Source organism: Euphorbia lathyris, chromosome 5 (genome assembly GCF_963576675.1).
Source record: "Euphorbia lathyris chromosome 5, ddEupLath1.1, whole genome shotgun sequence".
In the NCBI taxonomy this organism is placed as follows: domain Eukaryota; kingdom Viridiplantae; phylum Streptophyta; class Magnoliopsida; order Malpighiales; family Euphorbiaceae; genus Euphorbia; species Euphorbia lathyris.
This window is the reverse complement of record NC_088914.1, coordinates 93,441,732-93,513,820: the sequence shown is the minus strand read 5'-3', so window position 1 is coordinate 93,513,820 and position 72,089 is coordinate 93,441,732. Positions and strand designations below refer to the sequence as shown.

The window sequence follows — 72,089 nt, the reverse complement described above, 5'->3', positions numbered from 1 at the left end:
CAGGAGGTTTACAGAATTCAGCTTTGTAGTTGGTCTTATCTTGGTCACCGGATTTACGAAGTATGGCTCCTTCGTTTTTCAGTTTGGGTAGCGAGGCTAGGTAAATAGGGTTGATGAAGATGTCCTTCCCTTTAACCTTAGTAACCATGTAGTCCCGGTCATCATCCGCGACTTTTAGGTTAGCATAGAACTCTTTAACTAACTCTGGGTATGTTTCTTCACGAACAGAGAACAGCTCGGTCCAGCCATTGTTCTTTATCCAGTCACAAAAGGGTTGCTCAGCTTCCACAAAACCCCGTGAGAACCATCTGGAATAGTCTACTTTATACCCCCTCACACTCTCGTAAACTTGAGTGTAGGTGCGTTCCACAGGCTTCTTTGCCTTATCCTTCTGTTGCTTTCCTTTTGAGGATGCAGCGTGGTCAGCTTTGGTTTGCTTGCTCGGCGTAGTGACCTTAGAGTGGTCACGCTAGGTAGGAGAAGAAGGATTTTCATCGGAGCGATTAACGGCACCGGAGACATTCTGAGAATCTTTCGTCATGATTCTTAGAGAAGTTTGAGAAGTTTGGGAGATTTTAGGGAGAATATGAGAATACCAGAAATTTCTAAGCGTAAAGAGATAAAAGTGAGAAATCAACCACTATTTATAGCGGTGTCGAATTGATCCTATGCGTTGAGATGGCCGTTTGACCTCGAGATACTCAATCGATAAATATTCTGGCATTTATGACACATTCGGCGCGTGTATCTTCTAATTATTGCGCTTACGTCATCCTAGGTGGCTATTTAATTCGCGTGTTTTGCATTAAGTTTTACAACGGATGTTTACTCAGTGTTAAGAATTCCAAACGTTTAAGGTTTTGAGTAGTCAGTGTTGCGCAATGGTATAATTCGTGTGTTTAATCACTCAGTTTAAGATAAACACTCAGCATGTATATCTACTCAGCATGTGACAGCACAAAATATTCAGCATGGTAATTCACTCAGCATGCACATATCACATTTTATACTCGGAATTTATTGAAGAGGATTAAACATACCAATGGCTTCTCTAAGTATGTTGAATTGCTCACGAGCCAGTGGCTTTGTGAAGATATCAGTAAGCTGCTCATCCGTTGGGACATAGGTCAGCTTGATCTCTTTCTTGAGTACATGATCTCTGATGAAGTGATGTCTTATGCTGACATGCTTCATCCTGCTGTGCTGGATTGGGTTCTTTGATAGGTCAATGGCACTCTTGTTGTCACATTTGACTTCAATGGTTTTAGTCTGAACACCATAATCTTCAAGCTGTTGGTTAATCCATAGGACTTGAGCAACACAGCTTCCAGCAGCAATGTACTCAGCTTCAGTGGTTGACAGGGCTACTGACGCCTGCTTCTTGCTGAACCAGGACACAAGACAGCTTCCAAGGAAGTGACATCCTCCCGAGGTGCTTTTTCGTTCAAGCTTATCTCGTCCGTAGTCAGCGTCAGTGTATCCAATGAATGTGAAATCATGAGTATTGGGATACCACAAACCTGCATTCACTGATCCTTGCAAATATCTGAGGATTCTTTTTACAGCTATGTAATGAGATTCCTTAGGGTTAGATTGATATCTAGCACAATAACATAATGGGAACTGAATGTCCGGCCTACTTGCAGTTAAGTAAAGTAGAGAACCAATCATACCTCGGTACAATCTGTTGTCTACTGACTTACCACTTTCGTCAGCGCAGAGGACAGTGTCAGTGCCCATAGGGGTAGATATTGGCTTGCAATGTTCAAGTTCATACTTCTTCAATATCTCCTTAGCATACTTAGTTTGACTGATGAAGATGCCATTTTTCCCTTGTTTGATTTGAAGTCCAAGGAAGAAGGTGAGTTCTCCCATCATTGACATTTCAAACTCAGTCTGCATCTGCTTACTAAATTCCTTGCACATTGACTCGTTAGTGGCACCAAAAATAATGTCATCAACATATATCTGAGCCAGTAGGGTATCTTTACCCTTTCTCTTAATGAATAAGGTTGTATCAGATTTACCTCTGACATAATTTCTAGTCAGCAGGAAACTGGTCAGCCTCTCATACCAAGCACGTGGTGCTTGCTTGAGGCCATACAGAGCCTTTTTGAGTTTATAAATGTGGTTTGGGAATTTGGATCCTCAAACCCTGGAGGCTGATTAACATAGACTTCCTCGTTTATAACTCCATTAAGGAATGCACTCTTAACATCCATTTGAAACAATTTAAAGTTCATATAACTTGCATAAGCACATAGAATTCTTATAGCCTCTAGCCTTACCACTGGGGCGAAGGTCTCACCGTAGTCAATACCTTCTTGCTGACTGTAGCCCTGAGCTACAAGTCTTGCTTTGTTTCTGACCACGTTCCCTTGTTCATCCATCTTGTTGCGAAAGACCCATCTTGTTCCAATGGTCTTCTGGCTTTTTGGTTTTGGCACTAAGTCCCATACTTCATTTCTTCTGAACTGATCAAGTTCTTCTTGCATTGCATTCATCCAGAACTCATTATACTAAGCCTCAGCGAAGTTCTTTGGTTCCTGAATTGAGACGAATGCTACGTTGCTGAGGTATCTCCTGAGTTGATTCCTTGTCATCAGGGTGTTCTCAGCGGCATCAAGAATGGCACTCTTTGAGTGTCCTTTTGGTATTATGATCTCCTTTGGTAGATTGATGTCTTGTGCTGGTTGTGTTTCAACAATCTCTGCAGGTGTAGATTGGTCAGTGAAAACAATTTGAGTTTCACTTTTACCTTTGGTAAGCCCTTGAGGCAATGACTCAGTGGCTATTTCTTGGTCAGCGGGAGCTGAGTGGGGATCATCCTCAGTCAGCTGCATGTTTCTTCCTGCAGGGTTAGTTTCATCGAACTCAACGTGTACTGACTCTTCTAAGACCTGAGTTCGTTTATTGAAAACTCTGTATGCTTTGCTGTTTGTTGAGTAGCCTAAAAAGATAGCTTCATCAGCTTTTGAGTCAAACTTAGCTAGGCTGTCTTTGGTATTTAAGATAAAATATTTACAACCAAAGGCACGAAAGTATCCAATGTTGGGCTTTCTTCCTTTCCAAAGTTCATAGGGGTCTTCTTTAATATAGGTCTAACTAGAGCCCTATTAAGAATGTAACACACTGTGTTAACAGCTTCTCCCCAAAAGTACTTTGGAAGCCTATGCTCACTCAGCATTGTCCTGGCTATTTCAACCAGGGTTCTGTTTTTCCTCTCAACTACCCCATTCTGTTGAGGCGTTCTAGGAGCAGAAAAATTATGATCAATGCCATTGGCTTCACAGAATTCAACAAACTGTTGGTTCTTGAATTCTCCACCATTATCACTTCGGATGTGAGCTAACTTAAGGTCTTTATCATTTTCAAGTTTTCTTACTAAATTTGAAAATGTCTCAAAGGTTTCATCCTTGCTACTCAGCAAGATGATCCAAGTGTACCGAGAAAAGTCATCTACAATGACCAAGGAAAATCTTCTTCCACCCAAGCTCAGCGGCTGGACTGGACCGAAGAGATCCAAGTGTAGTAACTCTAATGGACGCTTAGTTGAGACAATGTTTTTACTATGAAAAGATTGTTTGGTCTGTTTTCCAGCTTGACAAGCATGGCATAATTGATCTTTTTCAAACTTAAGTTCTGGGAGTCCCTCAACCCATTGCTTTCTTGCTAATTTGGCCAGGAGGTCCATGCTTACATGACCAAGTCTCATGTGCCATAGCCAGGAATTTTCTTCCTTTGACACTAAGCATACAGTTTTTGAAAACTTCTTTTCTAAGTTCAGCATAAAGACATTATCAATATGAGGTGCAGTTAAAATCAATTCATTTGTTTTACCCTCAAATATTTTACATCCAGTGTTATCAAATATAACTTTTCTCCCATTGTCACATAGCTAAGCTACGCTGAGTAAGTTATATTTGAGTCCGCTGACTAGGGAGACTGGCTCAATAGTAGGATTACCACCAACGGTTCCTGACCCTACTATCTTACCCTTCTTGTTGTCTCCAAAACTTACACTTCCACCTCGTTTACGCACAAATGTGATGAACTGAGTTTCATCACCAGTCATATGCCTCGAGCATGCGCTGTCAATGTACCACATCTTTGACACCTCAGCACACCTCAGGCTTACCTGCAATATAGCTAGTTGCTTTTAGGTACCCAATTCTTTTTGGGTCCTTGTTTGTTAGGTTCAACAGGTAAAGCATCATATTTCATTTGATGACGACACACTTGGACAGTGTGTCCATTTTTCCCACAGAAGTCACAGCTGACCTTCCGTTTAGGATATCTCACTGACTGGTCAGCACCCCAGTGCTGAGCATGCCAGCACACCTTTGTGGTGTGTCCTTTCTTCCCACAGAAGTCACACTGGACATTCCGCTGAGGATTCCATCTCTGCTGACTAGTACTTCGGTACTGAGTGTTCAGAGGAATATTTCTTTTATTTGGAACCTTAAGTTGGTTCTGAATAAATGTGACATCCTTTTTCAGTTTCTTAGAATCTGATTGGACCTCAGAGACAAACTTTTGCATAATTTCTACATTACTATGCAACGTTGAGTTGTCCTGGAGAAGATATCGAAGGTCACTCAGCTTGACCTCCTCAATCTCGTCACATCGCCTGCTGAGTGCTCTAACCTTTTTGTTACACTTTTTGACAAGTGTGTAGAGGTCAAACCATTTCATTTCTGAGCAAGGGTAGTGATATTACCTCAGTTGAGTGTTCCTCATCGTCAAATGCAATGGAGGGGTCAGCATGCTCAGAAACACAAGGCTCAGCAAGTTCGTCAGCCATGAAACAAATCTTTGCTGACTCAGTGGCATCAGCTTCTGATGATGAAGACTCATCACTGTCGCTCCAAGTTTCCACCATTGCCTTCTTGTTGTTCTTTCTTTCTTTCCTCGGCGTGGGACAGCTTGACTTGATGTGGCCAGTTTGATGACATTCAAAGCATGTTATGGGATTTGAGTTGTCCTTCTTGTACTTGTTGTCGCTGGACTCAGCTTTGTACTTATCAAACTTCTTGTAAGGCTTCTTAAAATATTTATCATTCTTCCTGAACAGCCTCTTCATCTTTCTAGTGAACATTGCCATTTCTTCATCATCTGTTGAGCTCCCATCAGTGGAGTCAGCTTTCATGACAAGAGACTTTTGCTTCTTGTCTTCAGACTTTTCCTTCACCTCGAAATTCTTCATTGAGATCTCATGGATCAGCAACGAGCCAATGAGTTCATCATACTTGTAGGTGGTTAAGTCTTGAGCTTCCTCAACATCAGTTTTCTTGGCTTGCCAGCTTTTAGGAAGACTCCTCAGTATCTTCTTGACTTGCTCTTCCTCAGTAAAGATCTTGCCAAGTCTCTTGAGCTCGTTGATAATGTTTGTGAACCTTGTGTTCATCTCAAAGATTCCTTCATCATCATTCATTTCAAAGAGCTCGTACAACCTCATGTGCTGGTTCACCTTGGACTCCTTCACTTTGTTGGTTCCTTCGTAGGTGACCTCCAGCTTCTTTCAGATCTCCTGCGCTGACTCACAACCTGAAATTTTGTTGTACTCTGCAGCATCTAACGCACAGTGAAGCATGTTTATAGCCGAAGCATGATTTTGTAGCTTCTTGAGATCATCCTCTGTCCATTTAGCCTCAGCTTTAACAACCGTTTGGCCATCAATAGTTTCAACAGGAACAAATGGGCCTTGGACTATAGAAAGCCATGCACTCATATTTGTTGCCTGAATGAAATTTTTCATTCTATTCTTCCAAAAGGTATAGTTAGACCCGAAGAATAGAGGAGGCCGAGTAATGGACAGCCCCTCAGGTAAAATCTGAGTTGTCTGGTTTCCTAGGAGGAAACAAGTGCTGTTCTCAGCCATAGTGGGGATCAGCTCAAGATAGTTATATCTTGCTCAGTGAGCTGTTAGGCTCTGATACCACTTGTTGGTCCCTTATAACGTGACAAGTTTAGTTCTAAGGGGGGGGGGGATAGGAACTATTTAAAATTTTGTCCGTTTAGGCTGACTTCTTTTCTTAAGAAAAGGTTTACACAGCAGCGCTAAGTAATTCTATGACACAGCTTAGTCAACTTATGAGTAAGTCTGCTTCTTTACTTGAGTCAGGAGATAGCACTTAGAGTCTATTCCTGAACTCAGCTTCTTAGTGCACTCAACTCAGTGTGAGTTTGTTACTTAGTCAGTTTTTATAGCAAGCAATATATGTAAAGGAGTTTAAGGTTAGAAATGAGTTACTCAGCAGACATATCCTGGTTCGGCCTCTCCGCCTACGTCCAGTCCCCGGAACTCGTCCGAGCTTTTTGAATTCTCTACTGGGCTCTTTAAAGGTAGAGCACGAAACCTTTTACAATAGAAGCTGAGTATACAAGAGTACCTTCCTCTATACCTCTACTCACTCCTATATCTACCGATGAGTACTATAACTGAGTACTCAGCCTCTCCTTTCTATTCTTCTAGAAATGATAAAGTGTTTGCCTAAACAACGATTGCTAAGACACTTTAGATGATTGAAAATCACTCTAGACTTTTACACAATAATATGGAAATTGGTGTAAGGTTTTTGCTTGCTTTTCTCACAGAACTTCGTGTATGAATTTGGACAGCGTTTCGGCTAATTGAAGATCTGCATGGATTGAAGCAAATGAGAGGCCTTTATATAGTGACACTTGAGGCAACTGGTCATTTCGAATTTCGAAATAACCATTGGAGGGAAACGGCTTCCTGTCGTTGTCACTCAGTACGCGCTCAGTGTCGTTGGCCAATGAGATTCTTGCATCTTCTGTCCACGGCAGTGCTCGGCAGCTTTTCGTCTGGCAAACAGAATGTTTCGACATTTTTGGCAAAGTCTTCCAGACAGCTTCCTGCGCCTTCTGAACTTTACCCAAAGTAGAAATACTTTGTCTAGAAGTTGGTTCTTGTCTGCCGCTGTCCTGACTGCTTGTCGCTTGACTCAGCAGCTTCTCCTTGAAGCTTTTGCTAGAAGGCTTCTCGATCCTTCTATACGCTGAGTCGTCGTTTTGCTTGAAACGTCTTCGTTTCATCTTCTTGGGCCGTGAGTTCTTGATTATGTTGACTTTGGGCTTGACTTCCACTCATGGGCTTTTAGACTTTATATCTTAATGTCTTATAGATAAATAAGCTCAACATTGAACAAACACATTAGTATAAATAAATCAAAGCATTTAAATTTAATGTGTTAGAATATTTTTTATCAATTACTTAAATAATTTTGTCAAATCAAAATCATGTGGAAAGGTGTTTCAACAGGTATGGTGGGTGAAATATCAGAATTTGAGTGTTCATTTGTTATATCATCAAAAATTAGCAATCTAGAGGTTCCAGGCATAACAGATTGAGGTTCATGATTTTGCGTATCAGCAATGCTTTTCTGCATATTAGAATAAGGTAATATTTGTTCAAGAAATACCACATCTCTAGAAGTAAAAATCTTACCAGTCTCCATGTTGTACACCTTATACCCCTTTTTTTTCCAGGAGTATAGCCTAGAAAAATACCTCTTATAACTCTCGTATTCATTTTATCAGATGAATTTGGATCCCTATAGAAAGGGCTATCACTCTTCATGCTTGTCTACCCGTGGAATTTTGGGGTGAAGCTGTTTTGATGGCAGCCACAATCATAAATTCTCTTCCTAGAAGAATTTTGGGGTGGCAATCTCCATATTTCAAATTCCATAATACTCAGCTAGACTATTCTCTTTTCACAAAGGCTGCCAAAAATGTGAAAAAGAGAATAGTCTGGCTGAGTATTATGGAATCTGGAATATGGAGATTGCCACCCCAAAAATTCTACTAGGAAGAGCATTTATGATTGTGGCTGCCATCAAAACAGCTTCACCCCAAAATTCCATAGGTAGACAAGCATGAAAAGTGATAGCCCTTGCTATTTCAAGCAAATGCCTATGTTTTCTTTCAACCATTCCATTTTGTTGTGGAGTGTAAGAACAACTCCTTTGATGAATGATTCTTTTTAATCTGAACAATTCACTGCATTGATGATTCATGAACTCTCCTCCATTATCTGATCTAATAATCTTCACTGAGGCATTATACTGGTTAGATATCATGAGCAGGAAAGTTTCCATAGCTTTGTAGACTTGAGATTTCTGTTGTAAAAGCACAACCTAAGTTACCCTAGTGAAATCATCAACTATTGACAGGAAGTATTTAGCACCAGTAATTGCAATTGTATTATAAGGCCCCCATACATCTAGATGAAGTAACTGAAATCTTTCTGTACTTTTAATTTCACTTCTTGTAAAAGAGAATCTATGCATTTTTTCACATGGACAAGTCTCACAACTTGTGGAATTCGATTTCAACTCAATGGCTTCTATGTGACTTAGGAGTCAAAAGAAGCATGCCCCAATCTTAAGTGCCACATATCAACACTATCTTTAAGATTTTGTTCACCAGGTGTTACAGAAAAGGCTTTATGCACATTGCATTTTAGAAAATTGCTAATTACCTTTTCTGAAAAATGAAGTATCATCTAAGAGATACAGACCATCAATCAACCATGCTACTGCAAGCACCCGATTGCTCTTAGATTATTGTAAGGAACAACAATTATCATAGAAAGTTATCTCAACCTCAGACTGTTTAAGGAGCTGGCCTACAAATAGTAAGTTGTATTCAAAGCCAAGTACATAAAGGACATTGTTTAATGTCAAATCTTTATGCAATATAATTGAACCTATATGACTAACATTCTATAGTGCCCCATTTGGAAGAGTTACACTTTGTGAAGATGTTGCTGGTCCCTTAACCTTTTGCAACTTATTGAACCATTTTGCATTTGAACACATATGGGAAGTGGCTCCACTATCTATGATCGAGTAAGAAGAATTTGCTGTAGTTAACACATTCTTATTTGCACATCCTGCAAAAGCATTGAAATCGAAGTTCTGTAAAGGAGAATCAGTGGAAACTTTACCTTTCATGAACTTGTACATCTCACTGACCATTCTGGCCATTTGTTTGGAATCCATCTCCTCTTCATCTGAACTGTCATTTCTGCTAGAACTAGCTTGATTTTGGCTCCAGAAACAGCATTAACTTTTGCATTTTTCTTCTTATTCTTCATATCTTTCCACCAATCTAGATATCCCACCAACTTAAAACAAGTTGATCTTGAATGACCAGATGTATTGCAATGATCACAATGCTCATTTTTCTTGGATTTATTGTCTCTAGCTTTAGTTTCCCAAGAACCATTACCATGAGTTTTGTTTAAGCTTGCAATCTCAATATTTTGACTGTTCATAACTTCTCCTTGCTGCTCTATTCGAAGAATCATGGAATAAGCTTTATGAATATCTGGTAAAGGATCCATTAAGATAATTTGGCTCCTCACATGATCATAGTGATCATTTAGCCCCATTAAAAACTGCACAAGCTTATCTTCATCATTTATTTCTGCAATTCTTTGAAAAACATTGCAGGCACAAGATCTAGCAGCATTACAAACACATCCTGGCACATGCCTAAGCATGGATAATTCGTCCTAATTTTTCTTCAATTTATTGTAGTAAATCATAAGAGAAAGATTACCTTGGTTAAAAGCACCAATTTCTCTTTTGATTTTGTAAAGCATAGGGCCATTACTCTGCCCAAATCTGCTTTTCAATTCTTTCCACAAATCACGAGCTGGTGTGATGTAGAGGAATCCTTCTACCAAATCTTTAGAGATTGTATTCACAATCCATGAAGATACAAGACAATCCTTCTTCTGCCATTTCTTAAATTCTGCAGAATCGGAAACAGGGATTTCATTATCCTCCAGAATGTACTTGAGTTTTCCTTTTGTCGTTAACACCCGAATCATTGCGCTGCTCCAAGCCAAGTAATTTGTACTTGTTAAGGCGATGTTTATCAACACCAACCCAGGGTTCTCTGATGAAAATGAAGGAGAATTTCCTGAGTAATTTCCAGAATTTGCAGAAGATTTCTCTCTCGTATGAGAAGAATCAGAATTGCCTTCTTCGTTAGAATCACTGGGATTATCAGAAACTTCATGTTCTTGGCGATGAGATTGAGTGAAATGTTTTTTTTTTTGTGCATTATGCTTCTTCTTTGCCATGATTGAACCAGATTTACTGACCTAATGCTCTGATACCATATGAACACAAAGAAGAAACTGAAGCTTTTATTATGGAAACTCTTAAAAACAATTAACTAAGTATCACTGCTTATATAGCAAGTGAAATTAGTAATCTGTTACAAAAGAAGATGGAGCCAAAATGCAGTTATGATCTAACTGATTTAGCAAGTTGCTGAAACAGAAAAAGAAAGGGAAAAGATAGAGCACAGTTTGTTACAACAAAATACACACAGATGTACAACTATTCCAACACGCTCTGCCACATGTCAAAAAGAAAATGTCACATAGACAACAATTATGAACTTTTGAAAGTTCATGGGTTAAAGTTTTTGGGTTATTGAATGCAACTGGACAATAATATGGAGTTCTGTGCAATCGGACAAAAATTAAGAGTTATTTAATGCAATTTGATAAAAATAATGAGTCATTTTGGAACTTTTAAAAGTACAAGGGTAATTAAACTTTTGGGCCAAATACTGGGACAACTGACATATTAAGCCTAAGTCGAAGTTTAAGTTTTAACTCCGCTTGGTGAATTTTGACAAACTTGTTCTAATATCCGAAGTTCAATCCAATTCCAGAGATTCTTGAATCCCCGAACTAGATCGAATTGTGCCTAGCCCTACCGCCAATAACGATTAAGATTAAACTGTTAGGGGTGAGCATCTATATTTTAAGAACTAAACCGAACCGAATAAAATTAGTAAACGAATGTTATAAAATCGAAAAATTTTAGTTCAGTTCAATTACCAACCGAATAATCGAACATTTAAATGTTTAATAATAAAAAAAATTATACAATAAATATATTTATTGATGAAAAAAAAACATTATATTTCTTACAAATTTAATTTCACTGAAGTTAAACATTAATTTTTCATTTTGAAACCCAAATACACCTATATATACACTTTGGTTTAGTAAATCGGGATAAGGTACTAAAATAGGCTTAATGTTTTTGGAGAAGTACCGATTTAGGCTCAATGTTCAAAATAGCACCAATTTAGGTTTAACGTTTACAACATAATATCAATTTAGGCTTAACGTTTACAATATAGCATCAATTTAGGCCTCACATACAAAATAGCACCAATATAGGCTTAACGTTTACAAAATAATACGAATTTAAGCTTAACGTTTATAAAATATATCCAATTTAAGCTAAATGTCACAATTAAATTAATTATATTATATTCTTTCCCAATTAACTTTATATGTTATCTTTTTATTTAGTTCAATATTCTTATTTATTATAATACAATTAATTAGTATTGTTGTCCATGAAGATCTTATATTTGTTTTTCATCTATGATTCCATGACTAAATATTCAATTACTTTAGTTTGCATATATTACATGACCCATGGATCAATTACTTTTAGTTTGCATATATTACATGAGCCGTGGAATTTAGAAGTCATGGAATCATAGATGAAAAACTAATATAAGATCTTAATGGACAAGAATACTAATTAATTGTATTATAATAAATAAGAATATAGAACTAAATAAAAAGATAACATATAAAGTTAATAGGGAAAGAATATAATATGACTAATTTAATTATGACGTTTAATTTAAATTGGATATATTTTGTAAACGTTAAGCTTAAATTCATATTATTTTGTAAATGTTAAACCTATATTGGTGTTATTTTGTACGTAATGCCTAAATTGATGTTATATTGTAAACGTTAAGCCTAAATTGATATTATGTTGTAAACGTTAAGCCTAAATTGGTGCTATTTTAAATATTGAGCCTAAATTGGTACTTCCCCAACAACCTTAGACCTATTTTGGTATCTTATCCGTAGTAAATATAAAATAAGATTATAATTTTTTATTTATTTATAAATTTCGGTTCGGTCTCGGTTGTTGGAATAACCGAATCGATAACCGATTAGCAAACTAAATCTAAATGAAAACTAAATCAGAGAGTAAAAAAAACCGAATAAATTTAAGATTTTTGGTTCGGTTATCGATTTGGTCTTCACACTATAATCTAGATAAGATGAGAAACGAATCTAATTCTATTACCTTTTGCATTTATAGGGTTAATTGCACAAAAGGGTTCTCATACAACTTTAGGGATTTATCTGCAATGAAATCAACATTGGAAATGAAATGCATTTATCTACGTTAATTATTTTTTTTGCTTTTATATATATATATATATATATATATAAAAGCCTGAATTATGTGTAAATAGATTTTTTTAGTGATCTTCAAGGATATATAAGGTAAACTTTCTAGGAAGCTACTTTCTGGAGTGAACCTCACTTAGCGAAAGGAAACGTGAGGTAAATCTAATGAGGGAATAAGGGATCATTTAATATTTTAACAAGTATTTTGTGAACCAAGTTTAGATTGGTCCTGGACTAAACCGGTTTGGGGCAGAGGCGGAGTGAGCCAGAGCCCTCCACTCTTGGATATCATTAGTTTTGTTCTGTGTAGCCTCCGGAATATTGGTTTATATTTAAACTATGTAGTATTATTTTAATAATTCAAAGTGATTGAGTTAGTTTAAGATTTGGTGAGAGGTCGTGATTCAATCCCCACTAAACTCATTTTGTTTTATGAAGCTATTTTCATAGTATTTTTGAACTTACTTTTATTATTTCTTTTTTTTTTTAAAAAATTATTATCTCTTTTCTATAAAAAAAAATCAATTTTTTACTTTTTGAGGCTCGATTAACTTGATTTCTGAATTAAATTTTATGAAAATTATAAATAATTTATAGCGAAAAATAAAAAAGAGTAAAAATGTTATAATTTTTAACCAACATACCAAAACGACAAAGTTTCAACGTGCTAGAGGTCAAAAAAATTTGTCCACTGGATTTGAGAAAATTACTCCCAACAGCAAGGCTAAAATTAGTCCATTTATGTATGAATTCCTGGCCCACCACTGGTTTGGAGACTATCGAAATCATGTCAAGTCAGTAATGCTAATGTGGTATAAACTTAACGATACTGGATCAGTTTAGTCCGGACCACTGTAAAAAGACTCAAAAGGAGGAGAAACGTTGATTCGGAATATATATATATATATATATATATATATATATATATATATATATATATATATATATATATATATATATATATATAAGGAAAAAAACTTTCAAATATTAATACAGTTGTACCTAATATCTATTTATACTGTTATTAACCTCATACAAGCATTTCATCTTGCACATGTAGTCTTTTAACAAAAAGAAACATTAAGAACAGTCATGTACTTGAACAGTCATGCACACTAAGAACACTGAGGGGATGGTATTTGGCTGCTCCTACTCCTTTTTATCCTCATGTTTGCATTTTCACTTTAAAAGTTAGAGTTTTAGGTGTTTAACTAGATACATTCTGTTTGTCTTTTATAACTGAAAAGTGGCTTTTTTTATAAAAACAAAGAATCCATGTTTTTTGGAAAAGCATTCCAACAATAAACTGTAACAACAAACAGCAGGTAAACTAAACGGACCTAAGAGATATTTATATTAATAGTCCTTTGATCTTGTTATGTGTCACATTTTTACTCTTGATTGCGATTAATAAACAGAACACTTAGCCTTTGTTTGAGAGTTTTGAGGTTAATGGAGGTTAGAGTTAAATGAGGTAATGGAAATGGAAAGGAAGTGATGGAAAGGAAAGTTAAAAATTAACCATGTTTGGGAGTTTATAGGATGTAAATGAGGTTAAATGTTTAACTTTGTTTGAGAGTTTAAATATGGAGGAGAATGAATGTTAGAATGAATGTTAAATTTACTTTGCAGAGACAATAAATTTTAAAAAATTTTACGTTACTTCCATTAACCCCCAATTTGGAGGTTAGGGTTTGGAGGTTAAAGGAAGTAAACATTTAACCACACTAACCTCTATTTACTCTCAAAAAATAACTCTCAAACAAGGTTAAGTTAATAATTAACCTTCCATTACTCTCATTTACTTCTATTAACCTCCTCCCAAACAAGGGCTTAGAACTTTGTATAACTTATTTCATTTAGACATGACATTGATTTGTAAAAAAAAATAGAATATTACGTGTTCTTTAAAAAAAAAAGTGTTTCATTCATAGATTAAATGATACATCTCGATGTAAGAATTACAAAACAGAAATACATCAGAGAAACTTGAATCTGCATCTTCAATATCATAAATCGTGATATAGCAATAATAGATTGTGCTTGAAACTGTTTTTGGCACAACGACGAGAACCACATTTCGCTCAGAATTGATTTCATAGTATTTTTCTAAAGAAATGATTTTGTGATCTTTTCATGAGTCAAATCTATGTCATGAGAGATAAAATTCTTCTGTTTTTTCATTAAATAAAACATGATAACAATTATATAGAAAGACAAACAATAACCACTCAAATTGAAACTCTCGGAAAAAAGAAAAAAAAAATGTTAGAAGAATATAAAACAGGTTGCACGGTTTTAATTTTGATGTTAGTAACTTTTTCACTAATTAAGTAAATGTTATTATTATGATTGATGGATTAATATGTCAAATCGATAAATTTAAAAATGAAAAAGATAATGCTAAAAAAATGAAAATTTTGAATGGAATTATTTCTTTCCATTTTTAACATTATAATATACATTAATTAGATTATCATTTAATTAATAATGTCAACCAAATTGTTTCAAAAAAAAGATAATGTCAACCAAATAAATATAAATTTCATTTTCTATTTTCGATTAATGTTAGGTTTGTAATGAACAAATCTTATCTAGAATCATTCATTTTCATTTTGATTGGTTCTATTATATAGCACACCATAATTATAAGGCAAAAAAACATCTTGAGTACCATTATCTTTTATTTTTTTATTCATTAAGTTTTTTTATCTTTTATCTAGACACATTCAAATTTTTTTTCTTGATTATATATATAAAAGTTTTGACCATAAAACCCGCTTGACGAGTATTATTTATTTCATAGGTAAATTGCACCCATGGCACTGAACTTTACCTATTTTAACATTATGGTCATTGAACTTTAATTTTTAATAGTATGGCACTAAACTTTACACTTTTTAATATCAATGGACACTCAACTCTAATTAACTCCTCAAAATAACTGTTAACGACCTCACAATGAAAATATTCAAACATTAAAGTTGTTCATAGAGACATTTACCATGAAACCATATTTTTATATTTTCCAAAATCATATTTTTTGGACATTTCTTTATCTAAAAATTCACTCTCTCACCTAACCAAATAATACTAAATGACCTCAAAATGAAAATTTTCAATAATTAAAGTTCCTTAAAATATCATTAACTCTTTGAATTTTTTATTTTGAGACTGTCAACAGCCATTTTGAGGCTTTGAATGGCCACTGATGTTAAAAAGTATAAAGTTCAGTAGTCATACCGTTAAGAATTGAAGTTCATTAGCCACAATGCTAAAAATGGTAAAGTTTATTGGTCATGGGTGTAATTTACCTTTTATTTCACTCATGTTCGAAATTTGTATTTTTCACAGTTGGAAATCAGTTTTTGATATTTGTGATCTGATTATACGAAAACTGTAAAAACTTTATTTCAAACATTATTTCAAACTGTAAAAAATACATAAACTAATTAATTTAAAGGTCATTTTAATGAAGGTTTAATATAGGGTGTTGTTAAACCCAGCCCCAAATTCCCACCCCTAGCCCCGTGAAAGGACGAAAATGCCCTTTCATGGGTTTTGGAGAGGGAAATTTCTATTTTTTTTTTTTGCCAATCCGACACGCGGGCGTGTGGATATCACGCCTCACCGCGTGGTCGGACGTGATAGACACACGCCTCACCGCGTGGTCGGGCGTGATAGCCCCACGTCTCACCGCAAGGTCGGACAGTTGGCTGTCACGTCCGACAACGCGGTGAGGCGTGATATCCACACGCCCGCGTGTCGGATTGGCAAAAAAAATACTCGTATAAACCCGTAAATAGGCCGTTAAATCCGTAAATAGGCCGTTAAGCCCGTAACTACAGAATTGTACTTAACAAATAAAATTTAAAAACATAAAAATTAAAATAAACATAAACATTTATAAACGTAAAAGAGTAAATATAATATCTACAACAAAAAGTGTTAAAATGTATGAATTTCTACAACAAAAATTCAGCTCGCCCGACGCCACGCATCCATAAACTCATCCATCTCCCTCTTAATGCGTGGAACATCCTCGTCAGATCGGTGGGTAGCCGATAGTTGGGTGACATGCCACAACCAGCTAACCCACTGCAAAAAAAAAAAATTAATAAATAAATATTAAAAATTAAACAAATATAAACTAATACTAAATAATAATATTAAATAATAATAAACTTACAAATTCGTTGTTGGCGCGAGCATGCTGTACCGGTCCAGCCTGTGGTGCATGAAGGAGATGGAGATGCGAATATCGCCTATACCAGTCCATATAAGCAGGATCACAGGCAATTGGATCGTATCCAACTGGTCGGCATCTCCTCCGATCAATGCCCCGAGCCGATGGAAATCTCCTCCAGGTATCCTCAACTGTGACTAAGGAATGCGTGAACTTATACGCTATAGATCCCCATGGTCGTACTGCTTTATCAGGTCTAATACGCTCAGCTGGGATAGGCTGAGTATATCCGACCTGTCGCAGCGCTCGATCGGGCATATACGGCTCGACGATGTCTCTACACCGTATCCAACCGTCGTATGACACTCGAAGTCGATCATCATCGGGGACAGGACCATAAGGCAACCACGTCACCTGAAAAAAAATAATACTCAATAAAAAATAATAATATACTATAAATAATACTTACATTAATTCTAAAATTTTATAAAATACCTCTGCCGCCGTCATACGGTCCAGTTGCCCGCATATGGTATCTAGTCGGGCGGTCGTCTTGCCTGGTACCCCGACCTCCCATCTCAGTGCACGGGCATGGTCAGCTGGGATCAAGTGAGCTCCTCTATGCGGCCGGAACACCGGAAAATACTCGTATATCCATGCCTGCAGTAAGGTCAAACATCCGCATATACCTGAACAGTCTCCTCTGCTCACTATCCCTAGCTGCCGGTACAACATGGCTAGTGTAGCAGACCCCCATGATAGTCCAGCTGCCCCGCTGACACCGCTGTAAACCTCAGCAAGATGGGCCAGCCTAATCCTATCTCCACTCTTGTCAACAAACAGAGTGGATCCAAGCATAAGACACATCCACGCTGTGGCCCGAGTAGCGTCATCCCTACCCTCGGTGAGAAGCCCCTGTACAGCCCCAACAAATACACCTCCACCACCCCATAAATGTCAGGTCGGCAACAGAAGCTCAGCCTGACTCACCCCAAACATCATCATGCACATGGCATGAAGCCCGTCAGTAGGGGGAGACTCGGACACCATCAGATCGTCGATCGGGATCCGAAGAATCTGCCACACATCATGCAGCTGGATAGTCATCTCCCCGAACGGCATGTGGAAGGAGTTCGTATCGGACTGCCATCGCTCCACGAACGCAGTCAACAGCGGAGTGTCGAGGTTCTTAAACATGGCATGTGGAAGGTGAGATAAACCAGTCCTCTCGATCATCTCCCTCAGCTGTAAAATGACACATATACAATTTATACAATTACTGAATGTTTTTTATGTTTATAGTTAAAAATACAAATTACAATAAATGTTGACACACTATATTATTCTTACCTCGGGTGACGCACCAAAACCACTGACACAAATCTCGGCATGCTGATGATCTGTTGTAGCATGTCAGAAACGACCGAATCTCTCCTCCCAACATCCGTGAGGCAACATGTCCTAGAAAACTAGGAATCACAGAACCATCAACGGGACCACCATCAACCGGTGCAGTAACTAGCCAGCTCTCGTCCTCACTGGCTTTGGGACGTTTGCTTGTCCCTGAAAATTATAAAATTATACTAAAATATACTAAATTATACTAAAATATACTAAATTATACTGAAATATAATAAATTATACTAAAATATACTATAATTATAAAATTATAATAAATTATACTAAAATATACTAAATTATACTAAAATACTAAAATATACTAAATTATACTTAAATTATACCTAAATTATACTAAAATTATACTAAAATATACTAAATTATACTATAATACTAAAATTATACTAAATTATACTATAATTATAAAATTATAATAAATTATACTAAAATATACTAAAATACTAAAATATACTAAAATTATACTAAAATTATACTAAAATTGTACTAAAATTATACTAAAATTATAAAAAATACCTGTACTCGCAAAACGACCTCCTACGCGCTGGGTCGGTTGTCTCTCCGAGGTCGGCTGATCATCGCTCTCCTCAACCTCGCGATCATGTGCAACTGCAGACTGTCGCACTGCCTGGGCTGCCACATCCAGGTAGTCCTGAAAAGAATCGCTATCAGGCTCTCTGTCATCAAAATCGGTCGCCCCCTCCGATCCATCAATATCGGGCTGCTCCACTATCGATCCCCTCCTCAACTGGTCCGTCGCAGCCCATCTCCGCCTACGACCGGAAATATCAATACCACGCAATCTCGTATGTCGTGGTGTACATCCTCGCCGTCCATATCTAGACGACGAGCAGATGACGGGATGGATTTCCCACCCCTAGTAGGCCGCTCCGTCTACAAAAAAAATTACACTAAATTAATAAAATTGTAAATAATGTAAATTATACTAAATTTATAAAATTATGCTAAAATACTACTAAATTAATACAATTGTAAATAATTGTAATTATACTATAATTATAAAATTATAATAAATTATACTAAAGTTATACTCAATTTATACTAAATTTATAAAATTACCCTAAATTAATAAAATTGTAAAAATCATGCTAATACTATACTAAATTTATACTAAAATTATAAAATTACACTAAATTACTAAAATTTTAAATAATATAAATTTTTATAAAAAAACAACGTGGGCGTAAGAGAATCATGCCCGAACCACTGGTCGGGCGTATGAACATCACGCCCTATCAGTGGTGCGGGCGTATGAGCATCACGCCCGACGTGTGGTTCGGGCGTATGCGTATCACGCCCTACCATTGGTGCGGCCATGTGGCTATCACGCCCGCATCACTGGTCGGGTGTGATACTCATACGCCCGAAAAGTAGTTCCGAAAAATGGAACCAAATAGACACTAAGTATGTTTTATGTAAATTAAAAAGTCATAAAATACATTACATACACTTAATATAGCCTCTTTGATTTAACATTTCATGAGAAGAGTCCCTCATCGATCACTAGCATCTCCCTTATTTTGCAAGAAGTAATAACCGAATACAGAGGAAGAATGAACCACCCGACTACCAAAAAGTAACAGAATACAGTTCATCATGTAATGTCTTCTCCTTATATAATAATAGTTCTCTCATCATTACTTAGCAAGATCCATGGAGCCAAAAATAAATACTTAGAAGGTCTACCAGATCGTAGATAAGCAATGTTATCAAGCCCAGACCGGAAACCGGCAGGCAGTCCGGTCTTCACTGGGTTGACGAACCCTCCGAAAACCGGTGTGAACCGGTTCGACCGGTGAAAATAATTTAAAAGGGAAAATTTTTTAAGAAAAATAAAAAAGAGAAAGTTTCTATATAAATTTAGCAAAAGCAAGTGGCATTCGCGTCGTGCGGGTGCGCCCCTAACACGATGGTGGATCAACTGCACCCTCCTCCTGCACGTGAGAGAGTCTTTCCTCTAGTAATTACTTAAAGGCTTGTGAAAGCCATTTACTTATAAACTAGTTCATATTCTCATTTCTTTCCTATGTGTGATAAGAATGCTTAGTTTATTTTTAGTTTCTTCTAAAGCATTTCAAGTGGTTCACTTTAAGCGTCAATTTCTCATTCATCACTTATTCGTTTTGAGTTTATAATATACCGTTAAAAAGATCGCATGTCATAGAATACGTTTACATATTTCAAGTTATTCTAAATTCTATTTATCCGTTATATATTCAAGTCTCAAGTTGACAAAAATAACAAACTAAAAGTTGTTTATAATTTGTTTTGGATATATATAATTTATAAAAATAATTTTAAATTAATTATATATATTTAATATATATATATAAATATTATTTATTTATTTATTACGTCATCCGGTTCGACCAATCCGAACCATCCGGTCTAACCAAGTGATCTGTGATCCAGTCACCAATCCGGGTTGATATCTGATCCGATTTTGATAACATTGTAGATAAGAGTGTGCAAACAAACCTTTAGAATGAACCTGAAAATGATGAGACCTTAAAAAGTTAAGAGTTTTGTGTTAAATTGAAAACCTTAATGAATGAATGCTTTGTTTGATGACTTAATTCTTGTAACATGTCTAAATAAATGGCCAAGTTAATAAGCCATATAAAAAGTAGATTTTACTAATATTGTTGGTACACATATAGGGTTGTAAATGGGATGGAGATTTTCATCCCTGTATATAATTTGTCCCAACAGGGATAAGGAATTCCCATTAATTTTTCTCATGGAGTGGGATGGGACGGAGATGGCGTGGAGTCGGGGACCTCTCTCCCACCCTATGAGAATCCCCACCCCACCATGTCCTCACGGAAATTCCCCGTCGAGATGCTTAAAAATGTACTTCTCGAATCTTGAAGAATTGAACACTAGAAAAAGGAAGACATAATAATTGAATTAGTATTATATTTTTATTATGACATTATATGACAAACTTTTAATTTACACGAAAGAAAATGCTATTTAGAATTTAAGTAATTGAGAATGTGGATCCCCACAGAAACATGAAGTGTTTTTCCATATTTCATCAATGGGGACGAAGATGGGGATTCTCCATCTAGACGGGGACAATGATGAAGAGAATAGTCCCTATCTCCATCACGCCTCATTTGTAACCCTATCCATGTGGGAGGTGGAATGAACTGTTTTCAAAATATTTTTAACCCATGAGAGTGGGTGTAAGGATCTAGTTCGGAGTGGGTGGCATCAGAGTAGAAGACCTGCGCAAGGAGCGACTCTAAGGGACAACGATGGGGGCAGGAATGAACTGAATCTCACATCGAAAATGGAGAGGAAGTGATTGTTATTAGTAAGGTGTGAATCCAATACATGCAGACACGTTTTAAAGCTGTGAGATCCAATGTGTTGGATTTTGGTCAAAGCGGTCAATATCTATATGGTATTGGGTATTACAATTGGTATCAAAGGCGACTCTCCACGAACTAGGTGGAAGCCGGTGGGCCTGTAACAATCCGGTCCATAGTGGGTGGCATCGGGGTAGAAGACCTGAGCAATGAGCAACCCTAAGGGATGGTGATGGAGGCAAGAATGAATTAAATCTCATATCAGAAATGGAGATGGATTGATTGAGGCTTATTATTAAGGTGTGAATCCAATACATGCAGACATGCTACGGTGTTGGATTTGGGCCAAAGTGGACAACATCTACATGGTATTGGGCTAGGATGTTACAATTAACAATTCGATCTAAAGTGGGTGGCACTGGGGTAGAAGACTGGAGCAAGGAGCGGTTCTAAGGGATGGCAATGGGAGCAGAAATGAATTGAATCCCACATCAGAAATGAAGAGGGAGTGAGTGAGACTTATTAGTAAGGTGTGAATCCAATACGTGAAGATGCGTTTTAAAGCCGTGAGACCCAATATGTTGGATTTAGGCTAAAACAGGCAATATCTACATGGTATTGGGACATGATCTTGCAATTGGTATTAGAGCCGACTCTCCACGTACGATGTGTGGTTCGGGGATGAACGAAAGCTGGTGGGCCTGTAACGATCCGGTCCGAAGTGGATGGCGCCGGGGTAGAAGACCTTAGCAAGGAGTAGCCCTAACGGATGGCGATGGTGGCATGAATGAACTAAATCCCACATCGAAAATGGAGAAGGGGTGATTGAGGCTTATTACTAAGGTGTGAATCCAATACATGAAGACACGTTTTAAAGCCGTGAGATCCAAGATGTTGGATTTGGGTCAAAGAGGATAATATATTCATGGTATTGGTCTAGGATGTTACAATTGGTATCAGAGTCGACTCTCCATGTACGATGTCCTGGTTCGGCAAGCGGAAGTTGGTGTGTTTGTAATGACTTGGTTTGGAGTGAGTGACGCGGGGGTAAAAGACTTGATCAAGGAGCAACTCTAAAGGATGATGATAAGGGGTAGGAATGAACTGAATCCCACAACGAAAATGGAGAGGGAGTGGTTATAGCTTATTAGTAAGGTGTGAATCCGATATATGAAGACGCGTTTTAAAGCCGTGAGGTCGAATGTGTTAGATTTGGTCCAATCGAACAATATCTACATGGTATTAAACCGGGATGTTATAGCGAGTCTCACGGTAAAGGCACATGCCTGGTGGTACTCCCATCCAGGTTCGAGTCTTATTGTTACTGAGCGGATTCTTCTTATAGTAATGCATTTCATTTGGTTTTAAGGCGTTTTCAGAACCTAAGTAGGAGATACTCCTCCCCACCCTCTTAAATATTATGTAATAAAAAGAAATATATTTTTATTTTGAGTTCAATGCTCCGTTTGTCTGTTGAAAAATATTATGTTTTGAAAAATATTAGGTAAGAGATAATTTTGTATTGAAAAATAAAATATTTTCTGGTATTTAGCTATAACACCAAGAAACGAGAAGAAGTGGTGTTAATTACTATTTTTAAAATGATAAGAAGAAATGAAGTAAGATTTCAAAAAAAGAAAATGTTTACTCTTTTGAAAAGAGTGAAACAATTTCCTCTCATTCTTCGTAAAATTTCTTATTAACTAACCTAAATTTTTCTGTTAAACTTATTTTTCTCAACAAACAAATACCGAAAATTAGAAAATATTTTCTTACACAATATTTTTTGATAAAAAAACGCGAACACAATCAAGTGATATTTTTATTGTTTTGTATATATGATAATGATATGCTTAAATCCATTAAGGATTTGTATCATCTCGTACTCACAAACACACGAAAGATCAATAATCTTATCCAGTTCTTAAAAATATACAAATTTAATTATTAATTAAAATATTATTTTGAAGAAATTATTAATTAAAATATTAAAAGATACTAACATGTAATGTCACATCAATTATCTTAGTTGATTAGTTAGTATCTAATAGTTTAAGTTAGAAGATCTTTAGGCTTTATTATCTTACCTTATTCAATGGAAAGTTGCCAATATTAATTATTTAAATCTAGATAAGCACTAAATAAATAATTAGTAACTTGGCATTTTCTTAATCATATTTGAATTCATTCACAATTAGATCTGTTTACGGGTTCAAGTACCCATCCAAACCATGTTTTCTAGACCAGGTTTGGATATGAAAAATTATCCTTAGGTTCAGGCGTGCTAAAGACTAAAGTTCGTCTATTTTTTGAACGGGTATAGGATTTATAAAAATAACACGGACCGGTCTAGTCCGATATGCCTATTAATATTATGTAACGATCTGATCCAGAGTGGGTGGCGTCGAGGTAGAAGGCCTGAGCAAGGAGCGGCCCTAAGAGATGGCGATGTGGACAGGAATGAACTGAATTTCACATCGAAAATGGAGAAAGAGTGACCGTGGCTTATTAGTAAGATGATGATCGAATACATGCAGACACATTTTAAAGCTGTGAAGCTCAATGTGTTGGATTTGGGCCAGAGCATATAATGACTACATGGTATTGAGTGAGGATTTTACAATTTATCAAAGAGGACTGTCCACGTACGATGCGAGGACGAACTAGACGGAAGCTAGTGGGCCTGTAACGATCCGGTCTGGAGTGGTTGGCACCGGGATAGAAAGCCTGAGCAAGGAGCAGCCATAAGGGATGGCGATGGGGGAAAGAATGAACTGAATCCCCATAAAAAAATGAAGAGAAAGTGATTGATGCTTATTAGTAAGATGATGATCTAATACATGCAGACACGTTTTAAAGCCGTGAGACCTAAGATGTTGGATTTGGACCAGAGCGAACAATATCTACATGGTATTGGGTGAGATATTCATATTAATAAATAAATTTATATATTAATATTTATTAAAGTATATTTTTTATTATTAAAAACTATATATATATATATATATATATATATATATATATATTTAGCTGGACTTACATGGACTGGGTTCGAAATTTGATTTTTGCTGAACCCACTAAATTAACAGTAGACTGAGTTAAGCATTTTTAGATAAAAGTCAGCTGGACCCAATCCGAGCCCGACCCAACTCTGTCCGTGAACATGTCTATTCACAATTAAGCTTTACTCTTTTATGCAAATATATTCAAGCCTTAATATGTCAATTCCATTCTGAACTTATAAAAAAAAACATGATTCGCCTCTTAAAATTTCAAACTATTCCGATAGCTCATATCTCGCGATAGCTCTCTTAACTTGCTTAAAATAAGTTAATTAGTTACTCGGTGGCAAAAACATAAGCTGGATGCATAAGGTGTATTGCACATGCTTTGAAATGTCATTACATATTTCATGTAATAAATTAAAGGGTAAAGTATAAAAAAAAAACCCAGTGGATTTCACCATATGCAAACAGGTCCCCGAAGCTTAAAATTGTACAAACAAGAGTCTATGGTAAACATCGTTACCAAATAAAGGATTTTTCATGTTTTTTGACTATTTTTTTTTTTGTAATATCTTCTGAAAACAAGTTAAAAATCCAAAAATTTCCTTTATTTGGTAACAACGTTTACTACAAACCCTTGTTTGTACAAACAGTTTTAAATATCGAGGAGCTGTTTGCAAATGGCGAAAACCACAAGTTTTTTTTAATAATTTACTATAAATTAAAATATATTAAAAATGAAGTTCTTGCTTGCTAAATTGTAAAATCTTTCCTATTTGATATTAGAATCCATATCCCGACCTAAAACTTTTAAGGTCCGGGTATGAGTTCTAATATCAAATAGGAAAGATTTTAGAATTGAATAAGTAAGAACTTCATTTTTAATATGATTTTTATGTAATCACATTTTAATGCACGTGTAACACAATTTCCGCCTGCAACTTCTTTATTAAATAACTGTACTATGAGCAAGTTGTGGGAGCTATTGAGACATTTTAAGCAAGACACTTTAAAAGTTAAAAGGGTCAATCAAGTTTTTTGGACAAGTTGAGATAACGGGGTGACGTAGTAAGCCTAACTTTAATGAAAATAGAGTTTAAGATCAGTTTTTACAAATTGAGGTTGCATTGCCAACTGAGATGTTTTTGGTAAACCATTTAATGACTTAAATTAAAATATTAAATATTTCTTTAATTTAAGTGTGTTTGATAGCTATTATGTCTCCATCATTTAAACTTATTCAATTAAGTTAAAATTCACTTATTCTGGTAAGTCAAAATATTTAACATACAATTCTAAGTTTTTTTTTTATATAATTGAAGTTGGGAAAAGTACGAAAAAAATGCATGCGGTTTGTCCAATTTGCAAACAGAGGCATGTGGTTTAAAAGTTTACAGATAAAAGTCCGTGGTATGTTTTATTTACAAAAGAAAGTATTAAAATTACACAGTTAAGTTCTGATTATGACTAAATAGATTTTTATCTTAAAAAATTATTCTTAATTATCAACAAAACACAAGCTCCGAAAAAAACAACTTCCTAAATCGAAACAATAAATAATATGGTAGAATTTTATGTTTTTTTTACTAATCTGACAGTTTATGAACTAAATTGATATTTAAGGTCATTTTACACGGTTGAAATTTGATTTTGTGATTTATGTTTTGTCAATATATAAATGTAATTGGAAAAAATAATAAAAAACGCTTTTATTGTCATCAATTACTTAAAAGTTTAATTTTAAATACTTTGTTTTGTAAAAAAAGCAAACCACATACCTCTATTTGTAAACTTTTAAACCACAGATCTCTATTTGCAAATAAGGCAAACCACAAGTATTTTTTTTATACTTTGCCCATTAAAGTTTTAAATTGAACATTATCGACTAATATTTTTAACTTCAATAATTATTTCTAATAGTTATCAAACAGTTAGATCATTTAATAGTTTCAACACTTACAATATTCAATACTTAAAATTGGATATTTATTTTTTCAGAAATTAATTTTCAGTTTTATCAAACATCACCCAACATACATATCCTTGTTATTGTAACTTGCATTAAATTCATACACGCTTTTCTCTCTAGACCTAGCAGCTCCTTCCCCCTTCCTCCTTTTTCTTCCCCAAAACCTCCACCCCATTCTTCATCTACACAACTCCCTCCCTTCACTCTGGCCGAGCTCTCTTTCCCTCTCTCCTTCTCTTCATCAACCAACGTACAGATCCGCCTATTGGCCCCCATTTTCTTGCTATTTTGGTCTTCATTTTCATTCAGTTCGGGTTGCTAGCTACTATCTAGTGGAGGAGGAAGAAGAAAGCTTGTATTCCTTCTACCTCCCACAATTTTTCATTTTTTTCTAGTTGTTTCCCTTTTATTTTTGTCACTTTATTTTAGTTGGATACTATATATTTTATCGGATCTCTGAATCTGTTGGAATTCTGCTGGTTATAATATTTGCTTTTGTAACCCTTTCTGTTTTAACAATGGCAGAAACGGTAGATCTTATCTGCATATCACTGGATCTACAAGATTGCAAAAGAAATGACTTAGATCCGAAGATTCAAAATGGTTCAGATGATGAAGATTTGACTACAGTTGTTTCGCTGTGAATTTGGAGTTACGTTAAATATATGTTTCAACTATTGTTTATGTTAGATTTACCTTTAATGACTTTTGTTGTTGCTTTTTGTAGTCGTTTTCTTACTCTAGTGGATCATGTATTAGACTTAGCCTATATCTATATTTATTTCTTACTATTATCATGTTGTACTTCCAATCTTACCACTTAATAAAATATTAGCATTCTTATAAAAAAAAAACTTGCATTAAATTCTAATACATCATGGAAATAGTTTATATGTTAGAGACTTAACGGAGGTTGAATATTTTAAGGACTATGGTTGGTCGAAACCTATAAAATAAAAAAAATAAAAAATCACTCAAACATATAAGTCAATGATTTTGCCACCATTAACAATCGTCTTTCAAGATACAATAATTCTATTATGCAAACTTTAACCCATACAGAGGAATGAAAAGCTAATACCAAGAAGAATAAAAGCATAAATTTTAGTATGGTATTCGCATCGACTAGAACGTGCCCAAACTTCTATAACAATCGTCTCCCAAAGTACAATAATTATGTTTTGCGAACTCCAACCCGTGCAGAGGAATCAGAAGACAAGAATAACAACAAACAAAAAACAAAATTTTTTTAAAAAATATATAATGGAGAAGTGGGGTATCGATCCCCATACCTTTTGCATACTAAGCGAGCGCTCTACCATCTGAGCAACATCCCCTAATTGAAATAACCATGATTTTCTATTTATTTTTTTTGTCAGTTTATTTTAGATGGATACTATATATTTTATCGAATCTCTGAATCCGTTGGAACTCTGATGGTTATAATCTTTGCTTTTGTAACCCTTTTTTGTTTTAGCAATGACAGAAACGATACATCTTATCCGCAGATCACTGGATCTATGGGATTGCAAAAGAAAGAACTTAGGGGGCGTTTGGTTCACACGGAGTAAGGGAAAAGGAATCAAGAAAGAGAAACTAAAGGAAAGGAATAACCATTAATTCCCCTATGTGTTTGGATATGTTTAGGAAAGGGAATGAGGGCAAAGGGAATCCAATTCCCTAGAGGGCATGAGGTAAGGGCTTAACCTAAAGTGGGTAAAGGGAATGAGTTTTTTTTGTAAACAAACAAGAACAAAGGGAATGAAACTCTCCCATTCCCATTCCCATTCCTAAAGACCCCAAACCAAACGCCCCCTTATATCTGAAAGTTCAGAATGGTTTAAATGATAAAGATTTGACTATAGTTGCTTCCCTACGAATTTGGAGTTACGTTAAATATATGTTTCAATTGTTGTTTATGTTAGATTTACCTTTAATGGCTTTTTTTGTTGCTTTTTGTAGTCATTGGATCATGTATTAGGTTTAACCTATACCTACGTGAGGTTTTATTTCTTACTATTATCATATTGTACTTGCAATCTTATCACTTAATAAAATATTAACAATCCTATAAAAAAACTTAAATTCTAATAAATCATGAAAATAATTTATATGTTAGAGACTTAACGGAGGTTGAATATTTTAAGGACTACGGTTAGTCGAAACCTATAAAAGAAAAAAATAAAAAATCACTCAAACATTTAAGTCAATGCTTTTGCCACTATTAACAATCGTCTTTCAAGATACATCATTATATTATGCGAACTTTAACACGTACAGAGGAATGAAAGGTCAATACCAAGAAGAATAAAAGCATAAATTTCAGTATGGTATTCCCGTCGCCTAGAACGTGCCCAAACTACTATAACAATCGTCTCCCAAAATACAACAATTATGTTTTGCGAACTCCAACCCGTGCAGAGGAATCGGAAGGCAAGAATAACAAGAAAAAAAAACAAAAATTTTAAAAAATATATAATGGAGAAGTGGGTATCGATCCCCATACCTCTCGCATGCTAAGCGAGCGCTCTACCATCTGAGCTACATCCCCAAATTGAAATAACCAAGATTTTCTAGTTGTTTCGCTTTTATTTTTGTCAGTTTATTTTAGATGGATACTATATATTTTATTGAATCTCTGAATCCGTTGGAACTCTCTGCTGGTTATAGTCTTTGCTTTTGTAACCCTTTTTGTTTTAGCAATGACAGAAACAGTAGATCTTATCCGCATATCACTGGATCTACGGGATTGCAAAAGAAATGACTTAGATCCGAAAGTTCAGAATAGTTCAGATGATGAAGATTTAACTACAGTTGCTTCGTTACAACTTTGTCGGACACTAATTTAAATAACATCAAATTAAGAAAATCATTGCTTTTCATATATTTTGAGAACTACGTTTTATAAATTAGGGGTTTAAAATATATTTTTTAGGGTTTAAAATTTATGTATTGAGGGCTAAAATTTATAAATTAGGACATAAAATCATACTTTATTTATGATATATTGAAAATAATGACATATTGATAATTAAATTTTGTAATATGATTTAATTATAATTTTATAATCAGATATGATTTTCATGTAAATAGCCCAAAATAAAAAAATAAAAAATACTCAAACATTTAAGTCAATGATTTTGCCACCATTAACAATCGTCTTTCAAGATACAATACTATAATTATATTGTGCAAACTTTAACCCATGCAGAGAAATGAGAAGCCAATACAAAGAAGAATAAAAGCATAAATTTTAGTATGGTATTCGCGTCGCCTAGAACGTGCCCAAGCTACTATAACAATCGTCTTCCAAAATACAACAATTACGTTTTGCAAACTCTAACCCATGCAGAGGAATCAGAAGGCAAGAATAACAAGAAAAAAAAACAAAAATTTTAAATTTTAGTATGGTATTCGCGGCCTAGAATGGGCCCAAATTATTATAACAATTGTCTCCCAAAATACAACAATTATATTTTGCAAACTCCAACCCGTGTAGAGGAATCGTCAGGCAAGAATAACAAGAAAAAAACGAAAATCGTAAGGCAAGAATAACAAGAAAAAAAACAAAAATCTTAAAAAATATATAATGGAGAAGTGGGGTATCGATCCCCAAACCTCTCGCATGCTAAGTGTTGCCGCTCGTTTGCATAGTAAAATCGAGTCATAATTTGGTTCATTTTGTTGTCTTTATTATCAATTTAGTATTAATTTGTGTTAAAATTCATTTTAATTCACAATTTCACACACCGTCACGTAATTTTAATATTATTCATGAGTTTTTAATTAATTTTTACACCCTCACACACCCTCATGAGATTGACAATTTACCCAAGTGAGTTACAGGGTAAGAACGAGGGAACGTTACGTGAAAAGACAACAAAATGGTGGTTTTTGGACAGTCAGGGCCAAATGCAACAGATTCGTAAAAAAAGCGTTGCAACAGGCTGAGGAGAAGATACTGAACTATACTCAGAGACAGGTCTCGGCGAGACACACTTAGGTCTCGGCGAGACCTCCTGAAATTGGCCTAAAAATGCCAATTTCAGGGGCAGGTCTCGATGAGACATGTATAGGTCTCGGCGAAACCTGATTCCTCCCGCAACTTGCACCGGGCGGCTCCTCTTCTCAATGCAAGCCCATACCCCTCTTCCATTTGATTTCTCAAGACCATTAAATGCATTATTTCAGTAATTTAGAGGCTTTCAATCATCAAAATCAGAATTCTACCTTGATTGAAGCAAGATTTGGCCTATAAATAGAAGAGATTTGAAGAAGAAAGTTACACTTTTGATATACATTGTAGCCAAGCTTTGAGCAATTGTTTTTTCTTTGTTTTAGTTTGTTTTTCAATAGTTTCTAAGTTCAAACTTTGTTTCTATTTCATTTCCATTCAAGTTTGTAAGTTGATTTAAAGCTTTTAGTAAGAATTTCTTCATCCTTTTTTGTTCCATCTTTTATTTTCACTAAGTTTCACGTTGTTTCATTTTGTTTCAATTCATTTCAAGTATTACTTCCCCAATGACCAAGCACTAATTCTTCCCAACTAGGGATGAGGGGAATCCTGCTAATGTTTTGAGTCAAGGTTAGAAGTCTATTTAACTAAAGTACCCGAAAAGAAGTCGTGTTTAAGAACTAGGAACGTAAGTTTAACTCATATTTCGGTCAATCGCTTTTTACTCACCATAGTATCAAGAGATTGACAGAAAACTACGTTTTTAGACTCGATAGCAAGTCGATGTGGTTTCTAACACCTTAATGTTAGGATTTCTCATTTAACTTAAAGCTTCCTTGTCGTATTTAAGTAACCATTGGCCCGGTTAGGTAAATAGGAGTGAAGGAATAGAACAAGGTGATCTAAGATCTTAGCACCGAGTTTCTTTTAGAAATTACCATCTTAAAACCACGAGTTTTCCTTCAGTGTTTTATTTCGATAAGCTTTTATTTGACTCAAACTTGGTAAGTGAACCCGACTCCCTAGTGTTTTACAACATATTTTTAACAACAAAAGTTTTTATCGCTATTCCAAACCAACCTTTTCAAATTAATCGTTTAGACTTCAAACAACCCGTTTATAGCTAATGCTTGTTCAGAATCTCTGTGGGATCGATCTTTATATGTAAGTATACTGTATTACTTGGTACGATAGAGTGCACTTGCTCTAAAAAGCACGTATATGTTTTATACGCATCAAGCACTCTACGAATTTGGAGTTACGCTAAATATATATTTCAACTGTTGTTTATGTTAGATTTACCTTTAATGGCTTTTTTTTGTTACTTTTTTGTAGTCATTGGATCATGTATTAGGCTTAGCCTATACCTACGTGAGGTTTTATTTCTTACTATTATCATATTGTACTTGCAATCTTATCACTTAATAAAATATTAGCAATCCTATAAAAAACTTAAATTCTAATAAATCATGAAAATAATTTATATGTTAGAGACTTAACGGAGGTTGAAAATGGTAAGGACTACGGTTGGTCGAAACCTATAAAAGAAAAGAAATACAAAATCACTCAAACATTTAAGTCAATGATTTTGTCACTATTAACAATCGTCTTTCAAGATACATCATTATATTATACGAACTTTAACACTTACAGAGGAATGAAAGGCTAATACCAAGAAGAATAAAAGCATAAATTTCAGTATGGTATTCGCATAGCCTAGAACGTGCCCAAACTACTATAACAATCGTCTTAAAAAATATAACAATTACGTTTTGCGAACTCCAACCCGTGCAGTGGAATCGGAAGGCAAGAATAACAAGAAAAAAACAAAAATCTTAAAAAATATATAATGGAGAAGTGGGGTATCGATTCCCATACCTCTCCCATGCTAAGCGAGCGCTCTACCATCTGAGCTACATCCCCAAATTGAAATAACCAAGATTTTCTAGTTGTTTCGCTTTTATTTTTGTCAGTTTATTTTAGATGGATACTATATATTTTTATTGAATCTCTGAATCCATTGGAACTCTCTGCTGGTTATAGTCTTTGCTTTTGTAACTCTTTTTCTTTTAGCAATGGCAGAAACGGTAGATCTTATCCGCATACCACTAGATCTATATGATTGCAAAAGAAATGACTTAGATTCGAATGTTCAGAAAAGTTCAGATGATGAAGATTTGATTACAGTTGCTTCGTTACAACTTTGTCAAACACTAATTTAAATAATATCAAATTAAGAAAATCATTACTTTTCATATATTTTGAGAACTACGTTTTATAAATTAGTTCAAAATATATTTTTTAGGGTTTAAGATTTATGTATTGAGGGTTAAAATTTATAAATTAGGACATAAAAGCATACTTTATTTATGATATATTGAAAATAATGACATATTAATAATTAAATTTTGTAATATGATTTAATTGTAATTTTATAATCAGATATGATTTTCATGTAAATCCCAAAAATAAAAAAAATAAAAAAACTCAAACATTTAAGTAAATGATTTTGCCACCATTAACAATCGTCTTTCAAGATACAATACTGTAATTATATTGTGCGAACTTTAACCCATGCAGAGAAATGAGAAGCCAATACAAAGAAGAATAAAAGCATAAATTTCAGTATAGTATTCGTGTCGCCTAGAATGTGCCCAAACTACTATAACAACCGTCTCTCAAAATACAACAATTACGTTTTGCGAACTCTAACCCGTGCAGAGGAATCAGAAGGCAAGAATAACAAGAAAAAAAAAACAAAAATTTAAATTTTAGTATGGTATTCGCGGCCTAGAATGTACCCAAACTATTATAACAATCGTCTCCCAAAATACAACAATTATATTTTGCAAACTCCAACCCGTGCAGATGAATCGTAAGGCAATAATAACAAGAAAAAAAAACGAAAATCGTAAGGCAAGAATAACAAGAAAAAAAACGAAAATTTTAAAAAATATATAATGGAGATGTGGGGTATCGATCCCCATACCTCTCGCATGCTAAGCGAGCGCTCTACCATCTGAGCTACATCCCCAAATTGAAATATGCAAGATATATTCCCTTTATTATTAATGAAAGAACATGTTAGTTTTAAGTTCAAAATCTTTTCCTTTGTGGGATCTAGACTAAGGACCACTGAATTTTATTTATTTCCATATCACCATTCAATTTTAAAACATAACATAAAAACTACAATTTTATACTTTTTAACATTATGGTCACTAAATACTTTAACTAGCGTCTCAGAATGACCATTAACGACTTCAAAATTGAAATGTTCAAGAATTAAAGTTTTTTAAAACAACATTTATCACGAAACTATGTTTTTTAATTTTTCAAAATCACAATTTCTGAAAATTTCTCTGTCTAAAAATTCATTTTCTCTCTTAACTAAACAACACCTAAATGATTTTAAAAACAGTTTCCAACAAATTGACTAAAAAAGATTAGGGTAAATAATTTATTACCCCTCCACTTTTTACCTAACACGTTGTTTCGTCTCTCTATTTTGAAAAATACATTATAAGATCTTCATTTTTTTTTGTCATTGTTAACCATTTGGTTCTTCTGTTTATTTTTTTTAGATTTTTAACCGTTATATTTGACATAAATAGATTGACAGAAAATAACATGCCCCTTTTGTATTGTACTATGGTTGTTCTAAAAACTAAGATATATTTGGTTAAAAATCTAAAAAAATAGATAAAAGGACCAAAGAGTTAATATTGATAAAAAAAAACTTGTCTTCCTTCTTCCTCCTCTCACAGTTTTTCATTTTTTCTAGTTGTTTCTCTTTTATTTTTGTCAGTTTATTTTAGATGGATACTATATATTTTATCGAATCTCTGAATCCATTGGAACTCTGTTGGTTAATCTTTGCTTTTGTAACCCTTTTTTGTTTTAGCAAGGGCAGAAATAGTAGGTCTTATCCGCTGATCACTGGATCTATGAGATTGCAAAAGAAATGACTTAGATCTGAAGGTTCAGAATGGTTCACACGATGAAGATTTAACTACAGTTGTTTCGTTGCGAATTTGAAGTTACATTAAATATGTGTTTCAACTGTTGTTTATGTTAGATTTACCTTTAATGCCTTTTTTTTTGTAGTAGTAGTTGGATCATGTATTAGGCTTAGCCTATACCTATGTGAGGTGTTATTCCTTACTATTATCATGTTGTACTTACAATCTTATCACTTAATGAAATATTAGCATTCCTATAAAAAAACTTGCATTAAATTCTAATAAATCATGAAAATAATTTATATGTTAGAGACTTAACCAAGGTTGAATATTTTAAGGACTACGGTTGGTCGAAACCTATAAAAGAAAAAAAAAATCACTCAAACATTTAAATCAATGATTTTGCCACCATTAACAATCGTCTTTCAAGATACAATAATTATATTATGCAAACTCAAACCCGTGTAGAGGAATCGAAAGGCAAGAATAACAAGAACAAAAACAGAATTTTCGGTATGGTATTCGCGTCGCCTAGAACGTGCCTAAACTACTGTAAAAATTGTCTCGCAGGATACAACAATTAAGTTTTGCAAACTCTAACCCATGCAGAGGAACCAGAAGGCAAGAATAATAAGAAAAAAATCTTAAAAAATATGGTATTCGTGTTGTCTAGAACGTGCCCAAACTACTGTAAAAATCGTCTCACAGGATACAACAATTACGTTTTGCAAACTCTAACCCGTGCAGAGGAACCGAAAGGCAAGAATAATACCCGTGCAGAGGAACCGAAAGGCAAGAATAATAAAAAAAACAAAAATCTTAAAAATATATAATGGAGAAGTGGGGTATCGATCCAGAAGGCAAGAATAATAAGAAAAAAATCTTAAAAAATATGGTATTCGTGTTGTCTAGAACGTGCCCAAACTACTGTAAAAATCGTCTCACAGGATACAACAATTACGTTTTGCAAACTCTAACCCGTGCAGAGGAACCGAAAGGCAAGAATAATACCCGTGCAGAGGAACCGAAAGGCAAGAATAATAAAAAAAACAAAAATCTTAAAAATATATAATGGAGAAGTGGGGTATCGATCCCCATACCTCTCGCATGCTAAGCGAGCGCTCTACCATCTGAGCTACATCCCCTAATTGAAATAATCAAGATATATTTGCTTTATTAATGAAAGAACCTGTTAAGTTTTATTATCTGCCAAGTTCATAATCTTGTCCTTTGTGGGATGTAGACTACACCAAGGACCACTACATTTTATTTATTTTCAAAATCATTCTTAAATTTTAAAATATAACATAAAAACTAGGCTTAAACCATACGCAACCCCTTGAACTTGTCAATTTTGGTCATTTTTCCCCCTGAACTTACGGGACGACCTATTTGCTCCATCAACTATTTAAAAGTGGTATTAGCAACCCCCTATTTTCATTATAACGGAAACAAAATGAAATTCCAACATTAGTATAAGTGTTCATGGAAGTATTGGAACCAGCCTGCATATATGTAACTTCATTTGCAGCTTGTTTTAGTGGTGCATAATCATATATGCAATTTTTACAAGAGAACTTGTGTACTGTCTATACTAACCTCATTTGCAGCTTATTTTAGTAGTGCACAACCCTATTTATTATGACCTTTGTGCTTGTGATGAGAAATGTCATAATTGTTTCCGTTATAATAAAAACAGGGGGTTGCTAATACCACTTTTAAATAGTTGAAGGGGCAAATGGATCGTCCCGTAAGTTCGGGGGGCAAAATGACTAAAAGTGACAAGTTCAAGGGGCTGCGTATGGTTTAGGCCTAAAAACTATCCAATTTTACACTTTCTAACATTATGGTCACTAAATTTTAACTAACACCTTAAAATGACCATTAACAACTTCAAAATGAAAATATTTTAAGAATTAAAATTATTTAGAACGACATTTATCACGAAACTACAATTTTTATTTTTCAAAATTACAAATCTGAAGATTTCTCTCTCTAAAAATTAACTTTCTCTCTTAACTAAACAACACCTAAATGATTTCAAAACGAAAATTTTGAAAAATTAAAGTTGTTTAAAATATTATTAATTTTTAGAATTTTTTATTTTAAACTCATCAACTATTATTTTGAGCTGTTTTGAAGTTTAATGTATATAATGTCATAAAATGTAAATTTGAATGACTTTTATGTTACATTTTGAAGTTTAATAATCATACAGTGGAAATGGGTAAATCCAGTAGCCATGAGTGTAATTTAACTTAATCAATAAGGTTAGGTAACAAATAACAGTTTCCAGTAAATTGACTAAAAAAAATTATGAGCAAAGAGTCAATTAGTTTATATAATTAATTTTTTTTTATAGAAATTGGGACGAGACAGAACTTGTGCGGGGTGAGCACCCATGGCCCAAGAACTGTCAAACCCGCTAGTTTATATAATTAATTTGATCTAAAATAAGTTTTAGATATGGGATAAGGTGTAAAAATACCCCTAACATTTATAGGCATGAGTACTTTTATCCTTAACGTCTAAAATGGTACAATTTTACCCCTAACATTGACAGTCAAGAGTAATTTTACTCATAAAATTGCCAAATTAGATCCATTTTATACATTATTATAAAACACAGATATTTTGTTTTTATTCTACACTAATTGCATGTAAGTTGATTCTAAAAAAAGATTTCATATTTTTTTATAATTTAATAATAGAATTGAAGATTAATATTTTTAAATTCGATTTGAAATATACAATTTTTTAAAAAAAATTCACGTTTAATCATATGTTTGTGATCTGTTACTAATGAGTGATAAAATGACGCACATGTTAATTTTAGATGACAAGATTCATGACCGAGAAAACAATTTGATGAATAATTTTTTCAATTGACCCAACATATCAATGTTAGGGTAAAATTGCTTTTGGTTACTAACGTTAAAAATAAAATTGCATCATTTTAAACGTTAGGATAAAATTGTCAACAAATTAATATTTTTAGTCATTAATCAAAGATGACATATGTCAACATATGATTGGTGGGTTTTTTCGTCATGTCATTTGAGTTGATTTAATAAAAAATATTAAATTGAAATACCAATTTGATATCTAAAATTTATATTGGGGGATATGAGTAAAATATAACCCTATAATTATTGAAATAGATAAAAAAAATAACACAAATGTGAACACCAATCTAATATTAGGGTTAAATGCATCATTGATTATTCAACTGCTATTCTCTTAAAATGATCGCTCAATTTCAATTTGTCTTAATAAAATCATTAAATTAAGTTACCCTGAGAACTTCAAGAGTAAAAGAATACCAAGAAAATACGTGATTGCCACATCAGCAGTAGTCAATTTACTAACCGAAATGACATGTGGCTGCCATCTAGCTGACACATATTATTTTGTTTAGCTAAGTGGCTAACATGTATCGTTTAGGTGACAGTAACATATCATTTCGGTTAGTAGTAGAAGTGTGGCAGCCACGCCATTTTTCCGGTTTTTTGTACTCTTGAAATCACCGATATGACTTTATTGAGATACAGTTCAAAATTGAATGATTTTATTAAGAAAAATTGAAATTGAGTGAATATTTTAAGACAATTATTAAAGTTCAATGACCAATACTGTATTTAACTCGTATGTTTGGTGAAACGTTCGACGTATGACAAAATTTTAGACTTTACTAATGGATAAAGGCAATATTTTTATTAATAACGAATGAACAAGCCGTTTCTCATCTTCTATTAGTGAGGCACCAAATCACACGTCTTGTTAATGAGGCAAATCAAATGACGAATATGACCCTATAATTTTTGGGCTGATTTGGTACCTCATTAACGAAATAGAAGAAACAATCAAAATATAGATTAACCGGCCAAAGAAATAGGTTAACTGAATTAAATAGACTGATTAATGGTTTTTTTATTAATGGACTAGTTAACCGACCATGTGTACCCCTAGTACAAACTTTAACCCATGCAGTTTGTGTTTAAAAAGTATAGTGGAGAAGTGGGGTATCGATCCCCATACCTCTCGCATGCTAAGCGAGCGCTTTACCATCTGAGCTACATCCCCTAATTAAATACCTAACATATATTTGCTTTATTAATAAAAGAACATGTAAGTTTTATCATCTGCCAAGTTCAAAAATTTTCCTTTGTGGGATCCAGACTACACCAAGGACCACTAAATTTTATTTATTTTCATAATATAATATGACTATTAAATTTTAAAATATACCGTACTACTCAATTTTACACTTTCTAACATTATGGTTACTAAACTTTAACTAACGTTTCAAAATAACCATTAATGACTTTAAAATGGAAATATTCAAGAATTAAAGTTTAGATAAAAAATAACACAAATGTAATATTAGGGATTAATGCATCTTGGTCATTAAATTGATAAATTTGTTCACGTAATTTCAAATTGTCTCAATAAAATCATTTAATTAAATTACTTTGACGATTTCAAGAGCAAAAGAACGGCAAAAAAAAAAGACATGGGTCCCACATCAGCCTTAGTCAACTTCCATTGATGACAGAAATAACATTTCTCTACCACCTAGCTGATTGAAACAACACGTGCCAGCTAGACAACAAGCATATATCGTTTTGATCAGCTAGATGGTAGCCATATGTCGTTTTAATTAGCGGTGAAAGTTGAGTACTGCTGATGTGAAAGCCACATCATATTTCTGGTGTCATTTTGCTCTTAAAATCGCCAAAATGATTTTATTAAGACAAAATTTAAATTTGAATGATTTTATTGAGATAAATTAAAATTGAATGACCATTTGAAGACAATTATAAAAATTTAGTGACCAATAATGCATTTAACCTGTAATATTAGGTGAAACGTTCTAGATATGGCAAAATTTTAGACCTTACTAACAGATAAAAGCAACATTTTTATTAATGACAAATTAACAAGCCGTTTCTCCTCTTCCGTCAGTGAGGCACCAAATCACACGTCTTGTTACTAAGGCAAATCAAATGACGAATATGACCCTATTATCTTAGGGCCAACATTCCAAACGTGCAATTTGGTACCTCACTAACAAAAAAGACAAAACGAGCCAATGTGAAAATCTTAGGAGAAGATCACATCCGCTCTAAGACTCTCCGGGATTACACCATGTGCTACCACATGAGATTACGCCACATAATGCAATCCTAGGTTAAACCCCAAATCGTGCTCTTTAAGGGAATTATTTCCAATCTGGTAATAGTTGAAAAATAATTGCCTTAGAAGAGTTGTTCTCAACTTTGAGGTTAAAAACAACCATATTATGGAGTCTAAAGCACGGGAATGAGACCATTACGACGGACCCACCATTATAATGTACTGTTTTCAACTTCAGAATTAAAAACAACCCCTCTAAGGGAATTACTTCTCAACCATTACCAGGTTGGAAATAATTCTTTTAAAATATCCATTTTTGGGGTTTAACTAGGGTTATAAATAAGTCAAGCCGCTTATGCACAGCTCGATAAAAACTCGATCGTGTTTGGTGCAATTTATAAATGAACCGAACTTGAAATTTCAAAACAATTTAATTTTAGGTAAATCTTAGTTTTGTAGATTTCAAAACTATGTAGCCGTGTGTTCAAGAAATTTCAAATCAATATAATTACATGAGTTGTTCGTGAGTAAAATTCATGAACTGGATTAACGAACTGCTCGCAAGTAAAGCTCGTGAGCATCTCACGAACAAAATGTTGAGCTCGAGCTCGAGATCATCAATTTTCTGATGAGCTCAGTATGAGCAGATCAAAGCTCGGCTCGACTCGATTACAACCCTAGGTTTAACCCCGCAATCCTAAAGGGGTCTTGGGAGAAACAGATCCTCCCTAAAAAAACCCGATATCCTAGAGTCATGTGGGGCCGCATAAAAGCTCGATCGTGTTCTGGTTGACCATTCCCAACTCTATTGCACACCTCAACATGAACCCATAAATTAACATCAAAATTTACTCAAAACAAAAACCACATACAACAAAACTTCAGCCCAAGAAAAAAAGCAACTTGCTTACAATTACAACCCAAAAACAGCAAGGTTTACACAGAATCCACTTCAATTTGCTGTCTTGCCAGGTATCTTTCCCTTCTTTCTTTCTGCACAACAAAATGTCAAAACAGTCAATTTCTGACACGACAATACGACAGAAACAATCACTGTAAGACGATTTATTTAACATTTTTTTCGTTTATAAAAAAATGTTTGCATATGTCATTGATCTATTATTTTAATGACATTGACTCACTGACGTATATCACTCGATCACATTTGATCTCTTCTGTAGTTTTCACCTGGTCAATGACTGACCAAATACCGTTAAATTTAAGCTTACTAGAATCCTATGGTAGAGATTAAAAACATTCTCAGACTTAAATCTAGTATAATGGTGATTTGGTCCGTTACTAACCAGCTGAAAACCACCGTGGTCTCTGGCATATAGCAATCAAACACATTTATTCCAATTGAAATGGAAAATAGCGCATGTATAAGGAGATTTGTTAAATTATGCGTGAGATGAATGCTAATTGGGTGGAGAAGAACTGATGTTCTCCAAAATTGTAAAAGCAGAGAAACGAGTGGTTTTTTGGTGTGAAATATTATATAAAAATTGAGGTAACTAAGCAGATTGGTGATAAATTATTGCCCTTAGTAATCATCAAACGCAAATAATTAACAAATCTCCTTATATATGCGCTAATTTCCATCTAAATCGGACCAGATGTGATTGATTGCTATAAATCAGGTAATGTCACAAAATAATAAGTCAATAGGCAAACCGAAATATTTTTGATTAGTCAGGAGGTCAATGTCACGAAATAATAGATCAGAGAGAAGGACAAACGTTTTTAATAGGCCTAATACGTCTATTGCCCCCTTTACTTGGCCAAAAACTTCAACTGCCTGCTGAACTTTAAACTTTCAAATGATCCTATATTATTGTCCAATTACATTCAATAACTCTCTATTTCTCCAATAGAATTTGTTGGATGCAGAAAATGGGAGACACGCTCCGCCATGTGTAAAGTGCTTGCCACGTGTCAAAAAGAAAATGCCAAATAGATAAATAATTAGGAACTTTTAAAAGTTCACGGCACAGTTGAAGTTTTGGTGTCATTGAATTCAATTGACAAGAATATAATATGAGGTTATTGAATGTAATTGGACAAGAATAAGAGATCATTTGAAACTTTTGAAAATTCAGGAGACAGTTAGTTTTGAACCAAATACGGAGGCAGTAGATGTTTTAAGCCTTTTAAATAGATCTGGCGCTAAATATTTCACATAACACGATTATAAAACGAAACAGAGTGAAAATGTAATTACCCATTCATCTATGACAAGCCCTTCACCAACAACTCTGGGGCCAGTTTCCTCAGGAGGCTTCTTCCTTGCTTCCAGCTCTGCTTCAGCTTCTGCCAATTGTCTCTTCAGTTTCTCCAGTGCCTAACAAAACAACACAAAGTAATTTTTACCACGATAACATGATTTACATATATAGTCCGACTGATATGATTCGTTTGATACAATTATCATTTCTACTGTATTTATATAATCTATGATTACATTAATATATATATATATATATATATATATATATATATATATATATATATAAAATGTAACCCGATTATGACACATTAACTCGAATTGCATTGCGTCCGGTTACATTTCAGTGATATTCTTGCAAAAGAGAACATGTGTTTGAAGTTTGATCAATTGTAGGACTTACAGGGTTTGGAGATTCGGGATCAAGAAATATGACTCGCAAAATTTGCTCCACTGCTACTTGCTCCTTCTGCTCATCAAACTGCAATGATTCTCGTCCAAACCAGAAGTTGTTAGAACACAGAAAGCCAAATCTTAGAATCCATGTATTTTTCGTTAACATTCTGCATTTTCTGTCTGTTTCTATTACAGTTTCCTAGTTAAATTTTCTTAGAAATAACATTTCCCGTGTCCGTTTCAGTGCAGCATAACTTATAACTATATAAACGGGTAAAAATACACCAATGACCACTGAATTTTATCTATTTTCACGGTATGACTACTAAATTTCAAAACGTAATATAAAAGTCACTCAATTTTACACTTTCTAACATTATGACGACTAAACTTCAATTAATGTCTCAAAATAACTATTAACGACCTAAAAGTGAAAATGTCCAAGAATTAAAGCTTTTTAGAATAGCTTTAATTCTTGTAATTTTCTGCTTTGAGGTCATCAGGCGTTAATTACAGTTTAATGTAAAATTGAGTTACTTTTATGCTATGTTTTGAAATTTAGTGATCATACTGTGAAAATGTGCAAAATTCAATAGCCATCGGCATAATTTACCCCTATATAAACTATAGAAATATGCATGGTTAAGGAAAAAAAGATATCCTATGAGGTTGGGAATAATTCCTTAAAAAAGGCCTCTTTTTGGACTTTAAACCAGTACTTTTCTCGTAAAGAATTTAAGATTTATGACGTTTCTGATCCATTTCGGATATTTGGAGGAATATATTAAGAAGAAGATAGGTTGAAAACTGATACCATCTCAGGAATATACTTCATTTCTGTTTTGACTTTCAAGCTCATGATCTTGAACTTGACTCTGCTCTTCTGATCTAATGGCTTCTCATTGTTCTCAGGAGGCTCCACAAACTTGAACACTGTTCATCAACCCGTGAAAATTTCAGAATAAAAAAAACTCCTAAGCATCTAATAAAGGGATAAGGTACCTTGATAACGACAGATAAATATGACACGTCATTTATATTACTCCATTAAATTCTGATTTTTCTCCCCAAATTCAATTGACAGGACTTTGGCCCTGTTCTTTATCACTTAATTTCAGTAACAATCAGTTCAGTTCAGTTCAATTCAGTTCAGTTCAGCATTCAGTTTCAGCATTCAGTTTCAGTATTCAGTAATTTATCATTATTTATTATATTATCATTATTTATATATAATTTATTATAATTATAATTATTATTTATCTATAATTTATCATTATTTATTATTATTATTATTATTATTTATAGTTTATCATTATCTATAAATCAGATAAAAGTCAAGAAATGATAGTTTATTAAAGTATATATGGTTTAATAAAAAAAATAAAACTAAAGTATGCATCCATATTTAAAAATTAGGAATTGAATCCATATTATGAATTATTTCTCAAATTTATCCAATTTATCAATGTTAGAGATAAAATTCCACCATTTTAGACGTTAGAGGTAAAATTACTTCTGACCCAAAACGTTATTTTTGCACTTTAACCCTTAATTAAAATAAAAAGTTAAGAGTTTGTATTCATATGAAGATTTGTATTTAATTTCATAGGCTTTAAATTATATATAAATTTGTGTTTATATGTAATTTGAATTTTTAATTTAAATTAGACTCATTTTTATTTAATTTCATAGGCTTTTATCGAGCCAAGATTTTATCATCCCGGACTTTTATTTGATATTCAATTTAGTTTTATCTTTAATAATATATTTATTTATTATTGATATTATTAAATTTATTAGAACCATTATTATTATTATAAGTTCATTAATGTCCAATATTATCATGAAAATTATTTTAAAGTCTAATATCATCATTATTGTTAAGTTCGGTTAAGTTCGGTAGCATTCAGTTAAGTTCAGTATTCAGTAGTATTCAGTTAAATTCAGTTCAGTATTCAGCAGTATTCAGTTCAGTTCAGTTCAGTTTTTTTCAGCGATAAAGAACAGAGCCTTAACCGAGTAATATGAATGACGTGACATGTTCCATTATCAAGGCCTAAATTAGTATTTTTTTTTTCATTTATCCCTCTAATAAATGAAAGGCGACTCTTGAACTTTAAGAATATCTCATTAGCTGCGTTAAATGCACCATTGATCACTGAATTTTGATGATTGTCTCAAAATGGTCATGCAATTTCAATTTATCTCAATAAAATCATTCAACTTTTTGTCTTAATAAAGTTACTCCGACAACTTGAAGAGTAAAAATACACCCAAAAAGTGACGTTGCTGTCACATCAGCAGTAATAACTTTCACCACTGACCGAAACAATATGTAGCTACCACCTAGATGACACGTGGCAACGATTTGTATCAAAAAAATTAATTTTTTAGTCCTTACATTTATACCTAACACACTGTTTTGTGTTCGTATTTTGATAATACACTGTTTTTTAGTCATTACCTTTTGTTCTATTCAATAGATTAGTCCCTTAAATATTTGAGTTATTAAACAGCACTGTTGAATAGAATATAAGTTAAAGTACCAAACAGTGTATTATTAAAATACGAGGATTAAACAATGTGTTAGGTAAAAATATATGGACTAATAATTTACTTACCTTACCTCAAATAAAACTCACCCACGTCGGCCATGACATCGATCTGATTTGTGTGGCTGAGATGGAAGACACATCATATTTCCAATGTCTTTTTACTCTTGAAGTTGTTAGAGTGACTTTATTGAGAAAAACCGAAATTGAGTGACCATTTTAAAACAATCATAAAAGTTTCAGTGATCAATGGTTCATTTAATCCCTCATTAGCCCCTTAACGTGTTTACTATAACATGATTAACCCCCAACAGTTATGTGGCAATATAAGGCTTTAACTGAACTCGGAGGGTTAATAGGTCATTTTAAGCAAGTTCAGAAACTAACGATCACTTTAAAAGGCTAATGAGATGCCTATAAAGTTCAGGGAGTCAATCGGGTTTTTAGGCGAAGTTAAGGATGATATTGAATAATTACCTGTTGCAATAAGACCTTCCCCAGGAGCAAGTATTCCTCCAGGAGGTCGCATGTAACAACTCTTTGGTGCAGTTGTTTGAAACTATGCATAAAACATCAAAATTAGAGAAATTTCGGGTAAATTATATTTATGGTCCTTGAACTATCATGGGATAAATTACACCAATAGTATCTAAACTTTACATTATTTACACTTTGGTATTTAGATTACATTTTGTCCCAAAAATATACTTGAAGTATTGATGACCGGACAATTTAGTATATTTTACCGGTTAATGACCGGTCAATAAGAGTTTCATGAGTTAGTTACATCAATGGTACCTGAACTTTACCATAATTCACACTTTGGTACCTAGATTTTATTTTATCTTAAAAACATAACTCAAGTAAAGGTGATTTAGTGACCGGGTAATGTGAGTTTGACCATTTTAAACTAAACATTAGGACTCACCATACACCCAATCAATATAAAATTACAATACTTTATGTTAATTGAGTGTATGATGGATCTCAATTTTTAATTTAAAATAGTCAAACTCGTGTTGAACAATCACTGATCAGTCAAATGTATTAAAATTTTGAGTCATCTTTACTTGAGGTGTATTTTTTAGGAAAAATGAAATCTAGGTACCAAAGTATGAATTAGGATAAAGTTCAGGTATTATCAATGTAATTTACTGATCAAACTCGCACTGACCGGCTATTGACCGATAAAATATACTAAAATGTCCGGTCATCGTTACTTCAAGTATATTTTTGAAACAAAATGTAATCTAAGTACCAAAGTGTGAACTAGAGTAAAATTCAAGTACCATTGGTGTAATTTACTATCATGCTATTAATATTATAGTCTTTAAACTTCATTTTAGTGACTTACAAATTCTTGAACATTAGATTACTGTAAATTTTAGGTAAATTATATTTATGATCATTGAATTATCGCGTTATTAGTATTATAGTTCTTAAACTTCATTTTTTGACTTAAAAATCATGAAACATTACATTACCGTAACATTAAAGTCCAAATCAGCAAAAAAAAAAAAAAAAAAAAAACATATTTTAAAGTAAAATAGGTATTTGACAATATATAAAAAGAAAAGTCAAAGTTGTAAGTCAAACTTATCAAGATCATCCTTCCTTAAATTTTGTAAGGAATTTTTTTTTTATTTGAACTTTGCTGTTACAATAATGTAATGTTCGAGAATTTTTATATCGTGAAATGAAATTCAGTGATTATAATGTTAATAACATTATAGTTCAAAAGTCATTAATGTATTTTCTCCGAGAAACATACAAATAATAACATGGCTTAATATATCAAGGTTTTTGAACTTAGTCAGAAAAACCGATTGGCACTCTCAACTTCAAAGGTGTTTGTTAGTCCATAAACTTATTTAAAATGTCTTATTAACCTCCTCAAATCCAAATAGTAAAACAAGGAGAGGTTTGAATAATTAAACAAGTTCAGGAGCTAAATGATCATTGTAACCACTTCAGGGGGCCACTTAACACGTAAACGACACGTCTAACTTGGACTAACACGTAGAAAAAAAGGGTAATTTTTTTTCACCGTGAAAGCCATAACTTTTTGAATTATGTAATAACATTATTCACTTTTGGTTGTGTTTTAATAATCTGGTACACAGAGAAGAAGAGTTGTACAACTCGAGTAAAGAATGTTAAAAAATCTGCTCAAACTGACAAGATATCTTGGAGTTCATGTTGAAAAAAATAATTAATGAACGCCTTTTCTTTTTCCCCACGTGTTAGTCCCAAGTCCGACATTGTCATTTACATGTCAATTCATTTGATTTTTACAAAAGCACGTGCAACTCAACTTCTGTATGTAGCTTACTTTGCAACCAGAGATTAATTAAATACATTTTAAGTACGTTGAGACCTACCGGGACACTTTAAAAATTTAAGAAGCCAATCAAATTTCTATATACAAGTTCAAAGATAGATGATGTATTACGCCTTTAGAGCATCTCCAATAGAGACTCTTAGTCCACTATCTACGAATAATATAAACAATTGACTTCTAGTGATTTGAAGAGTGATTAAGACATTACATCTGCAACAATACTCCTCATATTCATTTTTTATTATTATTAATTAGGGTAAATAATTATAAAGTCCCTGTATTTTTACCTAATACACTACTTAGTCCTTGTGTTTTTGAAAATAATTATATAGTCCCTCAGTTTTTGTTTTTGTTAACTCCTTAGTCCTTATGCTTGGATCAATGGTCAAATTATAATAAATAAATTTTAAAATACCAAAATTACCATTTACTTTATGTTTTAATAATAAAACATCTATTTTTCGTATTTTATATATTTTTCTCTTTTTTCCTACATAATCACAATATCTCCAATGTAAAGTAATTGATTTATTAATTTTTTTTATACAATTATAGAACTTTAATTTAATAACGTAAAATTGATTGACTAAAAAAATAGAATAAAAAATATTTCAAAAATTATTAAAATAGAAGTAAGACTATTATTATAAAAAGTTGGGTAAATAATTATAAGGTCCTTATGTTTTTACAATTCTAATAAATTTTACGGATGAAGAAAAAAATATCTGATTTTTATAAAAAATTTATAATAATATTTAATGTTAGCTTAAAGATATTATATTAAAAAAATAAAGAAAAAATAATTACAATTTAAGAAAATTAATGTACATTTTTTCAAATATATTAATTAGGGTGTATATGTAGTTTAAAAATTTTATTAAAACTAATTAGATTAAATTTGAAAAGATAAAAAAAAAATTATATATATAACTAAGGGCAATTTTAGACTTTCATTTACAAAAACAAAAGGAAGGACTAAAGAATTGATTAAGATAAAACTTAAGGACCTTATAATAATATGATGGACTTACTAGCGTGTTAAGTAAAAACATAAGGATCTTATAATTATTTACCCTATTAATTATTATATATACAATACTGAGAGAAGAGAGAGGGATCAATAATAAATTATTAATAAAAAATAAAATAAGAAAGGAACTAAGAGTGAAGAGAAGCTCTCTATTAATAGAGAGGATGAAGAAACTCTTAAAGCATCTCCAAAAGACTTTTAATGCACTTTCTAAAAATAATATAAATAATTGAATCTTAGTAATTTAAGAGTTACAAAAATATATCATATTCTCTTTTTTTTTTGGTAAGAAGGGAAGAAAAAAAACAAACAAACAAAAACCTAACCCGGGATCAGTCTAGGAAGACTGACCCCAATCCTATCCTCAAGAAGAGAAGGTAACAGAAAAGAAGGAGGAACGGAAAGGGTAGAAACACCTAACATCCCCCCATGCCCAGCAGCTGCCAAGCGATCCGCCACGCGGTTTTGCTCCCTATAAATATGGGAGAAGGTAAGAGAATCGAAGGCAGGACGAAGCCTCAAGATGGCTTTAATGAGATTCTGACTCTTAAGACAAACAGCATGTCTATCCGAAATCCTGTTGATAGCCTCCAAGTTGTCAGACTCCACCGAAAGTCTTTTAACACTCATGCGAATGGCGAGTTTAATGCCAGACAAGATCCCCCAGAGCTCTGCAGTAAAGGAGGAGCCCGTACCTAAGTTATGGGTAAACCCAGCCAGCCAGGCGCCACCAGCATCCCGAAGAACTCCACCAGCAGCAATTCTGCCATTACTAAGGCAGGAGCCATCCGTATTCAACTTGACAACCCCTTCCCTGGGCTTCCTCCAACCAACTAACTGGACCTCTTTAACCGGAGAGGGGTGAACCAGGGGCTCTCCTTCAAAACTCTTTGTAATAACAGATAGTTTTTTCGAGAAGTAAAACCGGAGGTCAGGAATAAAGACAGTCTTCTCAGCAAATAACTCTTCATTCCTCCATTTCCACATTTGGTGACAAATAATAGCGAAGAGAATAGCCCCGTGCTCCATACTGGCCAACAAATTCCCATTTTTTTTTTTTATACAAAAATATATCATATTCAACAATACTCCTTATATTCACTTATTATTTATTAATTTATAATTAAAATTATTAATGATAGTTATATTTTCCAATAGTGAAAAGAGAGACTCTTTAGGAGGTACTAAGAGGTGAATAGATGCTCTCTGTGAATAGAGAGGATGGAGATGCTCTTAATGATTTGAGGAGCCACTAAAAAGCTGTCGGACCTGATTTTTAACTCTCCTCAAATTTTAACTTAAAAGCCAAACTAAGAAGCTGTTGGAGATGCTCTTAATATTAAGAGCATCCACAATGCATGTATCACTTTTTTTTTTGCCTCACTTTACTAAAACCCCACCTTTTTCAAAAAAATCTAATACACTCAACCACACCCTTTTTGTATCACTTTTTTTATGTAGGCTCTACTTGTCATAAAACTCTTACACACTTCAAATAAACTATTATTTCTATCCACCAAACAATTAATCTAATTATTTCATAATTCAATTTAAATAATTCAATTAATCAATAAATTAGTTAAAAAAATAAATATCAATTATATCTAAAATTATTTTCCACCGAAATATTTAATTAAAAAATAGAATTAATTGCAAAAATAACATATATCACAAACGATATTTTTTATTGAAATAAAACATGAGAATACAAAACGGAAAAAAATACAAGATTTAAAAACGAAACAATACATAAAAGTACGAAACAACGGACCGTAAAAAAACAATGACATGGGAACACACAACATATTATGCAACTGAACCGCTAGGTCTTTGGTTGAGATCTCTCGTTCTATGACATCGCCATATATGCTTAACTAGATCATCAGTCAGCATGGTATGGATCGCTCTATTGCAAATTACCAACTCCTGTCGGATAAGTATAAGACATGTATTAGGAGTCTTATTATGTAAGTCGTGTACTGTGAATAGGAAACAACTATCTAGAGATAGTAGTCTACACAACTCAGGAGACTCCACCTAGGGTTCACGATGTATTGAGTATATGTACCTGTGGATATTACTTGTGAAATATATGAAAAGATATTTGAATCTCATTCTTATATGGTATCAGAGCCAACTAGGGTTTAAACACCAAAATCATGTGTTACTTCTCTTTCTTCCCTGCATTAAGCACCATGCCCACTGTATCTACATCTGATTCTTCCTCCCTCAGTTCAAATTCTTCAACCCCAAATTCCCCCCACTCTAACGTGAATTCTAGGCTGAATACCAACATTTTCACTTCATCGCATGTTTCTGGCCTGTCTCACAACATCTCGTCCAAACTTATAGCAACAAACTTCGTGATTTGGCGAACACGAGTCGAACTCATGCTAGAAGGCTGTGAATACTCTGACCACATTGACAGAACTGCTGCCCCTGCTACTGATGATACTACCTATGGTTCATGGAAGAAATTAGACAAACAAATCATGTCCTGGCTGCACTTATCTATCTCTGACAATATGCTTCCACAGAGGCTGAATATCGGTCTTTAAAAATCATGTCCTGGCTGTACTCATCTACCTCCGATCGTCCACGGAGGCTGAATATCGGTCTTTAGCTACTGCTACGTCGGAAATACATTGGCTGCAAATGTTGTTGAATGAAATTCGTTTTTCCCCGCGTCTCCTCCAATCTTGTGGTGTGACAATCTTAGTGCAGTCTACCTCACCGCCAATCCGGTCTTTAAGAATGCATCTAAACACTTGGAAATTGACTTCTATTTTGTCCATGATAAAGTGTGACAGAAGACTCTCATAGTTCGGTACATATCAACAATTGACCAAACTGCGAATGTTTTTACTAAACCACTACCTCGTGGACGGTTTCAGCTTTTCCGAAACAAGCTTACAGTCCAAACTGGCCTATACAGTTTGAGGGGGGTGATAAGTATAAGACATGTATTAGGAGTCTTATTATGTAAGTCGTGTACTGTGAATAGGAAACAACTATATAGAAATAGTAGTCTACACAACTCAGGAGACTCCACGATGATGTATTGAGTATATGTACGTGTGGATATTACTTGTGAAATATATGAAAAGATATTTGAGTCTCATTCTTATACTGTCTAACTAAGTTTTTAAAAACAATTGGAGGGTTTCCTCGTGTAGCGCCTTCAACGACTTCTGATTCAAAAATTTCAGGAGGATAGTCTCTACAATACGTGATTTACTCGTCTTCAACAATCATATTATGTAGTATAATGCAAGCTTCCATTAAATTATATCATGAAGTTTTCTTCGTTCCCACAGCCTGGCAGGTCCACAAACAATGTTAAAACGAGCTTGAAGTACACCGAAAGACCGTTCCACATCCTTCCTAGCATAGTTATGCATTGTCGTGAATAGAATTTGTTTCGGATGAATAGCATGTGGAAAGTTTTTCACAAATGTAGCCTATTCTGGATATATACCATCAACGAGGTAGTACCCATTTTGTACATCTTACCATTAACCATGTAATCCTCTGATGGAGATTCTCCTTCTATCTTGTCCAGCAACAAATGTGATCTGTTAAGAACAATAAGGACATTGTTCGACCCAGCAACACCAAAGAATGCATGCCATATCCAAAGATCTTGTGATGCAACAGCTTCAAGCATAATTGTAGGCACGCCTTGATCTCCTAGGGTGTATTGTCCTTACCACCCAACATGACAATTCTTCCAAGGCTAGTGCATGCAATCAAGACTCCCAAGCATCCTTGGAAACCCATGGATCTCCTCGTGCATAGAGAATAAGTGTTTAACGTCATCAGCATTTGGCCTCCGCATATAAACTGCTCTGAAAACCTCAATGATGACCCGGCAGAATTTTGATAGACATTCTAATGTTGTGGTTTCAGCAATCCTGATGTACTCATCCTCACGATCAGCGGCCTCTCCATAAGCAAGCATAAGTAGAGTTGTTGTGCATTTTTGAATGGGTGTAAATCCCATCCTCCCTAATGCATCAACCATCTGTGCAAAATATAATGTATGGTTCCTCCAATGATTGGAATATACGCATGAACAACGATCTACTCATCTGAAACCTTCTTTGAAACATTTGGTCGTTGTATACTGCTTCATCAACAAAGACCATGGGCAAGTCTTCCATCTGATTATATAGACACAATCGATGAAGCTATAGAGATTTTTGAGACCGAGCAGCCAGTTGAGATCGATACGAGGGATTAATGAATTTTTAATTATGTGTTTTTTAGTTTAAGTGTTGCTTTGAAATAATGTGTTTTTTTAGTTTAAGTATTGTTTTAAAATAATGTGTTTTTTAGTTTATGTGTTGATTTGAAATAATGTGTTTTTTTTATGGATAGCGTGTTTTTTAATTCTTTATTTATATTATATACTAAAACATAAGTATTAATGTGTTAATTAAAAAATATACAATTAATACTAAAATACAATTCAAACTAACACAATTAAGGGAATACATCTGGATATTTCTTCCTGAGGTGGGCGCACGTACATCATATCTATTCTTCTGCTCTTCATCAATTTCGGCTGAACCTTACTGATAAATTCAAAATCTCTTTGAATCATAACATGGTCATTTTGCTGTACCACTACCCTAGCCGCTGCAATTTTTTCAACTAGTGATATATCATAACTGTTGGAGGACGATGTTGCCTTCTGTTTGCCTTTTCCTTTAGCCGTCGCCTTAACTCCCGGTGGTCGTTCACGTTTCTTTTCTGCTTCGGCAATCTCTTCACCTCCAAAAGTTCCCCCATTTGAAAGAATATTGTCCCGCCATTTAGGTTCGTGGCATAAAATCCGCCAACAATGGACATAATTGAATGTCGTCTTCCACTTCGCTCGATATAGAGTTCGCGCATGTTCAACGCGTTCTGAATCCCATTTTCCACTAAATTGCAAATTCTGCACTTTCATAAATGACCCAACAAATTTATTGGTTTCTCTACTTATTCGTAAAAATTTATTCTTACCCTTACCGCCTGTGATTGCCTCAGAATTTTCGGGCCTCCCTTTGTTGAACACATTGCTTACTCGTTTCTAGAATTGTCTTTCCTTCTGAGCCGAACCAACAATATTATCTGTAGAAATTGATAAAAAAAACATTTACATAAAAGGTTTTCTAATTCCTGCATCCATTTATACTGTTTTTGCTTCTGTTTTAGCTCGGCAACAGGTTGATCAATAAGTGTTTCGGAATACTGATTTAGAGGTATGGATAAACGCCAACTTAGCATAAAATCCTCTCAGAAAAATCCGTATTCCGATTTGCAACACCCTATTCCTTTCCAAATGCCAAATCGGAATACGTCAACTATGCAAATATCTCCCGTGAGGGGTTCTCCACAACTCGTACTTCCTCAAAATTACGGTCATTTTATGCCAAACCCTCACAACTTCTTCCATCCCGATACCCGTTACGCCAATATGATCCAATTTAACGATAGTCAACCAATGAACTTTCATCTTCAAAGTTCGGGTTATAATGATCCGTATCATTCATTTAATAGTTCAACGACGACGAATAGGGGTGTTGTGGATCTTCAAGATGAGGACAACGGCGACGAAGAAGAAGACATTGACGAAACACTTATTGATGAACATGTTGCTTAGCCAAAACAGAAGTAGAAACAGTACAAATGGACACATGAATTAGAAAACCTTTTATGTAATTTTTTTTTTATCAATTTCTACAGACAATATTGTTGGTTTGGTTCAGAAGGAAAGACAATTCTAGAAGCGACTAAGCAATGTGTTCAATAAAGGGAGGCCCGGAAATTCTGAAGCAATCACATGCGGTAAGGGTAAGAATAAATTTTTACGAATAAGTAGAGAAACCAATAGATTTGTTGAGTCATTAATGAAAGTGCAGAATTTGCAATTGAGTGGAAAAGGGGATTCAGAACGCGTTGAACATGCGTGAACTCTATATCGAGCGAAGTGGAAGACGACATTCAACTATGTCCATTGTTGGCGGATTTTATGCCACGAACCTAAATGGCGGGACTATATTCTTTCAAATGGGAGAACTTTTGGAGGTGAAGAGATTGCCGAAGCAGAAAAGAAACGTGAACGACCACCGGGAGTTAAGGCGACGGCTAAAGGCGAAGGCAAACAGAAGGCAACATCGTCCTCCAACAGTTATGATATATCACTAGTTGAAAAATTGCATAATGAAAAAATTGCAGCGGCTAGGGTAGTGACACAGTAAAATGACCATGTTATAATGCAAAGAGAGTTTGAATTTATCAGTAAGGGTTCAGCCGGAATTGATGAAGAGCAGAAGAAAATATATGATGTTATGTGCGCCCACCTCATGAAGAAATATCCAGATGTATTCCCTTAATTGTGTTAGTTTGAATTGTATTTTAGTTTTAATTGTATATTTTTTAATTAACACACTAATACTTATCTTTTAGCATATGATATAAATAAAGACATAAAAAACACACCATCCCTAAAAAAACACATTATTTCAAAGCAACACAAACTAAAAAACACATTATTTCAAAACAACACTTAAACTAAAAAAACACATTATTTCAAAGCAACACTTAAATTAAAAAACACATAATTAAAAGTTCATTAATCCCTCGTATCGATACCAACGGACTGCTCGGTTTCAAAAATCTCTATAGCTTCATCGATTGTGTCTATATAATCAGATGGAAGACTTGTCCATGGTCTTTGCTAATGAACCAGTATACAACGACCAAATGTTTCGAAGAAGGTTTCAGATGAGTAGATCGTTGTTCATACGTATACTCCAATCATTGGGGAACCATACAATATATTTTGCACAGAGGGTTGATGCATTAGGGAGGATGGGATTCACACCCATTCAAAAATGCACATCAGCTCTATGTATGCTTGCTTATAGAGAGGTCGCTGATCGTGAGAATGAGTATATCAGGATTGCTGAAACCACATCATTAGAATGTCTATCAAAATTCTGTCTGGCCATCATTGAGGTTCTCGGAGCAGTTTATATGCGGATGCTAAATGCTGATGACGTTATACACTTATTCTCTATGCACGAGGATATCCATGGGTTTCCAAGGATGCTTGGGAGTCTTGATTGCATGCACTGGCCTTGGAAGAATTGTCATGTTGGGTGGCAAGGACAATACACCCAAGAAGATCAAGGCGTGCCTACAATTATGCTTGAAGATGTTGCTTCACAAGATCTTTGGATATGGCATGCATTCTTTGGTGTTGCTGGGTTGAACAACGACCTTACTGTCCTTAACAGATCACCTTTGTTCAGGACAAGATAGAAGGAAAATCTCCACCAGAGGATTACATTGTTAATGGTAAGATGTACAACATGGGGTACTACCTCGTTGATGGTATATATCCGGAATGACTACATTTGTGAAACACTTTCCACATGCTATTAATCCGAAACAAATTTTGTTCACGACAATGCATAACTCTGTTAGGAAGGATGTGGAACGGGTTTTCGGTGTACTTCAAGTTCGTTTTAACATTGTTCGTGGACCTGCCAGGCTGTGGGAACAAAGAAAACTTCATGATATAATGGAAGCTTGCATTATACTACATAATATGATTGTTGAAGACGAGCGATTCACGTATTATATGGACTATCCTCCTGAAATTTTTAAAGCGAAAGTCGTTGAAGGCGCTGCACGAGGAAACCCTCCAATTGTTTTTGAAAACTTAGTTAGACAAGAGTTGACAATTTGCAATAAAGCGACCCATACCGTGCTAACTGATGATCTAGTTAAGCATATATGATGACGTCATGGAACGAGAGATCTCAACCAAAGACCTAGCGGTTCAGTTGCATAATATGTTGCGTGTTCCCATGTCATTGTTTTTTTACCGTCCCTTGTTTTGTGCTTTTATGTATTGTTTCGTTTTTAAATCTTGTATTTTTTTCCGTTTTGTATTCTCATGTTTTATTTGAATAAAAAATATCGTTTGTGATATATGTTATTTTTGCAATTAATTATATTTTTTAATTAAATATTTCGGTGAAAAATAATTTTAGATATAATTGATATTTATTTTTTAAACTAATTTATTGATTAATTGAATTATTTAAATTGAATTATGAAATAATTAGATTAATTATTTGGTGGATAGAAATAATAGTTTATTTGAAGTATGTAAGAGTTTTATGACAAATATGGCCTATATAGAAAAGTGATACAAAAAGGATGTAATGAAAATATGGTTGAGTGTATTAGATTTTTTTAAAAAGGTGAAGTTTTAGTGAAGTGAGGCAAAAAAAAAAAAAAATATAATAATAATAATAATAATACATGCATTGTGGATGTTCTGAGGAGCACTAAAAAACTTTTAAAGTAAATTTTTAATCTCTCTATACTTTTAACTTAAAAGTCAAATTAAGAAAGTGAGCTGCTAAATACTGTCCCTAAATTACTTATCACCGCCTTCATTAGATTTTTTTGCCTTTCTCATAATTTTGATAAAAAAAACTGAAAATCCTTTCTCCAAAATCATAAACCCGAACAACAATAATTGAAATTATGAAAATAATTGATGTGTGACAACCCGAAAATGGATGATTACGAGTCGGAAACATTAAAATTTACATTTTTTTATCAAAGAATTCATGAAAATTATACATATTTTTCATGACAATTTTGCATTTTTTGTCACAAAAAATTGAACGATTTAGTATTTTTAATTACTAAAATTTTTACGATTTTGCACATTTCAAAATTTAGCCTAAACGGATAGGGCATCCCCCGCCTATGGTGGGGGGGGATGCGGCATCCGGATGGCGTATCCGCCCCCACCATGGGCCGGGCGGATGCCACATCCGCTCCAACCATGATTGGGGCGGATGTGCCATCCGTTCCCGCTATGGGTCGGGCGGATGCCACATCGGCCCCCGCTATGGTGGGGGCAGATGCGCCATTCGTTTAGGTTAAATTTTGAAATTTTCTCTCAAATTCTTTTTTTCCAGTTTTGAATTTTTTTATACAAGGGTAAAATTGTCCAAATGGCGGTGGTAATAAATAATTTGAAGACGGGAAATAACAAAACCGTTAAAAAATGGGTAGAGATGCTCTAAATACTAAACAAATCATCATTCCTATTCTCTGACCCACATATAGGAAACTGCAAAACTGTAGAATTTATTGGAGCAGTTGAACTCCAATTAAAAGTATTTCTAACGAATCAGATTTTTATTGGTGGTACAGCTAATATGTGGGACCACATGTCACATTTTTCTGCCATCTTTTTCTTTCCAAATATAAATAAAAAATTGGATTTTTCCAAATAATAATATTTTTTTCTCATGCAATCACTAAGTTTTTTTTTCTTCCGAAACCCGTATTTCGAACACTGATTTCACACGCCTCTTAAAAATCAAACTCGAGTATTAGACCCGAATTCTTTTAACCCGAGCAGGGGCGAAGACAGGAGGCTATAGGGGTGAGGTCTCCCTAGCCGCCAGAATCACCTCTATTATTATGGATGGTTTCGACAGCCTATATGGATTAAAATCCTAAGGTGGAGATTCAAAATATCCTAAGGCTTATATTTAATCCGCCTAGATCTAACGGTGAATGACCAAATTTACGTGATCATTAGGATTCATGTGTATGCAACTGGTTAAGATTGAGCTGATTAATCAGCTTATTGGGTTTGTATTTAATTACAAAATCCAATTTGATTAATATATGAAAGAAAATAAATTTCTTTAAGTTTGTTCTAATTTTATTTTTGTAATCCAAATCTAGTTTAATTTTAAGAAGTTTTACGGTGGTATGAAAAAATTAGTTTTATATCACTTAGATGATAATATGTATATATACGTAAAAAAAAATAATGGGTTTAATTTACCAAATTTTTTTAAGCATACATGTATAAAATCATAAGAAAATATGACTAATCTAATCAAGTTACATGATTGATAATGGTTGTCAATCAGAATAATTGAAGCATATGTTCAACTACAAAATTCCATGATTACAAACACTAAACCATGTGGAACAAAGTTTTTATTCTTTCTTTAATATTCTGAGAGAAAAAAAAAGAGTAACAAAAAAAATCTTGTGATTTGATCAAAGATAGTTTTCGTGGTTTAAAAATTTACAAATATGGTATGTGCGTTTTACAGTTTACAAACTCAATTATTTCTTTAAAAATTATTGTCGTGACTACTTTAGCAAAAGAGAACAATTAAAAAGACTGACTTTATAAATTATCCAAAATACAAAGTCTAACTTTGCAAATTAACTAAACCACAAGTATTATTTGATCGTAAAATTGACTCACATATCCTTTAACCGCAAAAATTCACAAAGTAACTATTTGCAAACTTTTAAACGAGATAGACTGTCTTTGCAAATCGATCAAACCACAAAGTTTATTTTTGTAGTTTTCCATAAATAAAAAGATTAAACCCATATTTAGTGTAAGTGGTATCCAAAATTTTATCATTTGCTCCTTAAAGTATTCTCTTAAATGACATTTAACTCTTTTTAGATGGAAATTTAACAGATTCGTTAAAAAAATTTTTTGCCACATTACACAATTTTTGTTACGTGTCAAAAATTGTGTCATGTGACAAATTTTTTAAAAAATCGGTTAGTTTTTCATCCAAAATGAGTTAAATACCACCTATAGAAATACTCTACGAGACAAATGTTATCAAATAATATCATAAACGCCAAATTACTAAATTTTGGATACTAAAAGGAAGTAAAATTGGGGTTTAATCCTAAAAAAAATGATATGGTGCATACCTTGAAAGCAACATGAGATTTGGAAATATTTTTTATGCCAATAGCACTCCTCACCTGTTTCCCTGGTTCATCTTCAAAACCAGTAACATAGAAAAACAAATCAGACAAGCAAAAAAGATCATATAAATATTGTCAGAAACACAGCAATTAGAAACACAGACTATCCTTTTCAAGAAGTAGTTTTCTTTCTAGGGTAAATTACACCCATGGCTACTAAACTTTACCCATTTTCACATTATCGCCACTGAACTTTATTTCTTTCCAGTATGACCATTGAACTTTACACTTTTTAACACCGGTGGCCACTTAACGTCTCAAAACGACCGTTGACGGCTAAAAATAAAAAATCCAAAGCGTTAATGATATTCTAAGAAACTTTAATTCTTGAAATTTTTCATTTTGAGGTCATTTGGATGTTGTTTGGTTAGGAGAGAGAAAGTTTTAGAGAGAGAAAGCTCCAAAAAATGTGATTTTCGAAAATAAAAAATGTCGTTTCATGGTAAATGTGGTTTTGAACAACTTTAATTCTTGAATATTTTCATTTTGAGATCGTTAACGATCGTTAACGGTCATTTTGAGAAGTTAGTTAAAATTGAGTGCCACCGGTGTTAAAAAGTGTAAAGTTCAGTGGCCATACCGGGAAGAAATGAAGTTCAGTGGCCATAATGTGAAAATGGGTAAAATTTAGTGGCCATGGGTGTAATTTACCCTTTCTTTTTGTCTAATACATACACCCAGTGGTCAGTGACAGTGACGGATGCATGATTCATGGAGAGGGTACTTATCAGTACTTAAGGAGTGTTGATATTTTTTTTTTAGTGTTTTTACATTATAAAAAATTGAAGTCCCTTAGTTTCCAATAGAATTTTTGGGTTTTTCCGGTCCAGTAGATGCTCAAGCCCCTAAACCCTTTGGATCCATCCCTGCAGTGACGGATTCAGGGTCCGTTAATACAGAATGCTTGGCGCGCTCTTTCGTGATCTATGGGTATTTAATTAAAATGTTTTTAGATACTTTTGGAGAAATTTAAGCTGCGTACATAGTTTTCCAGCGTTTCTCAAGGATTAATGGATACTCAAACTACACAAGCGGTCCTTCTAAGCAGTGGCAGAGGCAGCCCTGTACTTAGGAGCTAGAGTCCCCTATGCTTGGGGGCTAGATCTCCGGCTCCGGCAAAACCCTTAGTAGGGTGTGGTCTCGGAGTTTGAACCCTTTGTTTCTTTTTTCTTTATTTTCAATCCTCCTCCTTCCTCTGTTCACCGCAGCATGCATCGAAGTACGCCTCCTCTCTCGCCGTTCCACTGCATGACTAAACTTAGCTCTTCCTAATCCTAAATCCTGGCTCTGTCACTGCCTCTAAGTTGGCTATAAAACCCGATTTCCCACCAAACTTTGAAAATTGCTAAATAACTTGTTAAACTGTTCAATGTGGACTATTGATCTAAAGTGATTTATTGTTCAAAGTCCGTCCCTCTTTCGCGGCTCCACTGCAGACTAAAATTAGCTCTCCTAATCTCAAATCCTGGCTCTGCTATTGTCAGATATTAATATGAAATGAACCTTTAATAAATGAGACCACTTGATTAAAAGTTTTGATACCATGTCGTGGAACCAATTGAACTAAAAACTAAAGAAGCTAATCCGTCATATTCAAAGCTGAAAGGGTAATTAGACAAGTTTTAGACTTTCTTTTTGCTGAAAAACATCAGATGAGATCAGATAATTATACCCAATTGGTTGAATTAGAATCTACATATAGCTAAGTAGCACATTTACAAAGAATTAAATCTCCTATAAACAAGAACTTCATCAACATTAGTGAAAGTTCAAATCTTTAAAATGATATCTGAAATCAAATCACTCAAATGAGGGAAAAAGAAACCAGATCATCAATTGGGTAAATAAAGTTACTTCATTTTCTATCTCAATCAATTAAATTAGAAAAACCAAGATCAGAAATTGATAAAAAGAATCTGAAGAAAATGAGATAAATGAAATCAACTGGTGCTAAAGCCCCCTCTAAACCCCCTGCATCCGTCCCTGCCACTCACGAACTATGTTGCATGAAAACTGAAATGGGAAATGAAATTGAAACAGAAACGAATACAGGAAACCTTATTTTTAAGAAAAATTAGCTAGGAAACCGTAAAGGACACAAAACACGAATGAAGAAGAGTTTCTGTGCAACCTAGCTGATGGGTTCAGGATCCGCCAATACGGGATGCTTGGGGTGCTCTTTCGTGATTTATGGGTGCTCAATTGATTTTTTTTTTTTGGAAAGTTTTGGAGAAAATTTTAAGCTCCCTACAAAGTTTTTTAGCATTTTTCGACGATCAGTGAATACTCAAACTACACACCTTCCCTCTAAGCAGTGGCGGAGGCAAAACCTTGAGTAGAGCGCTGCCTCCGCAAGAATTAGCCCCCCATTTTTCACTTCGAAGTTTCAACCTTTTTTTAATCATTCTTTTTCGCGCCTATTCCACAAATTTAGTTCAAAATGATCAATATGTAGAATCAGAACAAGTGATTGCTGAAATTCGGACGGGAAGATACACTTTGAATTTTAAAGAAAAGGTTCGTTCACCGTCCAAGAACGCCCCGGCAAACAGTTTTTTGCTAAATCAAAGAGCCTGTCAGCCCCGACGACCATTAGCACTGCTCCTGCACCACCTGTACGTACGCTGAGCAACCACCCTGTCCTACGAACCACACTCGCCGCTACACTGCACGACTAAAATTAGCACTCCTAATCTCAAATTCCGGCTCCGCCACTGCTCTAAGTTCACTATAAAAGCCTATTTGCCCACCAAATTTTGAAAATTGCTGAATAACTCTTTAAACCATTTAACTTGGACTATTGGTTAAAGTGATTTATTGGTATGAACTTGTCCAAATCTTCACTTGAAATTTAGGGAATTAATTATGCAACTTTAGGCAAATTTTAAGAAGCTAACCTGTCGTTTTCAAAGGGTAATTAGACTTTTTTTTAGACAAGTTTTAGAATTTTTTTTTTTTTCCAGAAAACATCAGATCAAATCAGATCATTATACCCAATTGGTTGAATTGGAATCTACAGATAGCTAATCTCCTATAAACAAAGGACTTCATCAACATTAGTGAAAGCTCAAATCTTTAAAAACAAGAAAACATGAACAAGAACACTGAACTTCCAAATCAAATCACTCAAAAAGAAACCATACCATCAACTGGGTAAACAATAAAATTAGAAAAACCCAGATCAGAAATTGCAAAAAAAAAAAAAAATGAAGAATCCGAAGAAAAATGGCTTACAAGGAAAGAAGAGCTTGTTAGGAGGATCAAGTTTGAGTCTTCTTCTAGTAGGCAATAGAGACTTGGCTACAAGAGAAACAGTAGTAGTTGTTGAATAAAAATTGGATCTTTCTCCTCCTAGATTTTGATTTTGATTTTGGGTTTGTTGGGAAATGTTGCCATTGATTATACTGTTATTGCTGCTCATAGAACTTGAAGAAGTGGAAGCTGAGGAGGAGAAGGAAGAAGATGAAGTTGAAGTTGTGGAGGAAGAAGTAGTAGCATTGGTGGTGGTTTGCCAGAAGGGCATTTTACAAAGACTCCAAAGTTTGCTATTACTCTGTTGTTTCCACCATTAATACCCATGTTATGTTATGTTCACTTCACTTTATGTCTTGGGGGAAACAAAAAAAAAAGTAGGCATTACACACATTTAATCTTTCCCAACCAACAAATTAAAGCTCTTTCAATTTGGACTCTAAACTATCAAAACCATTAATTAAATCTCTGAATTAAATAAAAATCATCGATTGAATCTTAATCGTATCATAAAATCAGAAACTATGACTATTTAATATAGGCTGTAATAATCTCTCTATTGGTTCAAAATGAGTTTAGGGAAGAGGTCTAAGACTGTTCAACCAAATTATTTTCGATGAAGCCTCAATCGATAATTTTTGTTTAGAATAAGTATTCAATTGATGATTTTTTTGTTAGTTCAGAGACCTAATTGATGATTTTGAAGCTTTAGTTTAGGAAGTTAAATGAATATTATGCTAATAAAGTATATGGTGCAAAAATACACGTGCTGGTCATGAGTAATTTTACCCCTAACATTTATAATAATGTAATTTTACCCCAACATTGGCAGTCAAGAGAAATTTTACCCCTAACATTGTTACGTTAGGATAAAATTTCTCTTAGCTGCCAACGTTATGGGTAAAATTACTCCTGATACTAAATCAAATTTTTGCAACTTATCCCAAAAATAAAAATAAAAGTTGGAATTCATAATAAATGTCGGCGTTTGGGCATACGAATAAACAGAGAGAGAGAAAGAGGAACCTTTCCAAATTACAAATTTAGCCAAGAATCTGTCTGCTATAGGCAATAAATGTGGGCGTTTGGGCATACCAATAAACAGGGAACCCCAAGGTACATGAACGGATGATGCGTAATCCTGATTCCAAGGCTCATAGCAAGCTGACCTGCACGACTATTAGAGATACCAGCCCCAAAGTAAATGACGGATTGTTGTAGAGTTAATTGTTTATATTATTTTTAATATAATAGTTACTATATTTAATAATAAAACAATAAATTCTCATAAAAAAATTAAAATAAAATAATAAATACAGAGTTAATATGATGAGTATTGTTGGAGATGATATGTCATAGTCACTCTTTAAATCAATAAGAGTCAATTGTTTATATTATTTTCAGAGAGCAGACTATGATTCTCTTTGCGATGCTCTCGATAAAATACTAGAAGGTACAATATGTAAAAATTATTATATCTACCTATATTTATTGGATGGACGAAAAGATGTATTAAAATGTAAGATAATGTTTTTTTAAGGAAAAAATGTAAGAAGATGTTTTTTTTTTTTTTTTGATGAAAATGAGTACATCATTCCATTGATAAGAAAATTGCAAGTACAACAAGAAAAGTAAGGAATAAAACCTTACATAAGGCTATGCCTAATACAAAATCCATATAGGTAAAAAAATGACTACAAAGAGCAAAACAAACCATTACAGGTACTAATAACATAAACAGATACATATACTTCTTGAAACTCCAAATTCGCAGAGAAGCATCTGGAATCCAATCTTCATCATTTAAACTCTTCCGAATTTTTGGTTCGAAGACCTTTTATTTTGCAACCACGTAGATGCAGTGATCTACATATAAGATCTATCATTTCCGCTCTTGCTAAATCAGAAAACATTACAAATAAAAAAGATAATAAACAACAGATGCAATTCAAACGGATTAAAAGATCCGGTAAAATATATGAAATCCAAAAGGAAAAGAAGATGTTAATATATATATATAGTCCACAATTATACAATTTGTCATTGTCTAGAAAAGAAAACTAATATTTTTCTAGTATTTGAGGTTTGTGGAAGAAAAATCTTGTTTGTTATGGAATCAAATTGTGAAAAAAAGTGAATGAATATTATTATTGCATGTACACCAAAGAAAGAACTAAAGTTTTATATGAAATAATGTGGCATTATTAGCTTAAAAAGAATGGATAAAGGAAATATTTTGATGATTAAAATAGATAGGGAAAGGGACAACATGATTTCATATATAGGATTCATGTTCAACTTAAAATAAAAAATAGAAATAACAGTCTACTTTTTAAAATAATATAAAATATCAGTTTATTTAAATTTATATTCTACTCCAATCATGCTAGCTATTTGACTCTTTATCTGATTATTCTATCATTAAAAGTGAATAAATTAAAAAAAAAAGTAGAAAAAATAAACAAAGAAGAAAGAGAAAGAATTAATAAAAAATAGAAATAGCCAGCCAAAAGGACTAGGTAAATTTAACTAGTGAAAATGGTTAAATATATATTTTAGAGAGCTATGTCACCTTGTTGGAGTTCTCCCTCTCTAAATGGCTAGCTAAATTTGACAATTTGGAGAGTCATGTCACCCTCGTATTGGAGATGCTCTTAGAGAGTGACTATACATATCATCTCCAACAATACTCCTCATATTCACTCCTTATTTATTATTTTATTATTAAAATTCTTAACTATTGTTATATTCACCAATAGTGAGGAGAGAGACTACTTATTAATAAAAAATTAAATAAGGAAACACTAGGAGCTCCTCAATAATAGAGAGGATGAAAAGGCTCTTAGTGATTTCAAGAGTCACTAAGAGATGATTGGAGTTGGTTTTTAACTATTTCTCTTTGAATTTTAACATAAAAGCTCAACTAAAAGTCTGATGGAAATACTCTTATGCTTCCATATGTCTCTTTTTCAATTAGGCGGGAGAATAAAGAGAGAATTCCGTGTTGGCTGCGGGGATCCCTTCTGATGGAGATGAATTCCGAAATAGTTTCTTTTGTGAGAATGAGAATGGAAAAATTATTGTTTTGTAGATATAATAGAGATGAGAACGGGAACGTTGAATCCCACCTCTATATAAGTTTTGTGAGGATCCTATATTTTTTTTTTTTGATATTCCTTATGCTTTTATGTGTCCCCTTTTCAATTAGGGGCGAAAATAAAGTGAGAATTCCATGTTAGTTGTGGGGATCTATTCTGATGGAGATGAAAAATCCTAAAATAGTCTATATGAGAATGAGAATGGAAAAATTATTGTTTCCGTTGATATAATAGAGATGAGACCGTTCGCCCCGTGGAATCCCATCTCCATACAAGTTACGTGAGGATTCTCATAAAATCTCCGATATTTCTTGATATCATCAACTCCAATGTAAGTTTGATAGATTATTCTTAATATCTAAAATAAGAGTAGCAAATTGGCCAGAGGAGAAGAGGAGGAGCCAAAGTCCGGCGTCCCTATTTCGATGCTTAAATCACTATAAATACTGAGATTTAGTAGCTTTCTAGTAAAGTAGACTGATGAAGAAGTTGTGTGTACCTTGTGATATTAAGATTTCTATTTATAGAAGACGAGAAGGGTATCCTATATTTTAATAGTTTCCACGTGGCAGTGTTTTAGTGGCATACATACCTCATGTATCTTTTGAGTCTGCTTCCTAATTCTATAAGTTCCAGTGTAATATGGGGGAACAAGAGCGTATATTAGAGCCTAACTTTCTGATTGGGATACGTGTATTACTAGTTATGCATTTTGAAGGAATGCTCTGTGATGGTCCACATGTATCATGTTATTCTTTTTGTGATATGCTAACATTCATTGTAAATATTTAATGGCCAATTCATCAGTTATCTTTAATCTTTTGCAATTGACATTCCTTAAAAATTCATGGTATAATTTATGTAATTTTTTTTCCGGGAAAAGCCGATAAATTGCATTAATCCTTATTGAAGTTTGAAATCAGTTTAAAAATGATCATTGAATATTAGTTTGTTTTAGTTAGTTTTTATTTCAATAAAATCATTCTGGCTAATTCAGATAGAGAAAATCATTGGAATAGTGACATGAGAACCACATTGGAAAAAACTTTGTTATGTATAACATGACAGCCACATAGCAATTAAGTGACATCTAAAAAAATAAAAAAAATATATATATATTTTTCTGCCACGTGACAATTTCAAACTGTTGAATTAAGTAAATAGTAAATATAATTTTTTTTTTGGTATCATCCGTTTTTCATGTCATATGCAAAAGTCAAACATTTTTAATGTGATTGTTATGTCGTTATTTAAGTAATTTTTATTTCTGAAAAATGTGGGTATGATTTTATTGAAATAAGAATGAAAAGTCAATGACTTGATTAAACAAAATGAATTCGATGACTTATTTAAAACTAACTTCAAACTTCAATAAATATTAAACTTAAGTTTTAGGATTCTTTGAATTTCCACCATAAAATTCTAATACATCTAGATTTAACGGTGAATAACCAAATTTATTTGATCATTCAGAGTTTATGTCACAACTACTGTATTGATGTAACCCAAATTTTCCAAAATCGTTAATGGAAATTCTCCATACTAGGGGTGAGTACGGTTCGGTACAATTATTAGATTTGAAAATCTCCAGAATTATATCTAATAAAGTCAATGGTACAATTCAGTTAAGTCCTAAAGAAAAAGGCAATGGTCCAATCCGATTCTAGATTTTTTTAGGATATTCAATCAGGTTCCAAGAGGTCACGGGTTCGAGTCTTAGGAGCGGCCTCTTGCCAAATAAATTGGCAGGGGAAGGCTTGCCCCCAGTACACCCTTGTGGTGGGACTCCTCCCCGGACCCTCGCTCAGAGACGACGCGTAGTGCGACCGGGCCGTCCTTTTTTTTTTAATTCAATCCGGTTCCAGAATCTTCAACACATTTACTCAGTACTATTATGAATTTGAAAAATCTCCAGAATTATACTTAATCAAGTCAGCGGTATAATTCGGTCCGATCCTATAAAAAAGTCACTGATTCAATCTAATTCTATATTTTTTTTTCCGAATATTCGGTTGGATTTAAGAATTTCTAAAATCCAAATTGGATAATACTCATACTACCCATTACAATACTTCCAATATCAAAAGAATATTTCAAATATTTTATTTTATCCATGCAATAATTCAATCCCCTTTACCCATTATCCGATAAATAAAATATTGTGTAATATTTGTAGGTCCTCGGTTAAAGTTACTTTGCTTTTTATAAATCTTTTTGGCATGTAATGTTCAATCAAATGCTTTTATTATTATAAATTCAAAGTGTACAGTTTGATATTTTATTTTTAAATTTTGAAAACTTGTTAGATATCTATTTCATAATTTAAGTTTCGCCAAATATTTCATGGCTTCCTGAACTTATCCATCTTTTTGTACTTTATAAGTATCTCACTAACTTTTTGAATTTACTTATTTCGTATCACCAGTTCCCTAAACTTATCTATAAAAATTGATTAGATTCCTTAACTTTGTAAATGTCTCACCAGCTTTCTAAACTTGCTTATTTTGTAACAACTAAATACAAAAACCATAATACTAACTCGGGTTAAGGTGCAAAAATGCCCCTAACGTTTTGGATCAGGAGTAATTTTACCCCAAACGTCTAAAATGGTACAATACCGCTAACGTCAGTAGCCAAGAGAAAATTTATAAATTTGGTGAATTTTTTAAATTTTTTTATCCAATTCGTACAAAATACATTATATTTTTTTTATTTTTCACATCCCAACATATGTTTGTGATTTATTACTGATAAAATGACACATGTGTGAAGTGTAGATGACAAAATTCATGACAGAGAAGACAGTTTAATGAATAATTAACCCAATTTATCAATGTTAGGGTTAAAATTATTCTTGGCTTCCAACGTTAGGGGTAAAATTGCACCATTTTAGACGTTAGGGGTAAAATTACTCCTGACCCAAAACGTTAAAGGTATTTTTGCACCTTAACCCGAGTTAGTATTATAGTTTTTGTATTTAGTTGTTATAGAATAAGCAAATTTAGGGAGCTGGTGAGACACTTGTAAAGTTCAGGGAGCTAATCAATTTTTATGGATAAGTTTAGAGAGATGGTGATATGAAATAAGCAAGTTCAGAGAACTGGTGAGACACTTATAAAATTCAGAAAACCAATCTATTATTGTGGACAAGTTCAGAGAGCTGCTGATGTATTTGGCGTTTAAGTTTTAATTAGGGTAAGTTACACATGTAACATGAATTTGTTACTTTATTACATATCTATAAGATTTATTAACAAAATTCTGAAATTGTCAAATTTTTAAAATTATAAACTACTTTATACACAAAACGTGATAATCCTTTTAAATAGGAGTTTTTGATAGGTTTTTGAGTGGTGGAATTCGAATAAATAATTAATTTAATTTTAGATAACTGTAAATTTGACAAAATTAAAAATAATTACATCAAAATCTGATATTATAAAATTAAATTACATGATTATGAGAATATTAAAAAAATAGTGGATACTTAATTGTAAAATAAATTCTAAAACTGATTTTTTATGTAATTTTCTCTTTTAATTATTCATCCGAAAATAAATGATTCACATTACTTGAATATGACCAATAATCATAGCCCTTAAAGTAAAAAAAAAGCCCTATGCTTTCAAGACTTGTTAAATAGGAATGTGTGTATTTTTTTTAAACTGAGGTTTTTGTTTTTCGCTTTGGTAAAAATAACCATCTTAGAATTAAAAATGATCTTTAACGATTTTAGAATTGAAACATTTAAAAACTTGATGATATTTTTAACCATTTTAATTTTTCAACTTTTTTATTTTAAGGTCATTTATGCGTAGTTTAACAAAGAGAGAGAAAGTGAATGTTAAAATAGAGAAAGCTCCGAAAGTGATGATTTTAGAAAATAAAAACTTTGATTCTAGAGTAAATGCGGTACTAACCAACTTTAATTCATGAAACTTTTTATTTTTAGGTTGTTAACAGTTACTTTTATAGAATCAAATTAAAAGATCATCATTTTTAGCAAAACAAAAATCCTAGGTTTTATTTGGAAAAAAGAAAATTCACATTATTTGACAAAACAAGAAGACACATGTTTTAAAAAAAAAAAAAAAATTACCCTTTAAATTATTATGATTCATATTACTTTAATTAATTTCTTATGATAAATTAAGGGTGTTGCTATTTACTACATCCTTTTTTCTTTATCGTCCTCTAAATACCATTTTTGCACTCCTCACTTTTTTTCTCAAAAAACTTGGAATCCCCTCTCTCTCCCGAGCAAATCAGAAATTTGAAGGAAAATGGATCCGAGAATTCCAGAAAACGACGATTTCGAAGACGAGGTAACAAATCTATCCGTAAACTACTGAATTATTTTAAATCAAATTTTTTTTTTTAATTTGCCTAGGCCTGTTACAGACCGGCCTGCCCAATGGGTAGGAGGGTCCAGGACCCACCCTCCCCAATGGGTGGATGAGTGCAGAACCTGTTTGCCCACTGGTGAGGACGATCCTGGACCCGCCTTCCCATTCAGGTGGGGCCGTGATCCGCCCAAACCAATAGGCAGGTGGGTTCTGGACTCGCCTGTCCATAGGGTGAGCGGGTCCTGGACCTGTATGCTTATGGGCAGAAGGTTCAAGACTAATCAGGAATATTCATATAGACCTTAATGACCAAGTGAATTTAGTCATTCACTGTTAGATTTAGACTTATTAAATTTAAGTCGTATGATGTTTTGAATCTCCATCTTAGAATTTTAATAAGTATAGATCTAATGGTGAATGCCCAAATAATGCATGATCATTAAGGTCCATGTGATCAAAACCGCTGGATTAATATATTAGAAGCTACTTGAAATTAGCTAAAAAATAATTGGCTTATAAACTTTTAAAAAATAACATAATTGATCCACTAAATCCATGCGTCAGAATAAAGATTTAGACAATTTAAAATGTATATATCACTTAAAACAAGTTTAAAGAATTAATAAATTAGTTTAAGCAAGTTCAGAAAATCAATAAATCACTTTAAATAAATCTAAATTACTTTAAATAAATCTAAATAGTTGATAGTTAACTTTAAATAAGTTCAGGAAGTTAATGATTTATTTTATAAATTCAAGGATCACTCAATCTTTTTAACCAAATTCAGCCGCTTTTGATATATTAAGTGGATTACTAAACCTAGCCACTAATTTATACTTCTAGCCCCGTGAATAGACCGAACTACCCTTTGCACTAAATTTGAAAAAACCCAAAACCTCTCAAGAACCCTATACGATTTTTGCTCAAATCCGGACAAATTAGTGAACCGAATCATGGATAGTGACAGAAACCGTAAAGGAAAAGCTAAAGTGGTAAGATTTACCGCTTTATTTCGTTGATTTTTAGATCGAAATGAATCTGTGGGGGGTTTTTATAAATTCGCCGGAATCGCAGTCGGGCGTATGAGAATCACGCCCAATCTGCGGTTTTACCTTTTAATTCTAAACATAAAATAATAAAAAAGTGTTTGGTAAAATTTCTAAACAAATATTTTTAATAGAAAAATTAATTAATATATATTATCTATCAGCAATAAAAAAAGACTAATACAGTAAAACCTCTATAAATTAATACTCGATAAATTAATAAACTCTTTAAAATAATAATTTCTTCCGGTCCCGACTTGGACCAGTTTCAATTTTAATAAATTAATAAGATAATAATTTTCTGGAACAACCCTTTATAAATACATTATATTATTAACTCTATAAATTAATAATTTCTCAAATACATATGCGAAATATATATAGATATACATATTTGGGATAATTTAGCAAAAGATAAATCTATAGTATTTTGTTTTTTCTTGAAATTTAAATCTAGTTGAATTTCATCTCTAACTATTCTCAGTGCATTCAAAAGTTCAGGTGTATTGTAACAAAAAAAAAAAATTGTAAAATGTGGATGATGCTACAATTGCTTCCTTTATTGTGACTGATTTCAAATGTACCGAATCATCTTCAGCTTCATCCTCAATTGAATTTTGCATAACGCTCGACACAATTTCTTCTAAACTTTGAACTTGTGAGCATTCATTATTTTCACCTGGATAATACAATATTTGATTGACATTCATTTGATTGCGGTAACCAAGTTAACCAATCATTCTCTCAAGTTCATGAATGTTTTCTTCATTGATTGCTTCCTCGAAATTCGTTGTGATAGATTCATCCCATGTACGAATTGCAATGTTTCAAACAATTAGTAATTTAAAATTTATTTTTAAAAAATTTTAAAATCACTCTATAAATTAATAATTATTAATTTATCGATTAATTAATATCTCTATAAATTAATAAAATTTCATAGTCCCAATATTGTTAATTTATAGAGGTTTTACTGTAGTTACAACAAACATTAACCGAAAACATGTCGACCAACGTATCCTTAATTATCATTGAACCACTTAATAATTGACTTAAAAAAAATATTCAAAATAAATTTCCACTTTTATGATCAATTAAGCTTGAACATATATGTATATAAAATTGTTTATTTTTTTTATTATTTTATCAACTAAATAACTTATTTAATTTTCTTGATGGATGTGGATAAAGAAATCTAAAATTAGGTTAATCATAATTAATATTGAATAAGGTAGGGCCAAAAGAAAAAGGAAAAGGGGAGACAAATTATGGTAAGATTGAAGATAGGATAATGGGCTGTGGGCCCAATAGAAAATGGACTCAATGATAAAAGACAATACTATAATGTCACACCAACTTTAGTCGGAAATAAGGCAACTATGCCTTTCTTTGTTTAAAAAATGAATCTAAAAATAAGATAAGGTACAATCGTTATCAATTTGACCCTCACGAACTAAGAAAAATACAGATTTAACTCTGATGTACGAAATTGTATAAATTTAATCATACGTTTTCAAGTAATATCAATTTCAGTTTTACGTGTTTGAAAAAGTTAGTGATATCGCTCTATTTTCTACGAATACATATGGACCAATGAAATACGTATACACTAACTGTATGAGCCACGTGGCCTAGTAAAAAAAGGTCTTAAAAGTCACACATGTTCTGGTTCACGTCGCACATTGAGATTAGCGGAATTGTAATGTAATTGT

General features: G+C 33.5%; 1 protein-coding gene and 2 non-coding genes across 3 annotated transcripts; all 3 read right to left on the bottom strand.

Moving 5' to 3' along the window:
* Positions 1-33,113: 33,113 nt before the first annotated feature.
* Positions 33,114-33,186, bottom strand: TRNAA-AGC (transfer RNA alanine (anticodon AGC)). The gene has a single exon. It is a non-coding gene; the product is annotated as a tRNA-Ala (tRNA).
* A 2,000-nt stretch (positions 33,187-35,186) lies between these two features.
* On the bottom strand, positions 35,187-35,259 carry TRNAA-AGC (transfer RNA alanine (anticodon AGC)). The gene has a single exon. It is a non-coding gene; the product is annotated as a tRNA-Ala (tRNA).
* A 4,799-nt stretch (positions 35,260-40,058) lies between these two features.
* On the bottom strand, positions 40,059-62,196 carry LOC136230147 (vesicle-associated protein 4-2-like). Its single transcript, XM_066019096.1, has 7 exons — positions 61,870-62,196; positions 58,579-58,649; positions 44,900-44,981; positions 42,685-42,803; positions 41,878-41,955; positions 41,472-41,591; positions 40,059-40,243 (listed from the first exon to the last, which is right to left on the bottom strand). Exons 1-7 carry the CDS (start codon positions 62,156-62,158, stop codon positions 40,187-40,189), a joined length of 816 nt encoding a protein of 271 aa, XP_065875168.1. The 5' UTR covers positions 62,159-62,196; the 3' UTR covers positions 40,059-40,186.
* Positions 62,197-72,089: the final 9,893 nt, after the last annotated feature.

Bases quoted from the DNA above. Each gene is read 5' to 3' on its own strand.
- LOC136230147 (XM_066019096.1), bottom strand. From the start codon at position 62,158: ATGCCCTTCTGGCAAACCACCACCAATGCTACTACTTCTTCCTCCACA. The intron at 58,650-61,869 runs GTAAGCCATTTT...CTGGTTTTGAAG, and splicing joins TAACAAGCTCTTCTTTCCTT to ATGAACCAGGGAAACAGGTG. The intron at 41,592-41,877 runs GTAAGTCCTACA...TTGTTTTGTTAG, and splicing joins ATCCCGAATCTCCAAACCCT to GCACTGGAGAAACTGAAGAG.